General features: G+C 38.2%; 6 protein-coding genes across 11 annotated transcripts; 2 read left to right on the top strand and 4 right to left on the bottom strand.

Annotated features, from left to right (window-relative positions):
• Positions 1-19,616: 19,616 nt before the first annotated feature.
• LOC122076577 (cysteine-rich receptor-like protein kinase 3) lies at positions 19,617-29,778 on the top strand. Its single transcript, XM_042641956.1, has 7 exons — positions 19,617-20,918; positions 23,766-23,879; positions 23,997-24,136; positions 24,216-24,426; positions 24,515-24,749; positions 28,748-28,892; positions 28,971-29,778. The coding sequence occupies exons 1-7, from the start codon at positions 20,150-20,152 to the stop codon at positions 29,295-29,297; spliced, it is 1,941 nt and encodes a 646-aa protein (XP_042497890.1). The 5' UTR covers positions 19,617-20,149; the 3' UTR covers positions 29,298-29,778.
• Positions 29,779-30,274: 496 nt separating this feature from the next.
• LOC122076574 (cysteine-rich receptor-like protein kinase 42) lies at positions 30,275-34,194 on the bottom strand. Of its 2 annotated transcripts, XM_042641953.1 has the most exons (8): positions 32,822-34,194; positions 32,514-32,630; positions 32,070-32,414; positions 31,554-31,788; positions 31,036-31,180; positions 30,582-30,886; positions 30,460-30,473; positions 30,275-30,423 (listed from the first exon to the last, which is right to left on the bottom strand). In XM_042641953.1, coding segments are annotated over exons 1-8 (1,995 nt in total). In that variant the 5' UTR covers positions 33,654-34,194; the 3' UTR covers positions 30,275-30,421. The 2 variants fall into 2 exon arrangements, with proteins under 2 accessions (XP_042497887.1, XP_042497886.1); XM_042641952.1 differs by having other exon boundaries at positions 30,275-30,473.
• Positions 34,195-35,365: 1,171 nt separating this feature from the next.
• Positions 35,366-38,878, bottom strand: LOC122076575 (putative cysteine-rich receptor-like protein kinase 43). Of its 2 annotated transcripts, none has more exons than XM_042641954.1 (8): positions 38,340-38,878; positions 37,896-38,223; positions 37,644-37,760; positions 37,079-37,209; positions 36,694-36,904; positions 36,234-36,465; positions 35,953-36,103; positions 35,366-35,791 (listed from the first exon to the last, which is right to left on the bottom strand). In XM_042641954.1, exons 1-8 carry the CDS (start codon positions 38,805-38,807, stop codon positions 35,477-35,479), a joined length of 1,953 nt encoding a protein of 650 aa, XP_042497888.1. In that variant the 5' UTR covers positions 38,808-38,878; the 3' UTR covers positions 35,366-35,476. The 2 variants fall into 2 exon arrangements, with proteins under 2 accessions (XP_042497888.1, XP_042497889.1); XM_042641955.1 differs by having other exon boundaries at positions 37,896-38,227; positions 38,340-38,477.
• A 1,139-nt stretch (positions 38,879-40,017) lies between these two features.
• On the top strand, positions 40,018-45,610 carry LOC122076578 (cysteine-rich receptor-like protein kinase 2). 2 transcript variants are annotated; one of them, XM_042641957.1, is made up of 8 exons: positions 40,018-40,322; positions 41,878-42,661; positions 42,901-43,014; positions 43,383-43,522; positions 43,712-43,922; positions 44,239-44,473; positions 44,678-44,828; positions 44,989-45,610. In XM_042641957.1, the coding sequence occupies exons 2-8, from the start codon at positions 41,908-41,910 to the stop codon at positions 45,322-45,324; spliced, it is 1,941 nt and encodes a 646-aa protein (XP_042497891.1). In that variant the 5' UTR covers positions 40,018-40,322; positions 41,878-41,907; the 3' UTR covers positions 45,325-45,610. The 2 variants fall into 2 exon arrangements, with proteins under 2 accessions (XP_042497891.1, XP_042497892.1); XM_042641958.1 differs by lacking the exon at positions 40,018-40,322 and having other exon boundaries at positions 41,794-42,661.
• Positions 45,611-46,145: 535 nt separating this feature from the next.
• LOC122076580 (2-phytyl-1,4-beta-naphthoquinone methyltransferase, chloroplastic-like) lies at positions 46,146-51,748 on the bottom strand. 3 transcript variants are annotated; one of them, XM_042641961.1, is made up of 9 exons: positions 51,234-51,748; positions 50,899-51,126; positions 50,653-50,717; positions 50,447-50,537; positions 49,428-49,516; positions 48,234-48,367; positions 48,091-48,152; positions 46,992-47,091; positions 46,146-46,534 (listed from the first exon to the last, which is right to left on the bottom strand). In XM_042641961.1, the coding sequence occupies exons 2-9, from the start codon at positions 51,073-51,075 to the stop codon at positions 46,434-46,436; spliced, it is 819 nt and encodes a 272-aa protein (XP_042497895.1). In that variant the 5' UTR covers positions 51,076-51,126; positions 51,234-51,748; the 3' UTR covers positions 46,146-46,433. The 3 variants fall into 3 exon arrangements, with proteins under 3 accessions (XP_042497895.1, XP_042497896.1, XP_042497897.1); XM_042641962.1 differs by having other exon boundaries at positions 51,306-51,748; XM_042641963.1 differs by lacking the exon at positions 51,234-51,748 and having other exon boundaries at positions 48,258-48,367; positions 50,899-51,182.
• Positions 51,749-52,328: 580 nt separating this feature from the next.
• LOC122076579 (homeobox protein knotted-1-like 6) lies at positions 52,329-61,325 on the bottom strand. Its single transcript, XM_042641960.1, has 5 exons — positions 60,575-61,325; positions 60,124-60,249; positions 59,852-59,987; positions 52,684-52,922; positions 52,329-52,552 (listed from the first exon to the last, which is right to left on the bottom strand). The coding sequence occupies exons 1-5, from the start codon at positions 60,908-60,910 to the stop codon at positions 52,394-52,396; spliced, it is 996 nt and encodes a 331-aa protein (XP_042497894.1). The 5' UTR covers positions 60,911-61,325; the 3' UTR covers positions 52,329-52,393.
• Positions 61,326-70,126: the final 8,801 nt, after the last annotated feature.

The following is a 70,126-nucleotide window of genomic DNA, read 5'->3' as shown; positions in this document are numbered from 1 at the left end:
AAAGGCAAGATACGGCTTCAGAAATCAAGGGGGAGCACTTTTCTTTACTTCCTTCCCTCCTCTTCCCTCTTTTCTCTCTCTTCTTTTCTCCTCTCCACCAACGCTTGCTAAAATAATAAATGGGAGAGAGAAGTAAATGCTATTTATACCTTGAGTTATAAATATCTACTAGGGTCTATTTTGTTTTGTCATTCCATGGCCCGAAACGCATTAAATCGCGATATCGGGCGAAGTAGCTGGTATTATCGTGCACACATGGGTTCATTATGACGAGGAACCTGAAACACACGTGCCCACCTAGTTAGGCTTGCTGGGGCCCACGTTTCCCCATAGATGGGTCACACTGGGGGGTCGCACCCACTAGTAACCGCCCACCTATTGGCCAGAACATGGCCAACCTTGCTGGATTTTGGTGGAAAATGGTTCTCAACAAGCACCACTTGTCGTGCACCAAGCCCTCACCATCAAATACGATAACATACATTTTCTACTCGTACATAGCCTTGTGATACCTACAAGGGCATGGCTTAGGCGTGCGAACCACATCAGGTGCCGGCTCATTCTTGTCTGACCATCCCGCATTTGATGTCACCATTGGTGTCATACACCATAGGGCACCTGCGTCAACCCTTGTCGGTTCGGACCCTACATGACCAAACCGAACCAACCGTTCGATAAATCGGGTTTAGGGCCTTCTTTTTTAAAATTTCATCCTCAAAATTGAAGTTACCTAGTAGTCCAAATAGATGAGGGTATTTAGCCTGGATTTCATCTTCTTTCTCCCAGGATGCCTCCTCAAGTGAGTGGTTAGCCCATCGCACCTTTACAAAAGCAATGGAGCAGTTGCGAAGGGTCTTTATCTTCTGATTTAGGATTTCAGCAAGCTGCTCTTCATAAGTCATATCAGCCTCCAGGTACTCTGGTTCCACAACCAATATATGTGATTGATCATGAATATACCGCTTCAACATTGAAACATGGAACACATTGTGGTCGTTGCTGAGTGAAGGCGGAAGAGCCAGCATGTATGCTACAGAGCCAACCCGTTTCAGAATCTCGAACGGGCCAATATATCTTAGACTCAACTTGCCCTTCTTGTGGAACCTATGCAAACCCTTAGTAGGAGATATTTTAAGAAATACTTTCTCCCCCTCTTGGAATTCAATATCTTTTATGCGGTTATCCTCATAGCTCTTTTGACATGATTGAGCCACCTTAATCTTCTCCCGAATGACATCAACATTATCACACGTCATCTGTATCATTTCCAGCCCAAGCATTTGGCGTTCTCCCACATCATCCCAACATAAGGGAGTCCTGCACCTCCTACCATACAATGCCTCATATGGAGCTACTCCAATGGTGGCTTGTTAACTATTATTATAGGCGAACTCTATAAGAGGTATGTTTTTCTCCCAGCTACCACTCATTTCCATCGCATAGGCCCTGAGCATATCTTCTAGTATTTGTATGGTTCATTCTAATTGCCCGTCTGTCTATGGATGGAAAGCAGTGCTTAGATTCACCTGTGTTCCTATGGCATGCTGGAGGTTCTTCCAAAATTTAGATGTGAACCTTGGGTCTTATCTGATACAATACCAACCAGCTCCCTATGCAAGCGAACTACATTTTCCATGTAAAGTTGTGCTAACTTGTCAACTATCACCCAGATTGCATATATCCCCTTTGGTGTACGGGGTAACCTAGTGACAAAGTCCATGGTAATCATATCCCACTTCTACTCCGGTATTGGGAGTGGCTGAAGAGTGCCATATGGTCGATGCCGCTCCGCCTTGACCCTCTGACATGTGAGACACTGCACCACATATAGGGCCACAGTAATCTTCATCCCTGACTGCCAATAACTCTGTTTAAGATCCTTGTACATCTTGGCGCTTTCGGGGTAAGTGTGTACTCTGAGCTATGTGCTTCCTTTACTATCTTGTCATGTATCCCCAAGTCAATGGGCACACACAATTTGCCCTGAAACAATAGTGCCCTGTCACTGGCTATTGTGTAATCAAGATCATCCACCATTTGCTCTTGAATCCTAATTCTGATTTTCTGCAACTTAGGATCCAAGGGTTATTTCATGATCACTTCCTGTCTAATAGATGGTTGTACTTGCAGGGCTGCCAGAGATAGAGTTATCTACTTAATATTTTCTGGCTGATGATCGAGCTCCATGGTCGCTCCCTCATATAAAAGGACTTCATCCATCCATATTACTTCTTGCTTGAGTTGTAGGCTGGTGGCCAAGCACGCAAGTGATACAGTCTGAGCCTTCTGACTCAATGCATTTGCCACCACATTAGCTTTACTCGGATTGTACTGGATGTCGCAGTCATAATCCTTCACAAGTTACAACCATCTCCACTGCTTCATATTCAGATCCCTTTGGGTAAAGAAGTACTTGAGGCTATTAAGATCGCTGAATATTTTGTACTTCTCCCCATACAAATAATGGTGCCAGATCTTCAAGGAAAAGATAACTACCGCCAGCTCCAAATCATAAGTGGGGTAGTTCTTCTCATACTCCTTCAATTGCCTAGATGTATACGCACTACCTTACCATATTGCATAAGAACGCAACCTAACCCAATTCTGGAAGCATTAGGTTAGACCATCATACCAGTTATGCCTTCTAGAATTGTCAATACTGGGGTTGACACCAATCGGCTCTTCAACTCTTGGAAACTGTTTTTGCACTCCTTGGACCATTCAAACTTCATGCCCTTTTTGGTCAACTAGTCACTGGAGCGGCGATTCGAGAGAGATTCTCAATGAAGCACCGATAGTAGTCCGCTAATCCCAAGAAACTCTTAATCTTTGTAGCATTCTTGGGTGCTTCCCACTCTGCTATTGCTTTTACTTTTCCGGGTCAACTTTCATGCCATTCTCAGACACTATGTCCTAGGAATCCAAGGTTCACATCTATACTCACCCTACCCTAGCTCAAAACAAAGAGAGAGAGAGAGAGAGTGGTAGGAGAGGTGGCTCTTACCTTCGGCAGGGATTGCAGCAACTAAGCGGTCAACTGGCACCAAGGTGAGATCCAAACTCCTTCCTTTCTCTTCCTTTTTCTCCTCTTCTTTTCCTCTACCACGTTTTGTACAAATGAGAGGTGAGAAGTGAACTCACCTCTCCTTTTTATATCAAGTTGTGTCCTTAGGGTCCGTTTGGTTGTCCCTTGTCTGGTCCAAGTAGGTTAACTAGGCATTCGGGACACTCAGCCCCATTTCCTTGTACACAAACGAAGTACAAGTGACAGGGAAGGTGTGGGAGAGTGTGTGTGATCCTCCGAGGCTGTTCCCGATGCAGTTGGTGGGGTCCACGAGTATCGAAACCAATTCAGTAGCACAAGTGGCCACCGGATTTAGCCCACTGGATCCAGGCCCAGGTGCTTCTGGTGGTTTGTTTCTGGTGGTCAAGACAATTTGTTGTCTTAACTGCTTGTTGTCCACAAATTAGTCTTGCACGGGTAATTGCCTTAGGCTATGCACATGGCCTTTCGACAGTTTGGTGCATGTCGAGATTCGAGTGTGGGGTGTTTGGTCACTTACCGTCTGTGATCGGAAGACTTGAATACCCTCCAGTTGGATTAGTAAGCAACACACAAGCATATGGGGTCATCTCTCCCCCTTATGCAATGGGTAGCCGCGAGCCAAAACCTAGTGGTACTTTCCACCTTCGATCCAAGATCTATCATAGCAGTTCAAATTAGATCGGGTTAGGGCACAAGTATAATAATAAAACTACTACACTTGTTGCACTCACCACCAATCAAATACTAATAGAAGAAGCAAGAAAATTCAGTTTGGAAGTGATTACTGAGGTGGAGACACCTGAGGATGTGTCACTTGCCATTTTGGTCATTGAACCCTCCTTACTTGAAAGAATCAAGAAAGCCCAACCCAAAGATGTTATATTGAGAAAGACAATTAATGCCATCAATGATGGAAGACAGAAGGATCCTAGATTTCCAGTGAAGGATGGAATTTTGTGGTTTAAAGACAGATTGTGTGTTCCAAGGGAAAAGGAATTGATCGAGTTGATTTTGACTGAAGCTCATAGTACTGCTTATTCTCTGCATCCAGGAAGTACCAAAATGTATAAAGACCTGAAGAAACTATATTGGTGGCATAATATGAAGAACAATGTGGTAGAACATGTAGCAAAATGTATGAATTGTCAGATGGTGAAGGCAGTGAGATAGAGACCCCATTGATTGTTACAGCCTCTTCCAATGCCAAAATGGAAGTAGGAACATATCACTGTGGACTTTGTGACAGGGCTACCAAGAACCAGGAAGGGAAATAATACTATTTGGGTGATTGTTAATAGATTAACAAAGGTAACACATTTTATACCTATAAAGATGTCTCATTCTATGGAGAGATTAGCACAATTGTATGTTGATAATATTGTGAGATATCATGGTGTACCTATTAGTATCATTTCTGATCATGATTCTCGGTTTACTTCTAAATTCTGAAAAAGTGTACAGAAGGCAATGGGGACCAAATTGAGTTTCAGCACAGCATTTCATCCTCAGACTAATGGTCAGTCAGAAAGAACAATTCAAATCTTGGAAGACATGTTGAGAGCCTATGTTATAGATATGAGTTATAGTTGGGATGAGCACGTGCCATTGATTGAGTTTGCATATAACAATAGTTAGCAAACAACTATTGGCATGGCACCATTTGAAGCTTTATATGGATAGAAATGCAGGACCCCATTGTATTGCGATGAAGTTGGAGAAAGAAGAATTCTAGGGCCAGAATTGATACGGACTGCTTGTGAAAGGTAGATATGAATAGAGAGAGAATCAAGGCAAATCTAGACAAAAGAGCTATGTAGATAAGAGAAGAAAGCTATTGGAGTTTAATGTAGGTGATAAGGTATTTTTGAAAACTTCACCAGTTAGAGGTATCAAGAGGTTTGGGAAGAGAGGAAAACTGAGTATTAGATATGTGGGATCCTTTGAGATTCTGGATCGGATTGGCCAGATAGCTTACAGGTTGACGTTACCTCCAGAATTGGAAAGATTTCATAATGTTTTTCATGTCTATGTTGACGAAGTATGTTCTGGATCCTTCGCATGTATTGCCTACTATGGAGTCATTGGACATAAATGATGATCTGAGTTACGAAGAGTAAGCTGAAGGGATCTTTGATAGGAAAGAATATCAGCTCCGGAACAGTACCATACTTTATGTGAAGATCAAGTGGAAGAACCACCCGAGCAAGAAGCCTCTAGGGAGGGAGAAGATGAGGTGAAGGAGAGATATCCTGAATTGTGTGGTTTACTAGGTACATTCCACAAATTTCGAGGACGAAATTTTTGTAAGGAGGGGGTTAATTGTAATAACCTAATTTGATCTCACACCCTACTTGTGTACAGGCAAGAAGCCAGAGCAGAGGAAACTAGCATAGGCCTGGTTGGCAGTTGGTGAGTGCCAAGAGGGTAGGAGGGATCCTACTAGCTCTTGTTTAGCCTGTCAATATTGTTGGAGAGACCACCAAGAAGTGTGGGTGGACAGGTAATTTTCAACCTATAAGGGGTTAAATATAGAAATGAGGGCTACAGACCAATAAGGGGACTGTTTTGGCACAACTGGCGGGAGAGCCTTGAGGCTAATCGGCCAGCCAGTTTGTCTGGTAGAATACAATTTCTGGGTTTTATATATGAGCAGTAGGATCCAAATCACAGCCATGTAAAATCCCCAATCTGCCACTGGGTGAAAAGGCTTATATTTAATTTTACTAAGAATATTTTAAAGGAAAATTAAGATTTTAAAATTATTAGGAATATATATATATATATATATAAAGGTTCCACATAAACAGGCCATTAGCCAAATCGGTGGAGACTAATATAAGGGGGGAGGAGATCCCACTGAATACTCATTTTGGACTACCTCGTGTAATAGTAAAAGAAAGAGAGGAGAAAGGAGAAGAAGAAGAAGAAGAAAAGACAAAGAGGAAGAAGAAGAGAGAGAGAGAGATAAAGGAGGAGCTTACCTATCTAAGGGAATTATTTGACCAAGCTTGCAGCCAAGTAAGTCTCGTACTGCTGTATTAGGTTAGAGAAGTAATTTTACATGAATAGGGAAGCTAGGGTTAGGGTTTTTACCAACTGGGAATTGCTAGGGAGACCCTGTACAGGGTATTACAGCCCAGTGAGTAACATCCCAACCCAGGGAAGGTTCCAGAGATCCAATTTATTGGAAATTGATCCATGTGAGCCTTAGAAGATGGAACATAAATAAAATTTGTATTTTAAAGTGGAATAAGGGTTTAAATGCTGCAGAATTTGAGTAATCTCTATGAAACCCTAGGATTTCTGCAGAATTAAATTTTGTTATCCCATGTTTTAGAAATTAAATGCCAGAATAGGGTTGATAGGAAGTTTACCTTGCATATTAACTTACTACATAACTAATTTGGACTGTGGAAGGTAGGCAGGAATTGAATTTAGCCAAAACAGAGAAGAACAGGAGTAGCAGAATTGAATTCTGCAAAAAATTGGGGAACCGGTGGGACACGATCGGCCAACCAATTGTCCCTACTGTATCCCACTGGTTGAGGCCCCAGAAACCATTAAGGCTACTATTTTTAAGTACAACCTTCCTAGCACCCTGGGGATCTTCAATACACATATGAATAGGACAGTATGACCCCAAAGTGATGATTTTGATACTTGTAAACCTTAAATTCAAATAGTGACAAAAGGAAGATGGATTTCTACCTAGACTGAACCTGTTAAAAAAGGGTTAGAAGGAAGGATACCCCATTTAACTAGAAAATTTAGTTAGGTTTTTGTTGTATAATTAATGATTGAAATATGTTATGGAATAGGGAACCTGAATTGCTATGTGAGAATGTACCCAGTTCAGAAGGAAGATTTCTCTAACCTTGGACATCGAGGCGAGTGGGTGCCCTGATCTTTTTGTGGAGGGTTTCTTTTATTTTAATTTGTGCCTATATTCTTGTACTCATGCATAATGATATGTGCATTATACTTATCATTTTGGTAATTTTTATCATCGTGGACTCGAGTGGAGAAAGGTAAGATAGGTAAGATGGGTCATTGGCAGGTGCCCAAAGATTTGTGTGCATGTGATGAATGGCTATGCATCATGTAGAAATGATGGGTTAGGTATCCCCACCCTAAGTGCTACAACCCCTTGTCTGTAGGGAGATAGGTACTAACTAATCCCGATATTGGTGGCTGCTTGATCAGCAGTACACTTCCGTTTGTACGACATACTGTACTCTGAGACGGATGACAGTAGGATACGACGTACCGTATGCCTGACTACCCAGGGCTACTAACCTAGGGGTTAGCCGGGGGACTGAGGCTCTGACCGGGACTGACTGACTCCTGCCTGTAATGAGCTTGTATTCCTAAGGCCCAGCATAAAGGGTAGGGAATGCCATCTATATTGCGTCTAACTGTGTGGAGCATGCATTACATCATTTGTATTGTGTGTGCTTGCTTGCCCCCACCCTTTACTGAGCATGATGTGCTCAGTCCCCTTTATTTACTTCTTCTAGATGTCGAGACCAGTATTCTGTCGACTTCCAACCTTGATTATGAGACAGTGGCCATGGATTACCTAGCCTATTTTTCAGAGGATGAAGCCCAACATGGAACTGACTATGACTATGACAACTGTGCCTACGGAGGCCAGTATTTTTGAGGAGTAGATTGGACTTGTACTAACACTCTTTTTGTGTACATATTTCTGCTGGAGAGCACTCTGATGTTACGATACTTGGGAGATGTTACACTTTTGTCTAAATATTGTTTCAAGAGAATTGTAATATGTTTATATTCTTTAGGATAACTGTAATCTAAAAAGTATCACTTAGTGACATTGGAATGATGTATTATATTCTGTAAATGGACTATGTATATCTCTACAAACTCTGATTCCTAGATGTCTATTGTAGTGTTATGAGCAACCTTGAGTTTGGATCCTAGGGAAATCAGGTTGACTGTATGTGGTGAGGTGTCCAGTGCCGCATACCTTGGCCTAATTTGAGGTAGGGTGTGACATTACTGGATACCGAAGTAGCCACGTAGGGACCAGTATGCTCCTGACTCACAAATACCTTGTATCCTTGGGGACCAATAACGTACATTCGTAACTGGGAATACCACCTACGTTGCAATAGCACTAATACCCACTTTGGACTTAGAATCTGTTGATTAGGTTGTTTGCTAATAACCCGGTTCATGTCATTGCAATCATTTAAATGCATATATATTGGTTTGGTTGGGCATTTGTATATTTGTTGCAATTCATGAGTTGTTGTGTATGTTTTTGTGTACCCTCACTGGGCTTCGTGAAGCTCACCCCATTCGTTGCACCTTTTTTAGATGTTAATCCAGGTAACCATCCAAAGTCTGTGTCTGAGGAATCGGCTCTCTATGGAGGTGACCTTTGGGATGAAGAGCTAGCTTCGCACGAGGATGAGTGTATTTGTGATGACTGTACGTTAGGAGCATGCTGAAGATGGGAGCATCATCTTCTACCTTTGATTCATTTTTTGTACTTACCGGATGTAGCCCTAGTGACAAAATTGAAATTATGTTCTGCTGTGAAAACATTACTTTTTGGTAAATACGGTAAATATCATTAGACAACACCAGTTATGTATATTTTGATTAATATTATCTATGTGACCGTAGATTCATTTCATAGTTTATGAACTTAAAGTACTGCATCGTGGATTTTGGATGGATTGTGGATACGTGTGTGTCCATGTCACCAGCCTTTAGGTGAGTGGAGTTAGGGTGTGACATCTAGTCCTCGTCGATGATTTTGGTTCTTAGCTACTTATTTTACACATATGTCTTAATAATCAAACCTAGCAATCCTAACCTGTTCATTATGAATTTCAAACACTAATATCCTAGACCTGACTGGATTTCCATCATGCAGCCCCCTCATCACAGACCTTCCTCCAGTATGACCAAGTTACTAAAAAACAAATGTCAGCAGGCCCCACATATGGACAAGTCAGCCCTAGCCACATCAACAACCATTCAGGGTTTTGGAACCCCCATCGGCAGGTCAGCCCAGCAGCCACCGGCCAGCCGCTCACACCTGTCGTGTCTATTTCTTGTAGAATTCGACTTTTCTAGTGTGGTTCTATATACTGCAGACCCAAAATTGGGTTTTCATCGTGGTCTGACTGCTCCGCCCATATATAGTGGACTTTGTATGTATGTTTGGGTTGCATACTGACCCACTTTTAGGATCCAATTGACTGAATCGAGGTCTGTACACTCAATTCTATAGAATTTTCAGAATTTAAACTTGAATTTAATTAATTCTATAGACCTGAACTCCTTTCCCCTAAATTGGTCACTTAATTGAGGTTGGATTCATGGGCTTACAATCATAGAATTAGGATTCCAGCCCTAATTAGGCTTGCAATAGTCTTTTCAAAGAAGAACTTAACTTCAATTCTTATAAAATTCTCAAATCCGGGATTGACTAAAATTATGCCCATAGGATTTTTTACAGAATTTCTACTCAATTGCCCTCTTCTAGACTTATGTACATAGAATTTCATTTAGGAAATGAAAACCCAAATTCTAGGTTCACAGGAATGGGTTTCATGCAAGTAATGTCCCTAAACTCTTCCTAGAATTAGGGTTTCTTCTACTGGGCAGCTAATTAACTCTTAGGGACTTGATTACAGTCCCTAATTTACATGAATTCCAAACCCTAGCTGCTAATTCATATGAAACCAATTTAAATTCCACAATGGCACATGGCAAAATTTTATACCTGATTATATAATTGTGCAATTGCAGCCTTAGGTGTACTAATTCCCTTTCAATTTCTTCTTTCCTTCTGTTTTCTTCTTCTTCTTCTTCTCCTTACTATGTTAGCAGAAAAAATCAAGTGAGTAATTCCTGCTTCCCCATAGCTTATATAGTCCAACCCAAAACAGACCTAAGGGTTAGTTTGGCTAGGAACCTTAGAATTAACCCATCACTTCCATAATTTTTAACTTCACATGTACATCATTGCCCATTGATGTAAAATGTAAGTTATAGTCCCCAAACAAGCCCCTAATGTGGGTATGGGGAACAGTGCTGCAAAGAAATAGGCCCCAAATAGCAAAAAGTCAATTTTTGGGTTCGGGTAGTTCCACCGGCTAGCCGGTGGCCACTATCTAGCCCATAATTTGGGTCTATTCTCTTGTCTAAGGTACAAAATGTAGTCTGGATTGAAATATACCTCTTTGCCCATGTTTGCTGGAGAATTCTCCAATGATGCTGGTAGGCTGAGCGTCGACAGGTTGGGTCATCTCTGCATTCCAAATATTTTATCACTGCCAACCATCCAAATGCAGCCTTCCTTTCTTCCAATTCTTTCCCTGGATACAGAAAAGTTTTAAAATGAACTAGGGTATCACATTCACCCCTCTTTAAAAAATTTCATCCTCGAAATTTTATGACGTACTTGGGAATCCAAACAATTAAGGATACTTCTATTTCATTTCATCTTCTCATTCACAAGATACTTCCTGTTCTGGGTGATTTCTCCACTTCACCTTCACATAGGAGATAATACGATTCCAGAGCTGATGTTCCTTAGAAAAAAATCCCTTCAGCTTGTTCCATATAATTCAAATCACTGTTTAGATCCAATGATGTAGTGGTGGTCAAAACGTGTGAGGAATCAGGAACATACTTCATCAATATTAGGATATTGAAAACATTGTGAAACATTTCTAGTTCTGGGGGTAGTGCCAATTTGTAAACCAATGAACCAATCCGATCCAATATCTCGAATGGTCCCACATACCCAGGGCTCAGTTTCCCCATCTTGCCAAATATCTTTACACCCTTAACTGGTGAGATCTTCAAAAAGACTTTTCTCTCACATTGAATTCCAGATGTGCTCTTCTGTTATCTGCATAACTCTTCTATCTCGATTGTGCTGTTCTGATTCTCTCCCTTGTCAAATCTACCTTTTCACATGTAGCTTGTATCAGTTCGGGCCCTGATGAGCACATTTATGTGTGAAATCTAGGGTAGTAAAACATACATTTTACATATTTAGAATGGAGCTACCTTGGGTTTTACTCTCTTTTTGCAGGTTTTATATTTTCAAGGCCTTAAAGACTATCGGGAGCCATATCTTCAATTTTACACGTAAAGAGGTCCTATTTCTTTCCATGGTTGCGAAGAGGACGAAATTCTGAGCAAGATGGACGTGTTCAATTAAAAGTACACATTCGTTTGGTCACCCGTACAAATGATTATTCTTTTTCGGGTCAGAAAAAGAATAATGGATCAGAACTGAACCGAGATGCAGAACCAGCCCGTTTGCAATTGTCCCAGAGGTACAAGGAATACTCCAAATGCCAACAAGGATCGATGGACCACATCCTTAAGTGATTAAAGATTTGTTTTTGGTAACAACAACTACCTAGCTTAGTTGGTGAGCTATGGTGTACAAAATTCTCTTGCTCACCAAGAGGTCTCAAGTTCGAATCTTATGGGTTGTTTTTTTTAGAAGATTTTGTTGAAGATTTTCTGCTTTAGAAGCAAGCAAAATCGTGGAAGGGTGCACAAGAAAAAAAAAAAGGAAAGCAAAATCGTGGAAGCAAGAAGAGAAGAAAAAAAAGGAAAGAGAAAAAAATGGGAGAACCAAAAATTGTCCAAATCTTCTCTCTCCTCCACATCATCACCAAAGATTGTCCAAATCACACAAAGGAAGAAAAAAAAATCCTCCCTAGGAGAGAGAAAAAAAGAAGAAAATAAATTAGAAAAAAAAAAGGAAAGAAAATAAGCAAAAAAATTATAGGAAATTTCTCAAAATTTATTTCTCTCTTCTCTCTCCTCCATCTTAGCACTTTTGGACTCAAAAGATCTCACAATCAATTGTGGGTTTCTCTCTTTTAGGAAAGAGAAAATTGTTACCCTACCTCTCCATTCCCTATAAATACAACTCATGTAAGAGGAGGAGACACAATTCATTCTTCTTCTAGTTTTTTTTTAGTTGCTCTCTCTCTCCCTCTCTCACTCTTTGGTTTTAGTTCTTCTCTATTTTTGCTTTAATCACTTTTGTAATAGTTTTTTTTTATTTCAATTAATGCAAGTACTCTTTTATTTTTATTCAGTTCTTTTTATGTTTATGATTTATGCAATTGAGTTGTAATTTTTTAAGTTATAGTTCTAGGCTTAGATCTAGGTGACAAGATCATGAGCCGTGGAGCAATTTTTTTTTCAAGTTCAAGCATTGATTCAAGTAAGTAGGCTCCTTCAGTAGTCTTCTCTCCCCCCTCTCATTCCTTCTTCTGACTACCCTTTCTTTCTTAATTTAGGATTTTTATTTTCAGTCGTTACATTATTGCTATCCCTCTCCCCCAAGGTTCATGGCTAGTGTATGTGTTGGCTTTGCCCCTCCTGGCCATAGAACCATCAATTTATTGCTTTTATTTTAATTGTCTCCCTTTCCCTAAAGCCAAGTAGAGAAACCCTTGTAAGAGTAACTCTCTGGTCATGTAGGGAAGCTCATATTATGATGCATCCCTCGGGCTAAGTAGAGAAACCTGCTTGTGAGTCTCTCTCTAGCTTTATCCCATTTCTTTTACTTTATTTTTATTTCAGCATTTTGTTCCTTTATTATTATTTTTTTTTAATTGCGTGGGTTGTTTACTTTTAGTTATTTATTTATTTAATTTTAATTGTGTGGCTTGCGTCTTTAAATTCTTAGATGACGAATGGTTAGGACGTTATTTTTAGGACGGTAATTAGAATTAGATCACAACCATTAATCAGTTCACTTTCGCATTATTAAAAGAAATAAAAAATAAGGTGGCTGCTCTCCCTGTGTTCGACCCGTAGCTACACTGATTCGTACGCTTGCGGTTACATTTTAAATCTCAAACATCCCTCTTTCTACTTACTGAGCTAGTGAGCTCATCCCACGTATACGCCCATTTTTAGATGATTTTGCAGGTGATACATCTGAGAAGCACGGGGTGGGTCCCACAGTCGAGTTTCCTGAAGAGGACTGGTGGACGAAGAGGACTGGTGGACCCCTGGGGAGTTAGAGCAAGGCGCTGACTGCTCGTGCGAGAGCTGTGCTGTGGGACAGCAGTTCTGAGGCCGAGCTGAGCTCCACCTTTGAGGCCATGCTGAGCTCCACTTCTGAGGCCGAGCTGAGCTCTTCTATGTGATGCCGAGCTGGGCACGACCCTTGATGCCGAGCTGAGCTTCAGCCTTGATACCGAGCCGAGCTGTGTACTCTGATTGTTTTGGTGGATTTCCTTATGTACTTGATATTTGAATTTTATTCTTTTTGTGTATATATCATGCCTTCGGGCCCAAATGTATATGATTATTGTATCACTATCCGGGTATCAAGTATTATGGGATTATTCACAGGTAAAACTTAGTCTTCCGCTGATCTGATGAGTTTATATTAGTTGTGTGTATGCTGTGGTGGAATACAGTATCTGATGATCCTGGCAGGTTTGGGTTAACCGGTGTTAACTCGGTCACTGGCCCGGTTCAGTGTGAACGGGGTGTGATAATGTCAGTGGGTACATCAATAGGAGGTATAACAGGTGCAGAAGGTTCTTGGTCATTAGACATTTTTTTTATGACCACTGGATCTGATCTACAAGTGACCAGATCTTCTTCAGGGAATGTCGCATGTTTACTAACTAAAACTTTATGATCAACAGAGCCTTAGAAGTAATAGCCAATAATTGTTTTAGGGTATCCTAGGAAGTAATATCTATTTATTATAGATTCCAACTTATCTGTTTGTTGCTTTCTTACATGTGCAATGCAACCCCAAACCCTAATATGTTGTAGGCTAGGCTTTAGCCCATGCCACAACTAAAGGGTGTTTTAGCGACAGATTTTGTTGGAACCCTATTCAAAATATAGATGGCACTCTCCAAGGCAAAACCCCAAAAAGACGTAGGTAATTCTAAATAACTGAGCATAGACCGAACTATATCTAATAGGGTACGGTTTCATCTCTCTGCTACACCATTCTGTTGAGGTGTCCCTGGGGCTGCCAACTGAGAAAGAATCTCAGTTTGCTTTAAATAGTCCTTGAATTCATCCGATAAATACTCTCCTCCTCGATTTGATCGAAGGGTCTTGATGCACTTACCTAATTGCTTTTCTACCTTAGCTCATAACTCTTTGAATGTTTCAAATGTTTCTGATTTTTTGTGCATTAGGTAAATGTATTCATATTGAGAGTAGTCATCAGTGAATGTTACAAAATATTCATAACCATACCTCGCTTGAACATTTATGGGATCACATACATCAGAGTGTATTAATTCCAACAAATCTTCAACCCTCTTACCCTTAGATGAAAAGGGTTTCTTGGTCATTTTTCTTTGTAGACAGGAATCACAAGTTCGGTAAGATTCTATTTAGACTTTCCAAAGGGCCATCCTTGACCAACCTGTAAATTCTATCTACTCCAACATGACATAACCTAAGGTGCCAAAGATAAGTGGAATTATCTAGAGCTGATTTCCTTTTAAAGTTACATTTGAAAATTCATTTGTATTTAAAACAGGTTTCAAGAAATACAAACCATTCTGTAAACAACCAGTTGTAATAAATGAACCATTTAAACGAATAAATAGTTTCAGTCCAAATTGAAATGAATATCCATCAACGATTAATTTAGAAACAGAAACAATATTCCTTCTAAAGGAAGGAACATAAAAACAATCTTTTAAAATTAAAACTGTTTTTCAAAATACAAACTAAATTCTCCTACTGCCTCTGTTGTGGCCTCAGCTCTGGTTCCCATCTTAAGACGAACCTCATCCTTGTTGAGTCTTTTTGTCATCCTGAACCCCTGCAACATATTGTAAATATGGGTGGTCGAACCAGAGTCAACCAACCACGTATTAGATGGTTCTTCTGATTAATTAAACTCATAAAGGACATATGTTTCAGATGTACCTTCATCTGACTTCTTCTTTAGAGTCGCCAGGTATGCACGATAATTTCTCTTTCAATGTCCGTCTTTTTTACAGTAAAAATAAGATCCCTTCTCAGGTTTCTTGCCCTTCTCCACTCCCTTACTAGCCACCTTAAGGGTCTTACCCTTATTGGTCTTCTTCTTATTCTTACCTTTCGATTTAGAGGAAGAAGGCTTTTGTTCAATAGACAAGACCTCAAGCTTTTACAACTTATGTGCCGCCTCTACTTCTTGCAACATATTGCCTAGCTCTGGAAACTCTACGAAAATTTTATTCATATTATAATTACAAATAAAAGATCCACAGATTTCCTGAGGCAGTGAGTAGAATATGACATCAGTTTTATAGTTCAGCTCAAAGGATGTCCCAATGGCTTATAGTTCTTGGAATAAATTATGTAATTTCATCACATGGTCGATAACTAAAATCCCTGAAGTCATCTTAGTACTGTGGAGGATATGTGCATGTCTATTTTGTTTTTCATACAGCTTCTTCAACTCCTCCAACATGTCTTTTGCAAAACTCAAATTCTTTATAGAATCCTTAATGGTATTGTCTATTGAATTCAACACAAGGAGCTTGGCCTTAGAATTATTTTGTCGAAACAACTCATAGGCAGCTTTCTCCTCGCCCTCCATAGTATCAGGGAATGAAGGTTCTTCATCTTCTATGACATAAATTAGACCTTCTGCAGTTAGGAGCAATTTAATGTTCCTCCTCTAGTCAACATAGTTTGGTCCAGTCAGGATATAGTCTTTAGTGAGGGTAGCATAGTTGATTTGGCTTGACATATTGAGTACGTCCATGATGTACAAAGAATAACTAGCATGATTAATATCGTTGAAAATAAAGGGCAAGTCTAAATACAACGATTACCCACACCTTAAGCTTCCCTTTAGTTATGAAGTGTGATTGGAACATCTCAACCCTTATGCACATGACTTAGCCTATCGGAGTTTATTATATACTTAGTTGAGTGGACTATTCTGTCCGTCTCGAAGACTTCCAATACTTTTTGGCGACTTGAGTGTCATATCCATTCCTATCGACTAACATACACTCAAGTCAAGTGCATACTCTTTGTTTCAGAGTGAATCATAGCATCATGGGCTAGTGTCTACTATCGTAGTACACCTCCCACTGACCATGTTCTCTACTATCACATATGAGATAAATGAAGATGGTCTCAGAGAACTACTCGAGTATTATCCTATCGGCATCTGTAAATATAGATTAATGTGACATCTACATTTACCAACTAAGGGAGGCCATGAAAATCCCATCAGTTAGGGTTTTTCATATCACACTTGCTTTTAAGTTTAGGAAAATGGGAACAGTCGTCTCTTCTAATATCATCATACATCACATGTAACTAGGAATCATAAAACAAAGTCTTAGTGGTCATGGGATAGCATCTGTAATCAAATTAACTTTGTCACCACATGCAAGTCACTTTGATTCCAAGGTGGGTGAGAGTAACGTATCCTCTTTAATTTATCTCACTCAGCTTAATTATGTGACAATGCAATGCAAATAATTATAACCATGTTAATTTTTACATTAAAATAAAACAAAAAGAAAACTTGCTTTTCCATCTCTCGTCGCTTCTTTTAAGCAATCTCCTCCTCCAGTCTTTTCACGATCAAATAAAAATAAAATGCCTAATTCTATTACATTTCTTTAAAATGAAGAAACATTGGGAAATCAACCCACCATTTGGGCTGCCCAAGGGGAGTACATATTTTTATAAAAAAGAAAAGGGGAGAGAGAAATAAAATACAATCTACCACATAAATGCATGCCATGCTATCCATATATCCATCATCATGGTCTGTTTTAAATCCCATAACCACTAATAAAATTATAACTTTTACACATATTATGTATTTGATCCATTCAATTTCATTCTAATAATGTGAAAAAATAATAATTATAAAAACCACACAAAGAATTACTAACACCTAGTAAAGACTAATGTCATCATATGACATGTCAACATATCATGTACAAAAATATCATTAAAATATTAAAACTAATTTTAATAATTTGAAGACCTCACAAGGGTTTTTCATAAAACCCAATGTTCAAATATGTTCATTAGCACAAATGGGCTACTGGTTTCTAAAATCAGTACCCAAGGATAGAAAAAAAAAAAAAATTAGCATGCCAAGCCCATCTGAAATTTTAAAAGAAAAATAATTTTTTATAAATAATTGGGCTTTAAGTCAAAAATTTTTTTTTTTAATATCCGAACTGTTCACTGTTACGAATAGTGAACACTGTTCCATGAACAGTATACATGAAAAAGTTTTTTTTTTAAATTGATACTGTTTACTGTTCGTAACAGTGATCACGGAACAGTGAACTTATATGATTAAAAAAATTTAACTGAAAATAAAATTAATGGAACAAATACACAATCTTTAATGAAGTTAATGAAATGTCTCCCCACTAGTAGGGAGGCTCTGATACCACTGAAGGTGCAGAAACGATTTGGATCGTCTCACTGGTAGGGTCAGACATTCATACATTCATTAATGGAGGGGTGTAGATTATTACCTGAAACTCCACAAGTGCAGAGCCTTCACGCGATCAGCTTTGCGTTCCCACACATATAGCTTTGCGTTCCCTTTGAGTCCCAGCTCTTCCTTAATCGTTAGGATTTTCATAAAACCCTAACTACCACTCAATTACTAGTATAGAGATTAAGCCGTTATTGAGAGGGTGAGGAGCACGACTATACATAAGAGGAGAGAATTAGAATTCTATATCACTTTGGTTTTCAGAGTTCATGTTTATCTCCAACCAAAATCCCTATTAGTTTAGAGTTGTAGATAAACCCAACTTTGTCATAGAGATTTCCTACTTGGAGTCAAACACTCATAAAACCAATCTTACCACTATTAATAAGATATTAAATAATAAGCAATACAATAATTCATTTTTCTTAACAGTTCTATGGCTGCAATTCTTTCCGTTATCAAGCACTCTTCTTGCCCAGAAGACGTCTTCTTTCACTTCGTCGCCGAGTTGAGTTCGACTTGGCCGACCGTATGGCTCTCTTCTGGTGTTCTTATCATAGATGACGACGGCTTTAAGAATGTCTCCAAATTGTTCAAAATATCTTCTCATCTCATCAGTTTGAGTCTCCCAAGCTAAACCCCCAACGAACACCTTCGTATAGGTCGTGTCTCCAAAAGGGGGACTTGTATTGGTTTGATGGGAGACATCCCATTGTCACCTCCGACCTGGTTTTTCAGGCCTTGATTTGAACGGTTTTTCAATCGTAGAGGTGATGAAGAATGAGTTTTAATGAATATGGTATAATGATCATTTTAACTCTTCATTTAACAGTGACTGATGGTAAGGGGTCTGAGTTTAATTTGGTAAAACAGATGAGGTGTTCTTATAATAATGGTATTCTCTAGGGGTGGCACTGTAAATTTCTCAAAGTATAATTGTATAGTTCCTTCTCTTTAACTATGATTTAAAGTTGAGCTTTTTCAGGGTGAGGTGTTGGGGATTAATGAATTATTGACATTGAGAATAAGATGAGAAGATAATAATAACAATAATTAATAAAAGATAATAAGATGAGGAGACAAACATATGTTAAATAAATAGTGGGTCCAATCAAATACTTTCAAAGTATAATTGTATTGTTCATACCCTTTAATCAAGATCTAGAGATGAGATTTTCAAGGGGTGGATGCCTCACCTCAAAATGATGAGACTATAAAGACGAGACGACAAGTATATGTTAAATAAATAATGACTCCAAATATTTAGGATCTTGAAACCCACAAAATATCATGGTTGAGACATGAAATGACAAATATATTTTAACTCTTTATAGATATCACATGTTAAGATTAATTACCAAGATGGAAAAAAAAAATTTAAGATCAAAGGTAGAAGATTTAGAAAAAGGATCCGCTTCTCGTACGATCACTTGGTCGTACGAGTCAACCTTCAACATCTGTCCCACCTTCTATCATTATAAAAATAAAGAAGAATATATTTAAAAATAAAAAGGATAAGTGTTGGATGTTAACTCGCACAACCAGGTGATCCTACTAACACCTGATCCATTTTCGGAGATTTAAGGCTGTATGTATGTAGTATAATTAATTGGAATATACAAAACACAACGTACGGTTACTCTACACATCGATATTGAGCTTATCCAAACAGATTCCATCCAATGCAATCGGATCGGAAAGGAAAATGAGAAGGTACGGAGTTGATCTTGAAGGAACTTGATCAGGGATAGAGTTATTGTTTTGATTGATTGGGTTGATAAGAATCATTCTTAGTATCAACTATAACATTGTCTGCGGATACCACTAAAAATGGCGGAAACTTAGGTCGATAGTGGCTGTGAGCTCTGTGGTGGCGAGCGACGAATCAATTATCGGAGCACTCGACTGTTGGGTGACTTGCGTCGCAATTGATCTTCATTCCCTGTTTATGCTTACATAATTGATTGGAGAAGAGGTTAGTTGGCCTAGAATTTTTTTTTTTATTTATTAATTTGATCTCATCTGTGTTCTGCAACTCCAAATCTCCAATCCAATCCTTTTTTACTTGTTCGTTGATGGAAGAGGTATACATTCTATTTACGTTAATACCCCTGTGTAACACTTATTATAGCCGATGTTTACTGATTAATATTCAATACCGACATAAGAAGTCGTCAACTGTCGCCGTCAGGCTGTGGATTTTTCCTCCCACCTTCCTCAGTTGCCTTTCGCGTTTCTGATTTTAGGAGTTGACTATGGTTTACACTTACACGTCGCAGATAATAGTTTCATTAAAAAATTATGCAGAGTTGAATCGGTTTATTTGTTAGTCTGTCTGAAGATAATGCGAAGGAAAGAAGGAAAAAGATCCAAGTGGGGGAAATCGTGGATTGAATTTCTTCTCCTCATTCACGGATTTCTTCACCTTTGTCATCATCCTATTCCCCCTGTTTTGTGCTTACCATCGCAGTCAAATCCAATTGCTCAAAGGTCTGTTTTTTGAGTTCTTTCATGCGAGGTGCGAGAGGCTTCTACTATTCGGAACATTTACCATCTCCAAGATCCCTCTTCATCTCTCTCTCATTCTTCTCCCTTCTTCTTCTTCGTACGATCGTATCACCATGTCTTCGCGGTGTTCGTTTATTTTCTGTGTCTTCTTCTTCTTCTTCTCGTTATTCATAAGTCTTTCTGTTTCGAACCCAAGAGCTACGATGGCGGGTCTTGTATGTTCCAACGATACCGCATCACCGGCCGAGCGCCAGACCTTCGTTAATAACTTTGTGTCGGCCATGGACGCTGTTACCCCCCAAGTCACTTCCCGTAGATATGCCAGAGTTGTTACTGGGTCTGGAAACACCACGGTGTACTCCTTTGGTCAGTGCATGAAAGATCTCTCGCAGACAGACTGCGACCTCTGTTTCGCCCAGTGCAAGACCCAGATCCCTAAGTGTGTCCCCTTCCAAAAAGCGACTCGAGGTGGCAGAGTCTTCTTTGATGGCTGTTATCTAAGGTATGACGAGTATGATTACTTCAGCGAAGCTTTGAGCCCTGAGGACCGGACTGTTTGTGGGAACCAAAGTTTCGCCGGAAATCGGGTAGCTTTCAGGGCGAACGCCATCCAGCTCGTGAAGAATCTGAGTGCCCAAGCACCCAACAATGGTGGTTTCTTCGTTGGGTACGTGGATCGGGGCAACTCCACTGCGTACGGATTAGCGCAATGCTGGGAGTATTTGAATGCGAGCTCCTGCAGTAGTTGTTTGAGAAATGGGGTCTCAAGGATTGTTTCTTGCCTGCCAAATGGTGAAGGAAGGGTTTTGAACTCTGGGTGCTATATGAGGTATTCGACGCAGAAATTTTATGACAATTCAACGAGCGATGCAGCCGGAGGAGGTCAGTTTATTATTTCCTTTTATGTGTGTGTGTCTGTGTGTTTGGGGGGGGGGGGGTTGGGGATGTTACCGGAGGTGCTTATGGGGCTGTCCAGTCGAATTCCCTATCCTCGTGTATTTCTGCTGTTTAGTTTTGGCTATTAAGTTTTCTAGGAAGGAGGGTTCTGGAATTTCTAATTGAGATTTCAGACAATCTCAGTCATGGTATGATTATTTGGACTTTTGAGCATCTTTTCTAATCCTTGCGATTGAAGATATGATCTCCCTCTCTCTTGACGTGCCTTTCCTCCTTTCGCCACAGAGAGAGAGAGAGAGAGAGAGAGAGGCTAGAAGATCACCCGTGTTGCCGACCTTGTTGTTTAGTTGTGCCTTGTGTTCACATTACACTTCAGAAAGTAGTCTTTTATAATTCAATAGTGCCCTCTACCGTACTTATGTGCAACCCTACAGACTTTTGGCTGACAAGGACAATGAAATTCAGTGCTGAAACCCTCCCTTATTACTACTCATCAGCTCCTCATTCCTTGCGAAAGGATATCCTTTGTCTTTGATGGATACATTTGTGCCCTGGGAAGGTTGATGAAAACCATCCAAGTTGTTCAAGTCACCAAATTTTTTTTTTTTGGGCCCCTTTGGTTGAATGGTTCCAGTCTGTTTTCCAGGGAGAAGTGTGCACTGAAGTTGCTCTCAGAAGGCGCTGCCAATTTTAGAGACTAGGGTGTGCTGAAAACCTTAGGGAACATTGTTCTGCAGGTTCTGCAGGGAGGTTCCCAAAGTTTGCAGAATGTTCTAGGAATCAAACCGGCCCTTAGGCTTCATCTGGTTGAATGTAAAGTAATGTGAAGTTGAAAGAGAGAGATAATAGAATTCAGCGAATACCAAAATGTTGAGTGACTGATTGTAAAACTTACTAAATAGGGTAACAAAAATTTTCAATTAAATTACTTAGGTTTGAATGATGACGAAGGAAATAGTTTACTTCACTTTTAACAATGTTAACAATTGCTATGATGTTTATATACCCTGTACACCTTGTTTGGGTATACTCTGTTAGTCTGTTGGATGATGTGGATAACTGAGTTTTCCCAATAAGACTTTCCTTTGAGCTCTTTCATAGTCCTTTGAGGTTTGTTTGGTCACCATTAATGAGGGCATAGTGTGCACAGTGCTTGATTAAGTGGCTGCATTTAAGAGGACTGATCTGCCTGTGTGGACGGGAACAGAACCTAATGATTTCTGTATGCGTTTTGGCCCTAGCTCTATCGGTGGTGTGAAGAATCTCTTAAGTCAAAACATGCCAAGGCGCTGTTGGTCTGGAAGAAACACACCTTAGATGGGGATATTATGATGGCAAAGATAAATGTAAATTATGAAGTTGCTTATTGATGTGCTACTTGAGAAAAACATATATGAGTTTGTTAGAGCAAACACCAAGAAATACGAAAATAAACCAAGACAGATCGCACAACACACTGAGATTTAACGAGGTTCACACACCGATGTGGTGTGCTACGTCCTCGGGCGAAGCAGAAGATGTTTCACTATGCAAAAGAGAGATTACACCCAAGCAGCGGCGAGTTTAAGAAAACTCGCCCTGAAACTGTAGCTCAAAAAAACCCCCAAATTACAATGGCAATGTTCAACAAGATGATAGTACATTATATATTCCAAGTCGTTGATCGACCCATCAGGTCGCGGTCAATCCGGTCGAACCATACCAACCCGCACCCTCATACGAGATCAGTGCTGGGCTCTGGGCTTGGGCCTATCGGCCCAACCCCTCTGCTTCCATCACAGATCTTAGAAAAATTTCCATTCGAGTCGCCACCAAAATATGTCGGAGCGGGTCAATCTTCAAAAGGGGTCAAGAATTCGAGACAAACTTAAATAGAGTTTTTGGTAGTACTTACAATTCTTGGTTTGGGTAGTTTTTCCACTCTGTTATGGGATTTAATAGGGGCTCTCGATTGACTTTGCAAAACAAAGAACACCCCCTTGGTGGGTTTGCAGACTTGAGCTGTTTTGAACTTGTTCCTTGTTCTTTAAATTGTATTTTGGGGCTTGCTGCTTGTGAGAGGAAATGCCTCTATATGGATTGGATTTAATGGGAAGGAGAACAGGGTAATATCCTGACCCGTGTGTTTATATAAAGTTCTAATTAGTTGAGCATGTTAGCTTTGGAGTCCTGTATCTACTTTTACTTATGGTTGGAGGAGGAAATTGTGGCAGAGTTAAGAATGAGCATCATCCAGTTATTTAGATTCTGTTGTTAGAAATCGGAGGAGCGAAGGAGAGATAGAATATCCATTAGAAATGCCTAAGTTCTCTAGATTGAAATTGTACTGAAGGAATTTGTTCTAATGATATGGTTAGTGTTGCTCAGATTTAATTGAATAATGAAGAAATGTTTAGGTGCAGATTGGGGTCACGAGGTGGGCTATTCCATTTTCATTTTATTATACGCTTCTTCCATATTGTACACATATTGACTAGTCCAACATTATTTTTTGGTTGATGGTTTGATACTGTTGCATTCTACTTGATTTTATTATTTATTAAACAACTGAAATAAAGTATAGAGTAGAGAGATCCAATTCAATGTCTTATGGTCATGTGATTTGGATGTTTGGAGTCATCAGTGCAGGAAAAAAACATGAGGGTGACATCCTAGAATTCTTCAGATGGTATCCCTGTGGAATGAATGTTGAGACTGTTAGCAATTCGAGTGCACTTGTACATTGTTTATGGAATCTTTGGTCCCGAAACTGTAGATTAAAATACTTTGCATTTTTTCTGTGACTTTCATCCAATAGTATCATACTTTGACGGTTGTACTTTATGTGATCAGGAGGCCACCACCTGGTCGTTATTCTGGCCGTTACTCCTTCTGTATTGGTGGCTGTGATGGTTCTTGTGACAGCTATTTTCTTTGGAAAGAAAGAACTTACAAGGCGGAGGAGAGGTATTGACCAATTTGAATTCTTTACTTTTAAAATTCTTTCAACATTTAAAATTCACATTTAATTTCTTTCCATATGGGCCAAGATCATACTAACACTTGATTGGATATGTACTTCAGAGAGGAAACAACTTGGTGCTCTGGTGTCAACTGTAAATAAGTCTGAGCTCAATTTTAAATATGAAACTCTTGAAAGGGCCACAAACTACTTTGACAATTCCAATAAACTTGGTCAAGGAGGTTCTGGTTCAGTGTACAAAGTAATTCTTATGTAACTCACTCCTTGCCACATCAGTTGTTTAGCATTTTGTGATCTTAAATTATATTGGTTGCAAACAGGGAAATTTGCCGGATGGGAGGGTTGTTGCCATAAAGAGGCTTTTCTTTAATACAAGGCAATGGGTAGATCATTTCTTTAATGAAGTCAATTTGATCAGCGGTCTACATCACAAAAATCTCGTGAGGCTGCTGGGTTGCAGCATTACTGGTCCCGAAAGCCTTCTTGTTTATGAATATGTTCCAAACAGAAGCCTCCATGAGTACATTTTCGGTAGGATTCTCTTCCAGGTAAACCCATTATAATAAATGGTTACTTTCTTCCTCACCCCCCTGAATGCGGGTTAATTTGACTTGTTTAGATAGAAATAATGCTCGGCGGCTAAGCTGGGAACTGCGATATAACATCATCCTGGGCACAGCTGAAGGCTTGGCCTATCTCCATGAAGAATCGAACTTAAGGATTATTCACAGAGACATTAAATTAAGCAACATACTGCTTGATGAGAACTTTATAGCAAAGATTGCAGATTTCGGGCTTGCGAGACTGTTCCCGGAAGATAAGACTCATGTCAGCACTGCGGTAGCAGGAACACTGTAAGTTCACGTTTCCCTTTTTTTTTTTTTTTTTTTTTTTTTTTTTTATCTGTTAATTCCTTATGCATTTTAGGCTCCCTTTTTCTCTCGACTAAACATATGAGGAATAAAAACTTGAAACCTAAAGATTGGCTAATCATCTTGGAGATCTGGGAAGGGAATTGGAACGTTTAATCAACTCCATTGCATTTCTTGGATACTCAGAAGAGAAGAAGAATGGTTGAACCATCTACTCTTTTGCATTTTAGTGGATTGTGGTTGGGATATTCTGTTCCAGATTATGTGACTGGGATCGATTAAATGATGGCTCTTTGTCCTGTTTCATCTGTGTCATGGTTACAATGGAGACAATGAAGATGGTTTCTCCTTGTCCTGTCTTTGGCACAAGTTTAAGATCTCTATTAGATAATCTTTTGATTATTTTCCTTTTCACATAACCGTGCATCTCTTGGTCTGTTATGAAAGTGATGATATATTCACTCTTTGCTACAGTCTTGAGGACACTCGTGCCCATAAACACCATAGCTATGACACAGGTTGTCAAGTGCGTGTTTCTGACAATGGCTACTTAACTATCCGTGATGGTGACATAGTAATTGCTGGCCATAGTTATTGTTGCATGTTAGAACACGGTTACTAAGTTGTTAATTGTTTACACATTTTATGTAAACAATTATCTGATTATTTTTGGGCTGTCATTGAATTAATATTACCATTTATCAGATTGATATTTAGCTAATTTTATAAGTTAAAATATATAGACTATGAAATGTTGGCCAAAAAGATATAAAAAATTTATGTCATAATAATAAATTATTTAGCTTAACCATGCAACATAAATTAGTGGTCATTGATATGTGTTTTAAAATGATGAATCATAAGAAATGTGAGATTATTTGCTCCAAGATAAGATGGTGGAGCTTAAAATGAGAAAACTTGAAAATATTTGCTGATAAATTAGTAAAATAGGGAAGGTGGAACTTTGATGAAGACACTAATATGATGTAGAACAAGATGACTACTTATATTTAGAATGTTGCCTGATGATTATTGCTCCAGGTGAATAGGTTTCCCTCAAAGCCAGTATCTCTGAGGCCTGCAATGATCCAAGGGAGATGCAATCCTTGAGCCATCTGAATGAATTGATCCCATATGGGTCTTCTATCCCTTTTCTTGCATTTAGCATAAACCATTGAAAAGATGCACTCCCCACTATTAGGAAAATGAATGGAAGTGGTAATAGATTGATCACAATGAGAGACATGGTTGAGCGAAATAGATTGATTCCACATTAGCCAAATATGAGTATTAATGGGTCACTCCGACCAATTAGACATGTTCAGTCTTCTAGCTAGATTAGGATGTTTAAACTTTTGCTGCTTGGGCTTTAAAATAACAATAAGAGTAATGTAGACTAGGGTAAGGGTCTAACCAAGTCTCAATCTGCAAGAACTTTTAAACCAAAGAACAACCCATGGTGAAGGCATAACAGTGGCACAGGTCAAATCTGATTAAAACCAGAACTAGGAATCAAGTCTGTCGAGTCCAGAAATCAGGGATTCTGAGATCAGAATATAGCTATCTAGATAGGATAGCTAAGAAACAGAACTAAGTCCAAATATCATTCAACAAACATAATCAGTCTTCAGATAATCAACAACAAGCAACTCCAACTAATTGAACTCTGTTTCAGGTCTGAAATCAGAACCGATAGCACTACAGGACAAGAAAGTGGAAATTTCTTGTATCTCATGAACCACAGGTCAGAATGACCTGATATTTGGATCGAAGGAGGCCCTTGATGGGTGGATAATTCAATCAAAATTACAGCTCAAACCAAGGGCTGGAAGTACTTCAGGTCACAGGGAACCGATTGTGAAAACTGAGGAGATTCTGGGCAGAATTAGACTTTTAAATACCTGGTCCGTATAGCAGTGTTAGACAGCAGTACTCCTTGAATATAAACTTGAAAGAGGATAAGAAACTTGAAGAAAACCTCCTGGACTTCTTGCCGCAAAGAGTCGCTTGGATCAAACACCAAACCCAATACCTTGATCAGACACAAGGAAATTCTTTTGCAGAGAAAACAGCAGCAGCAGCCATGTAGTTTGTAAAAATCGTGGCTCATTAAAAGAGCCATAGCTTTATTTATAATAGTGATAGGGGTTACATGAAATAGAAACTAACATGAAATAGAAACTAACTTTAGTTTCCAAAAACTGAAATAGGAAACTAAAAATTAGAAACTCAACTAGTTACTAAATCTGAAAATAGAAACTTACAAAATAGAAAGTCTTAGGACTGAAAATTAGAAACTAATTTAAGACTTCAAAATAGAAACTAAATTACTAACTAAATGACTAATTAGTAACCCCATCAGCAACCCAAATCGTGGGCTGACTTGGACCAGATCTGGGTCGACCCAGTCAGCCACTTGGGTCGACCTTGGTCTTGGTTCTCCTTGTGTAAACCCTTGGTACTGCATCAAAGAGCAGGTTTGTGTTCTCGATTCAATTTCTTTGGAAGAGAGACTTTACCAAAATTCTCTATACCTCTCACATTCCAGATGATACAACTAAGTTTGGGGATGAGAAGATTGATATTTTTCAACCTTTGACTTTGGAAGTCTAGTCATCACATTCATCTAGGGAAACTTCATGGTGGTATGGATGATGAGGTTCAAAAATCCATTAAGGCTAAGAAATCTAGTTTTAAAACTTGGCAAAGGACTAAGGATTAAGATGATTTAAAAAAAGTATAACTTTACTAGATTTGAAGCTAAGAAGATGGTAGGAAAAGCAATGACTAAGAAATATGATGATCTTTATAACAATTTGCGCACAAAGGAAGGGTGGAAAAGATATCTATAAACTAGCTAAAATCAGGGAAAGGAAGCGTAGATGTTTCAACTACATTAGATGCATTAATAATGAAGATGATAAAGTACTAATAAGTGATGAGGATATAAAGAGAGATGGGATTATTAACAAGTATGATTTTGAATAGGGTTGATTGGAGGAAAATGATCCATGTAGTCAACCCCATTTAGTTGAGATAAGGCTGAGTTGAGTTGAGTTGGTTGTGTACTGTCTTTGTCATGTCTATTGTGGAGACAATGAGGATGGTTTCTTCCTTACCTGCCTTCAACACTGTTTCCTTATTTCTTTATTGTTTGCCGAATTCCTCTTCGAAATGGTAAAAATAAGGAAAAATAAGCATCACTTTAAACAGTCAAGGTCCAGTGGTCCTTTTCCAGTACACCAGTGGTCCACACCACTATCATCCCCCCCCCCCCTTTTTTTGTTTTGGGAGGGGGGGGGGGGTGCTTAGACTATTGAAGTTATATTGGTGGATTGTCAATTTCTTTCCCCACCCAACCTCTGGGATTGGCCGTGCGTTTAGTGTCTTGATAGGAATTCTCTTTCCGTGAGTTATGTTCCATGGAGATTTGATCTTGATGAAACAACTTACCCATTTAGTGTGGGATACTCATACTGATAAAGGATACTTTGGGCTAAAACGATTCGATTTTTATTTCAAAAATTATGAGGCGAGGAATTGTTGGGTACTTTAACATTTTGGAAAGATAGGTGGTTGTTGGGTTCTGAAGTGGCAGGTAAAGGGAAAACACGAGTCACTGGCACTCTTTTAAGTCCTACTAGCGAACAACCCAAGCATGACCTGAATTAGGTCAGCCTGGTACAAAATGGGATGTCTAGAAGAAGAGGCATCTTTTATGGCCATCCTTTTAATTTGGAAAGGAAATGGACAAATTAAAAATCAGGGGATGTCATTCAAAGGAGTGTACTGCATAGAAATGGTCTTGATGGCCCACACCATAAACCTCACTGCATGGTTGAGAAAGGAGACCATATCCCTAGTTATTTTTGGACACCAATTAAGGAACCTCTCCCAAATGCACATGCACAGGTGCAGGCACACACATCCCCCTGTAATGTTTATGGTGATAGATTCATGTTGAGCTTTACATTTTGTAGGGGTTACATGGCTCCTGAATATGTAGTCTGTGGAAAATTGACTGAGAAAGCAGACGTATATAGTTTTGGCGTGCTCGTGATTGAAGTTGCTTGTGGGAAGAGGAACAATGCCTTCTTGCAAGATTCAGTGTCTATTCTACAAATGGTAACAATATCTATTCAGTTATTTTTCATTTCTTGTTCTCGTTGGAGACTAGCTTATTCAACAATCTAGCTTTCTCAGGTTTGGAACCTGTATGAGTCGGGTAGACTATCCGAGGCTGTTGACCCACGGCTAGAGGGTAGGCTTCATGAAGAAGAGGCCTGTCAGATACTGCAAATTGGACTACTTTGTACTCAAGCATCTGCAGAATTGCGGCCATCAATGTCAATGGTGGTAAAAATGCTCACTGAGAAGCATGACATCCCCAGACCGACACAGCCACCATTTCTTAATTCAAAGAACATGAAAAGCTCATTAATTTCACCTGGAAGTTACAATTCCCAGCCTGAGTCCTGTAGTCGATCTTCTGGAAATAATGAGGCAGACAGCTTGCTTGAACCCAGATGAACCAGTTTCCTCTTGAAGAATCTTGCTTATATACTCTTAGTTTTGTCATCTGACCCAATTTTCCTGGCTTTCCTCCGGGCTTAAGACTGGCCTCATGACAGAGACTCCGCTCACTTTGATACATTGAGTCTTCAGTATTTTTCTGCCTTTCATTGAATTGGCCAGATCTTGGTTGAAGTTGAACTGCTCCGAATGATTCAGTTGGTGAGTGTTCAGTGGCTGGAATACATCATGATGTATTTATGGAACTCGTTACAGTGGTTGCCTTGAGAGTTACACATCCTTCTGTGATTGTAATACCCCCCCCTCCCCCCTCCCCCCTCCCCCCTCCCCCAAGTCCACTCAACATCCTTATTTTATTTTTTTGGTAGAAGAGAGAAGGGTTGTTGAGTTTCGGAGAATCATCGGCTATAATTTGAGAAAAAAATTCAAATCTCAGAGAGCCTTATAATAAAACTAATGTCAATGGTTTTGAATGAGAGCACTAGATCCAATGTCACAGATAACACTTTTTATGTATCTAAACCTACGCCATTTCTCTTAATCTGATAGATTCTCTCCTCCACTATACTACTATTTGTTCCAACCACTTTCCCTGTAATTGTTGATTGTCACCGGAGTTTCCTCGGTATGGTTTCATTGTAACAAAATTCTGTTTCTGTAAAAAAAAAAAAATTGTTCCAACCAAAGTGACTAATAGCCTTTTGTCCACTTAGATTTGAAGCTGGAGGCGGCAATAAGTTAGAAACTAATAGTTTTTTGTCTGCTTTGCTTTGCAGCTTAAAGCATTAAGTCTCTCTGCTTGGGGATAGAAATTCAGATTATACTTTCGAAAAGAGAAGCTATCACAAAAACTTGCAAACAGCTCTACCACAAGGAGTTTTTGAAACTATAAATTGGTTCCCAACTACCAAATCACTCAAAAAGAAATAAACAATTTTTTTTTAAAAATATTTATATACAAAAAAAAATCTCTATTTACCAACCCCCAATGTAATTCATTATATATATATATATATATTTATATAAAACTCTTCTTTCACTGGGAAACTCTTTGATTGTGTTTATTACATGTAGCAAGCAATTTCTGCTTTCGTTAGCTTCTCTGCTGATTCCTCACTGATTCGAATTTATACACTTTAATGAGGTCAAATGAGCGTGTAAGTGCAGCCCCATCTACAAGGTTCAATCCATGAAACCAGAGAGTAAAAACCTTTTCCTGATACTGCATTTAATGCTCACAATAATGTCCGATGTTCTGATGAGAAGTGAGATTGCTTCTACCTTGGCTGAGATAATTCTTCACTTCTCAAAGCTCCAAATGATGATGAACACACACTAAAAAATTCAGTGGTGTCTGATGTCGCACTGTTATTCATGAATGGAGGATTTGTTGGTGTAGGAATTATGTAATCTTCATTGGTAAGCATCTGAACCACTTCAGCCATTGATGGTCTTGAAGACACAGTGGCCTGGGTACAAAGAAGCCCAATTCGGAGCACATTACATGCTTCTTCTACTGGAAAATCTTCTCCCAATGATGGGTCGATAGAATCTGACAATGTACTTGACTGATAATGGTTCCAAACCTGAGGCCAACCAAGTTTCAAATTGCACGAATGGCTTGATCATTTATGTTTAACATAAAGTTGCAAGAACAAGTGAAAGATACAAAATGATTTATAAAATTAAAACATTAAATATTTGACCATTTTTGCACAATCAGAATGAGACTTACAGTGTGTAGAACAGAACCAGCCTCCTGCACGAAAATACTATTCCTCCTACCACATACAACCTCGAGGACAACTACTCCAAAGCTAAAAACATCTGCTTTCTCTGTTAGTTGCCCACGAACAAGATATTCAGGAGCCATGTATCCCCTAAATCAAAAACATCATGCATACCCTGTCAATCATCTCTCTTGACATCATCATAGTAGCTGAACACATTCTAGAGACATGTTTATTGATTTGTGCAATTTTGTGCAGGTCGCAATCATTCAAAAAGAAATATCTTCTACATCCACTCTGCTATAGTTCTAGGGAAACATCATCTTCAATTTCTCACCAAGAATTTGTAGCTCAAAGAGCTAAGATTGGGTTTCTTAAATTATTTGAGGATAGCCCATTATCCTTATTACTTGATAAGAACAGCTTGAGTTAATGTGATCATTATGTACTGCAAGCAAGAAATAATATGAATGGAACCAAAGCCAAGTAAAAAAAGAATGACCGAAAAAGAAGCTGTTCTTACATTGTTCCTGCAATTCCAGTGCTAAGGTGAGTCTTATCAGCTGAAAAGGGCCGAGCGAGTCCAAAGTCGGCAATCTTTGCAGTCATATTCTCATCCAGGAAAATATTACTACATTTCATGTCCCTGTGGATTATTCTTTTCTGAGAACCATCATGAAGATGTGCCAGCCCCTCAGCAGTTCCAACAATGATGTTAAGCCTCTGCTCCCAGCTTAGTGTTATGGTCTTGTTCTTACCTACATGCAACCAAAATAATAGAAAACTCTAGTCAAAAGACATGATTTATAGAAACTACAGCAACATCATGCTTCTGTGCATTGCCAATACAAAACAGATTTTACTTATTAAGTAAAACAGTAGAAATTTCAAAATTGGAAATCAAAGGTATTCAAATTTGAATATTAGATTTCAAAAGAGCTGACGACTGTGAAAGAATGCAACTCATTCAATGCTAAGCAGTGAAAAAGCCCAGGAATTGTGAAGGAAATTAAAGAAATTGTGTCGAAGAGGGACTCACCAAAAAGGTACTGATCAAGACTCATGTTGGGTGCAAACTCAAAAACCAGAAGGCTAGCTGGGCCTTCAATGCTACAACCCAGAAGTTTTATGAGGTTTTTGTGCTGGATTTCACTGATCAAGTTCACCTCATTGAAGAATTCATCCACCCATTGTCGGTTGCTAAAAAACAACCTCTTGACAGCAACAGTCCTTCCATCAGGGAGGTCCCCCCTGAACACTGAACCACCTCCTCCTTGGCCTAATTTTCTCGAGGGATTGAACGAATCTGTTGCCCTCTCAAGTGTTTCATAATTGAAATTCAAATTAGATTTGCTTTCATTTGCAACCTTTCTGCGTCTGCGTTCTGGGAAATGCAAGAGAGAAGACACAAATTCCATATCAGAAAACATTAATGGATTGGATGAAATTATTGTTGCTGTTATGGTAGTCATGGTAAGTATACCTGCGTTGTTCTCTGACAGTCTTGCGTACCCTAGACAACCACCAACCAGAGAAAGCAAAAGAAAAGCGAGACACGAGATCGAAAGGATGACCACAACAGTAATTGGATTTTTATTATCTGAAAAAGCATTAATGTTATGGTTAAGGAGAAATTGAGATAAGAAGCCAAAGAAGAATACTCACAGGATTGAAATTATTTATCAATCAAGGACTCCAAATTCAGTAAACGCCACACAATCATGAATCATCGATATTGGAATGAAAATTTAGAAAATTTTTAAAATGAAGTAGAATGAATGACATATATACCTGAATCATCAATTTGATCGGCTTTGTCGCCATAAAATTTGTTGGTTGAATACCTCATATAACACCCTGCATTCATTGCAATCCCTTCCTTGCCGGGCACGCAAGAAATCAGCCCTCGCGCTGCGTTCTTTAAGCAAGCTATACATCCAGTCTTGCTCACCGTCTTCCAACATTGGGCTAATATATACACAGGGTTCACACCACCTTTGGCCTCCCCCAACCCGAATCCGTCGTGTTCCGATGCAGTTCCCGTCACGTTGATGAACAAGTTGGCGAGCTTCTTCAAAAACTCATGGTACAGAGATGGGTCTGTAATATTACCACAGGTGCGACTACATTTGATGGTGTCGGTTTGGGGGTCAGACCACTGCTTGAAGAATCTGAATCTTTCGTAGCGGAGGAAACAACCGTCGAGATAGATTCGACCAGAAGGGTAGCGAAGACATGGTTTTATCTTGTCCTGGCTTGCAACTAAGCAACGATCGCAATCGGTCTGGGAGAGGCCTCCGAAGCATTGTGCCAGGGCGTACAAGTTAGGAGAGGCTGCAGCAGCGGCGGGGGAGTCGGGGGTCAGAATTGCCCAACTCCTTGTTTTAACTTTAAGATGCGTGGTGAAGGGGTGAGAGGATTCAAGCAAATGCCGCGAGGCATTGGAGGAGGAGGAGGAGTTATCGGAGGATTTGCGGCAGAAAATTCCAGATACGTTGGTTTCGTTGTGGGAGAGGGAGAGGGAGAGAGGGAGGAAGAGAGAGAAGGTGGAGAAGAAAAAGAAGATTAAGGAGAAGGAAATACGAAAGGGTATTTGGGATTCAATTGGGAATGGAGAAGGCATTATTGATGCATTGATTCAATGAACCAATGAATTTCCAATGTCGTTGCTAATTAATGTAGGGGAGATGAATGGATATCTGAATTCTCTCGCTTCCCTCTCTTTCTCTGTCTGTCTGTCTTTGAGGTTTCCTTATTTACTTTCTGCTTCTTCCTCCTTCGCTCTCTGTTTTGATATCTTCCAAGTCTGTACCAGTTACTTCGTCTCCTCCTCCTCCATCAACCCTGTGCCCTGTTTCTGCAGGAAGGAGGAGGTGGAAGTTTGGAGCTTGTCTAGGAGACTATCACATTGTCTAATTGTCCTTCTGTTCAATCTGCTTCTTTTCATGATGTTCGGTTCCAGAACCCATGGAGAATGGAGAAAGAAACGGTGCTAAGGATGGCTGATTTGGGTTTTCTTCTTCTTCTTCCTTTTTTTTCTTTTTTTTGGGTTGTTGATTGAGAATCACAGAGAGGATTCAGGAGGAATTGAAAATTGAAATGGATATTTCCTCTCCTCTCCTCTCCTCTCCTCTCGTCTCGTCTGTATGGGCGTGTGATTAATAACTGTATATCCTTCTCTCTCATAAATTTTCTGTGAGTTGTTATTTGCTTACATTGCTTATTTAGCTGTTTGTTTCATTTTTGCCGCCTTATGGTTTGTCTCCATAACCGCGTTTATCAGTTGGCAGTTATTTCCACTCCTGTTTTTGTTACTTCCCAGATCCGGGTTCTGTTTCTAAAATGGTTTCATTCCTGATATGGTTTCATTCCATCAAAGTAGAATCTTTGGCCCAAAACCAGCAAAATAGGACTGGAAATGGCCGTATCCGCGGTTTTCTCTTCCCATATTTCGTTTCTGCCCAACTAGACTGGTTCGAGATGGAACCTTCTTGATAAGGGTCAAGGAAGATCTGTTATGATCCATTGAAAGGGAATTAAATGAGCTTATAGATACCATTTGGTTAGAGCTACAGGTAAAAATTCTACCCAAAAAAAAAAGAGAACTACAGGTAAAAACATAGATCCTACTGAGTGAGTTGATAATTAAGAAAGTAAGATAGGTTGCAGGCATCACACTTTATTAAGATCAAATCGACTATAGAAAACCATCACCTCAAGCTTCCCAGCCGAGTGAAAATTGATAATTTAAAAAGGTATCGATTGATAGGGGTGGGTTTTGTACTTTTGTAGTTCCATTCCCAGACATTGAAGGAGAGGCCATTGGTTTTACGAAAGAAAGGCCCTTAAAGCTATTTTCTTTTTCCTTTCATGGGTTTCTTTTTCCCCTCTTCATTCAATTTCAAACTTGCATTTACCAAAACCTCATCGAGGGTTCTATCCATTTCATGAACTCATTCTTTATTGGAACTGCAATTACCAAATAGAAATTGGAACCCAATTAAGCAAGAGAACATCTAATGGCCATCCCTCAATCAAGAGGATATAGTCATACTTCTGACTTAATACTCTGTTTTATATATTTGAAGCCGTTTGTTATTAGATCACATTTAACTCTTAAATTACTTATGTCTTCAAGGTTTGGGCAAGCATGCAATTTTATGGAATCATGTATTGTGGTTAGCCAAAGGTTTCTGTTACATTGCTTGCACATTCAACACATACATTCTAACCAGTTCTGAAAGAATCAAGTTGTTTCTCATCTAAAGATGAGGATTAATTAATTGCCAAATGCAACTTGTTAATGAAATTTCTTCTATGTTTAAACAAATCGCATTCATCTCAAACAATCTAGTATCCTATCATGGTGTTACAGCGCCTGAATTGCACCCACGAGATAAATGAAAAAATATATTAAAAAAATGTGGCAAAAATTATGTAGTTGGGTCATTGGGTATTAGAGTCACTGTAATGAGGTTTACATGATATAGTTATTGGTTCAGAGGGATTTTTACAAAAGTCTGATTGATATGAAAGCTCCATAGTATTGGCAACATATGGAGGCTTTGAAGGAGTAGGAAGATCCAAGTCTTTTTGTATAAGCATGTCAATTGCCTCTGTCATTGTAGGACGCAAAGAGGGAGACTGCTGAGTGCACAGAAGACCCACTTGAATAACACGTATGACATATTCCATGTCATCAATCTTCAAATATTCATCTATGATTTCATCTACTGTATTTGGTTGAAAGTGCTTCCATGCCTGTAAGAAGAGATCAGATGACAACTTATTCTTGATATATATGGAAAACAAACAAATATCCATGTTGAATAATTCAGTATATCAAATTTACAAGTATATGTCTTATGTGTAGCTATGGCGAAATGGAAGTAAGCATTTGGTTTGTAAGCTTGGAAAATTACAGTAGTAACTAGAGTGTCAAGTGATTCGTCTTGCTTGAACTTGCTGTTCCGAGTGCCGCTTACGATTTCAAGTACAAGAACTCCAAAGCTATAAACATCTAGTTTCTCACTTAATTGGCCATGAGCCATGTACTCTGGGGCCATGTACCCTCTTTAATCCATGAAAACCACAAAGTAAGTGTAAGAATCCCAAATTGGTACAGCAATTGAATGAAAATTAACCAAGGGTTGAAGACTGATGGGAGAAATAATTAACTAGAACATTAGGCATTAGGACTTACAATGTGCCACAAACAGGAGTGCGGCTCAGGTTCTCTTCTGAGCATAACCTTGCTAGACCAAAATCTGCAATCTTTGGCCTAAATCTCAAGTCTAGTAAGATGTTACTCGCCTTAATATCTCTGTGAACAATTAACCGTTCACAGTCGTTGTGAAGGTATTGTATACCTTCAGCAATTCCCAGTATTATCCCAAACCTTTTCTTCCAGTCTAGTCCTCTTCTCTTCTCTGGATCTGCACTTCATGGATAGGATGAGATCAGTCTTAGTACTTGGAGTACTTCTTAGTGGGTTTCCTTTCCATGATTAGAAACTAGGACTATCCTTAAACCAGGAAAAAAAAACTATTTGATCAATTTAACAACAACCCAAACCTGTTTAAAAACCATATTTAACCCCTCTCGGGGTTTTAAATTGTGTGGATGTATTGTTGAATATTGTACTGGTTGTCTGTCTTACTTACCAAAGAGGAAATTGTCAAGGCTCCTGTTTGGGAGAAATTCATAGACTAGAAGTGTGACATCGTTCGTGAGGCAGCAACCCAGAAAACGAACTAAATTCTTGTGCTGTGCACAAGTTAAGATGTACATTTCATTGTTAATCTCATCACTTTGACTCTTATAGCTAATAAATAACCGCTTTACTGCAATTTCTCTACCATCTGCCAAGCATCCCTGTGTAGATAAATCAACCCCCCACCCCCAAAAAAATTCAAAATAGAATAAGTATTAGAATAATACATAGATCACCAAAAAGAAGCAAGCAAGCTGAAGTCAGAGAATTAAGAAGATTCAGTAACTCAACAAAGTTTACTGGAGAAAAAAAATATATATGAAGCTAGAATTTACCTTGAAAACTTCACTAGATGCTCCCTCCCCGAGCTTATTCATTTCATTAAAAAATTTTGTTGCTTTCTCTAAGGTTGAGTATTTAAAGTTCAAGCTACTTTTGAATATTGCTGCTGAGCCCGTACCCATTCCTTCAGAATTTAAAACACAATGGTAGGTCAGATGAACATTAAAATCCATCCCTGTAAGTAAAGCTAATGGAAATTAATACAGGACTATTCCATCCCATCCCATCCCATCTTTCTATGTGTGAGGTTTAACATTAACCTTTATTCTTTTCAGGCTTTTAATCAAATATGTGACCTTCATTCTTTTTACAACTTTTAGGTTTGACCCACCTTCTGTGTTACAATGTCTTAACTAGAAGAATACTAAAGCTCTCATATCAAACACTAGATTTTCTGAGTCTCAAGCACTGACCAAAGTCGAATAAAATTTCATTTCAAAGAAGGGATGTCTACAAACTGCGTGTTCATTTAGCCATTCCAATTATCTACCTCTTTGGGGAAACATGGAAGTTGAAACTAAAAAAGTAGAAGAAATTGATCCTTGCCATTTACTTTACCTGGCCCCTGGTTTACTCTTGAATGAACCACGCTACCAGCAAGAATTCCGATGGCAATCGCTATCATGCAGCCAAAACTAATAATTATAGCATAGGCGGTGTATCTAATAGAAGTTTCTACATAAAAAATTGCAAATAAAGGAATATTAGTGCATTAAATCATAAGAGGAATCTTGTAAAGTTCATCCCATATTATAAAATTTGAGTAAGAAACAGAGTAAGATAGCAGATTGAGAGAAACAGAGCACTTACTTTGGGCGGTTTCTTTGGGTGCGTTGAAGAAATAAGAATTAGAATATCTCAAAAAACAATTGTCAGCAGTGACGCGGGCTTCGGTTTGGGGAAGACATTGGAGGATGGATTTGGCTGCATTATCAATGCAACTGTGACAGGCAATATTGTCCGTCGGCTTCCAGCAAATCGCCATTGCATATAGAGTTGTCTTATCGGATACATAATAATACTTGTACCCAAACCCATACTGCAGTACCTTATCCTCCACGAAATTGAGTAATTCCTTCAAAACTTTATGTAATTCATGTTCCTCTTTCATATCTTGTTCCGTGCTCGTGCCACAAAACTTTCTTATCCACCACCACCACCACCACCACCACTTGTTAGGATACCCATATATAGATATTTCTCTAAAAACTAATTTTTACAAGGAAAGAAAGATTCAAATTTGAATTTGATTACCTTCTCTGAGTATATAGGGGGATCGTTGTAAAAGCTGTAATTATCAGCCCTCATGTAACAACCGTCAAGGTAGATGCGGCCACCTTTGCGGGGGCTGCAAGTAGAGAGCATTTCGTCGGCTGTTTCAAAGCAGGTGAGGCAATCTTTGACGGAGAGATCGGGGTGGCATTGAGCCGTCACGTATGCCCTGTCTGGAGGTTCTCCAATAGTTCCATACCCATAAGAATCATCTTGGCCCAGTTGGTTTCTCACCATTTCTGCACTTTCTTTGTAGTTCTCTAGAAACTGTGTTGCGTTATGAGAATCAGTTACTTGGCACTTCTGGACCACGATATCTTTTCGAGGGTCTGCGTTCGTTAGTTGAATTAGACAAGGTAAGAGGATCAGAAAGGATAACAGAGGATTTGCCGCCATCATTTTACATGAGATACAAACTCCAGGATTTTTCTTTTTCTTTTTCTTCTTCATTTTCCCACCCTCCCCAGAAATTTTCTTTCTCTTTCTACAATGATTGTTACTTTTGTTATTTTTAGTCTGTCCACTTGGTTGTCTTTCTTTAATCTATCTATCTTCTCGTTTTTGAGTGGTTGTTCCTCTCTCCCTCTCTCTCTCTCTCTCTCTATTTATTTTCATTTTTGTTGGGTATTACATGGTTTATTTTAAGCAATAGTGAGAGAATGGCGGTAAGTCAGTGAAATGCATAATAATGCCTCCAACTGAAATGGTTGAAACTAGAGGACAATGGGGAGGAGGCCAAGCTCAGTTCCAAGCCTAGCCTTTGGGATTCAATTCATATTACATGAATATTTGAAAATCTACAGTGAGATTATGAGGTGTAGGGAGCATCCAACGACTGAAGTATATGATCAAGCCTTATCAACCATTGGATGTTTATTACGCCTCATCATTCACTATAGATAATTTAAATTCAAAAATTGAGAAAAATATGGTTTTGTCATCTTTTCCGTGAAATGAAATCTGTTTCACTATCAAATCAATGGAGAATAAGATTCAAGTCATTTATCCTCACATCTCTTTCGAATTAGAAAGAATATCTAACTTTTAATGCTATTTTATCAAAATACCTATTTAATCATTAAAAAATAGTAAATTCAAACTTAACCCAGAAAACTTGTGATAGAATACAAGACATTACATTTTATATTTATATCCCCAACGCTTATCCTAAAAATAAATAAGCACTAGCCATTAATTTATATATAATTGTAGTTATTTATTTAATTTTAAGGGTATTTACGTAAAAAGCCTACTAGTGAATAGTGATGAAGAAGAACGTATTTGGCTTTTGAGAAAGGAAAGTGGAACTCCATAGTCCATATTCCATTATTAGTAAAAGCAAAAGTGTCAGCAAAGTTAATCTCAACACAATTAAAAGTTAAAAGAATATAAAAGCCGCGTTATACCCACGTGGGTGCGAGTTTTACATTAGCGGCTAGTGGGACCCACACGCGACATAAAAAAAAAAAATCAACGCCGTGTGAGGTTGTGAACTCGTGGATTAAAGTAAGAAAAAGTAAGGGTAAAAGGGTCAATGAGAAGATCTCTTCCAACCGTTGACCTCATAGGAAGAATACTGACGTCGAGACAGTGGATGAGTGGAGTCGGTAGAAAAAAACCATCGGATGAGATCAGGTCTGGCCTACCTCTCTCTCTCTTTCTGTTCTTTTTTAAGATTTTGTGCATTTAAGCTTGACCTTCTCTCGCTCTTTTCGAAACAATCCAATTTTCTGAGTTCCGTACACAGTTTTCCATTTTTTTCTTCTTCTTCGACTCTCGAATCTGGATCGTGTTTATATAGTAAACCGTTAGATCCATTTGATGCCCTTTCATGGAGGTCTGCAAGTTATCATCCTTTCTTTCATGAACGAAAGTTTGAAATGGAGATAGATGCTTCCTCCCGGAGCTCATAAAGTCATAAGCTTGGTGTTATCTTCTTATAGACTGCAGCTCAAGAATTAAAAGGTATGTGTTCTGGTTTCCAGTAGTTTCTTCTTCCTCGGATTCATTATTCAACAACTTTCCATTTTTGGTTTAACTATTCTCTGAGAACTCTAGATATAGGATCTATATATTTCAATCGTATTAGTTTGTAATCTTATCAACGAAATCTCATTTGGTAATGAGTTAAGATTCTATACTTTTTCTATCCCTATTGAAGAATTCTTGAATCTTCTTCACCAGGTTTTCGAGATTTTCTACTGATCTCGCTTCTTTCTTCTTTCCCCTCTGTTTACCTTTGTTTCTTCACATTATAATCATCAAGATAAGATTTGATGCTAATGAACGTCTTCAACCTTCAAATCGGAAATCCAACTTCGCATAGCTGGGCAACAAAGCAAGCTTCTCCCTTAGATTTTCTCTTTATTACCATCTGATGATTTGTTTCTAAGAAAGGGAAAATTAGATCTGAAATGGTCACCCGTCGCGCTTACCATTTGGGGTGCCATGGCGAGGGATTTAGATCCTCTGCGAGGTGGCATGCCGGGGTTAAACCGCGTAATCCCTTCGTATTTGTTTAATTTTATTTTTTTTTAATGATGGTTTAATATTTTATGTCATGTGTGATAAAAATATAGAGGGATATTCCCTAATCATTTGCCGAAACTACGCTTATTAGGAGGTCCACACACGACACGGAAATGTTAAGTCCCAAGTTGTCATTTTTTTTACCAAGAAACAAATAAGTTGTCCATTTTCAAACCGGCAGAGATGAAGGACAACATGAAACATTGGTTGGCAGAATGTGTCACCTTTCAATTGAAACATTCTGGCTATGTTTGGCAGCCAATAGAAGAAAAGAAAAAAATAAGAAAAAAAAAAAAAGGAAAGTAAAGAAATGAAATGGTGAAAAAATAAAAAGAGTTTGTATGTTTGGTAACCAAGAGAAGAAAAGAAAAGAAAAGAAAAGAAAAAAAATTTTAAAATTTTAAATTTTAATAGAGAGAGACACATAGGAAATCATTGTGTAATCATTCATTATTTGTTTTATTATGTTTATATATTTTCTTGTGTTTTTTGTAATTTTTTTTTTCTAAAACAAAAAAAAACTTCACAATTTCCAAGAGTGATTTTGAATTTTAAAAACTAAATCTTCTATTGGGTGAAGGCATACCAAGTACTTTTTTCTTTTCTTCTCTTGGCTACCAAACACAGCCTCTGTGTAATGATCACAAGTAAATAGAGAGTCCCATTCAATAGAGCAGCGAGTCAGGTGCTGGTGAGCAATGCTAGCAGGTAGCCCTGTTCTGCTCCTCATGGAATTTCTACTTTTCTGGTCCGTCCAAGGTGTCAATCGGTTTGATTTTGATTTTTTTGTTTGACTCAAGATATGATATGTACAAACTGAAATCGAATAGATACTAAATAATTTTCATAATTTCAAATCAAAACTAAATTTGAATTTGTTTGATTTTATTCAGTTCTTATTTGATTTTGTATATTTGTCTTTATTTGGTTTGTGCATGGTCTTGGTAATTTGATTTTGTTTAGTTCACTTCTTCGGTGCTGTACTGGACAGGTTCATACATACACCACATTTCATCAAAATATGAAGAAATCAGATTCTCCTCTGTTTCTTGTCCTCGTACTCCTTGTATATCTACTAGTAGAAACAACATTAGCAGATCCAAGATCCCACACAGTTGAGCTCAGGTGCTCAACTAGATTAGAGCACAACACAACCATCTATGTCCCCAACTTCATTGGCACCATGGATGTCCTTGGCAACAAGCTTCGAACTTCTGATTTTGCAGTAGCAATTGTGGGCTCAGGGGTTGATGGTAACTATGGCCTTGCTCAATGCTATGGAGACCTCTCCTCGCTTGACTGCGTTCTTTGCTATGCCGAGGCCCGCACCATCCTTCCCAAATGCTTCCCTTACAATGGGGGCCGCATCTACCTTGATGGTTGCTTCTTGCGTGCTGAGAATTATAGCTTCTTTCAGGAGATTACAAGTCCGGGAGACAAGGCTGTGTGTGGAAATGCAACCCGGAAAGGACCCGAGTTCTTGCAGTCCGCTAAAAAGGCCGTTCTGGATGCAGTTGCAGCTGCACCATATCAGGGAGGCTACTCCAGTTCTGTGGTGCAAGTGTCAGGGACAACGAATGAATCAGCTTATGTTCTGGCAAATTGCTGGAGAACATTGGATCCTAACTCTTGCAGACAATGTTTGGAGAATGCATCAGCCTCGATGATAGGGTGCTTCCCATGGTCAGAAGGTCGGGCACTGTTCGCAGGGTGCTTCATGAGGTATTCAGACACAAACTTCCTGAACGCAGAACAGAGCAGTGGAAATTCAACGGGTATGCAACTTCCTAGTTACATCTCCCATTATCTTATATAGGTGGTTCCAATAATATTCATTCATCCATAACTCAAAGTTACATTCACCAAGATACAATCTCATTTAAGTATCAAGTGCCACCACAATAGAGATTTAAACAAGAATCATGGCATTGTACAATGTTGAATTAACTAATACAAAGGTTACTGCATATCTCAATTTTATCTGACTAGCCATCTACACTGATGGTCTTTGCAGGGAGCATAGCAGTGATGATTATTGCCATCTTGAGTTCTGTGGCTGTTTTAATACTCGGGGCTGCTATTGGAGTTTACATATGGAAGCACATAAGAATACAGAAGAAAAGAAGAGGTAGAAGGCCCTTGAAATTTACACCTTTTGGATTCAAATTATAATCATTGATATGTAATAAGCATTTTAACCGACCTCAATGAATTGGGATAAGGCTTAGTTTGTTAGTTTGTTGATATGCAATAAGCATTTAATATATCATCAGGACATGCTAATCCTATGCATTCAAGAATGGTTTACCTTTTTGGATTTACCACAGTCCACGTCTTATGATTTTCAACAGAACCCTTTCAAAACTCGGCCTTCTTGATTTTTGAGTGCAGAAAACTTCTCTAGTTCTCCTTGCATGCAGACAAAATATTAACATGACAATACAATTTTAAGCATGTTGGATACTAATAATAATTTTTTTCTGCCTCATTTTCCAGGTGCAAATGACATGGAAAAATTGGTGAAGACTCTCAACGACAGTAGCTTGAATTTCAAGTACTCTACACTTGAAAGGGCTACTGGATCTTTTGATGATGACAACAAGCTTGGTCAAGGAGGATTTGGAACAGTTTACAAGGTAGCTTTCCATATGGGAGGAAGTCGAATGATTTTGTTGTATTCCTATATCTGTTTCTTGGGCATCTGAAGTTAAAACAACAATCCAAGTGTTAAATTTCTATCAAACGTCTAAGATTTCAGGAAATTTCTTTTTTTTGGTATGTCCTGTAATTGACTTCAGAATTGATTTACTCACCTCCAATTCTAGGGAGTTCTGCCTGATGGAAGGGAGATTGCTGTGAAGAGGCTTTTCTTTAATAACAGACATAGAGCAGCAGATTTCTACAATGAAGTTAACATGATAAGTACCCTGGAACACAAGAATTTGGTCAGGTTGTTGGGTTGCAGCTGTTCAGGACCAGAAAGCCTTCTTGTCTATGAATTTCTCCCAAATAAGAGCCTTGACCGCTTCCTATTCGGTATGTCTAATGTTCACTCGGTATCGTTTCCTTCTATTCTTCTGCCCTCTGTCAAAGATCAACTAATGATTTGGTTCCACTCAGTTGGCTGGGTCCTAGGTATGAAAAGTGCATTTTAAGTTTACAGCAGAAAGAACCAGTATGGTGGGATGACCAAACTGCTAAACTATCAAAACCACAGGCCTAGGAGGATTTGCAATTGGCCGATTTAATATAATGGAATCGAAGTGAATATGTAGTTCTGTACTTCTGCTTATAGTTTTCAACATATTTGCAATGACTGAACATAGTTTTTCTCTTGTTCACAACAAAATAGATCCAAGCAGAGGTAAAGCACTGACATGGGGGAAAAGATTCAAAATAATCAAAGGGACAGCACAAGGTTTGGTCTACCTTCATGAGAACCCCAATATTAGAGTCATTCACAGAGATATAAAAGCCAGCAACATCCTATTAGATTCAAAGCTCCAAGCTAAAATTGCTGATTTTGGGTTAGCAAGGTCTTTCCAAGAAGATAAAAGCCACATCAGTACTGCGATTGCAGGAACGCTGTAAGTGTGCCGTCATTTGTTGTCTTTTATGGTCACCCAATGCAATTATGTCCTTAGGGATGAAGATCAAGTTTCCCGGTTTCCCACACTTAAGCTCATGGATATAGCATTCACATATAACACTATTATAATTTTAACATGCATATGAACTTATATAAATACAGTATCTATGAAGAACTTATTTTATTTTTTTCTGAATCCCAGGGGATATATGGCTCCTGAATACCTAGCTCACGGTCAGTTAACAGAAAAGGCTGATGTCTATAGCTTTGGTGTGCTGTTACTAGAGATTATCACTGGAATGCAGAACAACAGAAGCATTACAGCTGAGTATTCCGACAGTCTTGTCGCTGCTGTAAGTTTTTGTAGATTGTCTTTTCTATTTCACTTGATATTTTCGTTTGAAAAGCATTTTCATCCACTACTCTTTGCATCTTCTGATAATCCAATAATTGAATTACTAGATGACATCTTATTTCTTCTTTCCTCAACCTTGCCCCATTTGGGTGAAACAGGCATGGAGGCACTTCCAGCTAGGGACAGCAGAGAAGCTTTTCGACCCCAATTTATTGTTGCATAATTACAGTGATGACATTAAGAAGGAGATTTTGAGGGTAGTGCATGTGGGACTTTTATGCGCACAAGAGGTGCCCTCATTGCGACCATCAATGTCAAAGACCCTACAAATGCTGTTGAAGAATGATGAACAACTCCCCCCACCCACCAATCCTCCTTTTATAGATGTGACTACAATGGCACTCAGTGACTCATGTGCAGACCAATGTCACCTTATTGCTACGACTTCACTTTCTGCTGCTACTATCTCCCACAGCTCCTTTTATCCCAGGTGACCTCAGAAGGGAAATTCAGAAAAGAAACCATGCCAGTGCTTACATGAGCGCAAGAGCACAAGCAGTGTGGATATAAAGCTTGGCCAGCTTCATTTATAAAGGGCGTTGGACAGGAAAAGGTCGATGAGATTTGGATGAACTAAATGAAGCTTTTGTGTTGACAAGAGTAGCCAGGCCAATACGAGGAAATTTCCAACTGAGATATATGCAGTGTAAAAATGTAATGTAATTTTTTTTACATGATTTCTTCACAATCAATAAAAAGCAATTGAGTATATCAAAGTAACATATATATCAAGAAATGAAGTTGCTAGTTCCCAAAAATCATAACAGGACATTGTACACTTCTGCTCTCTATTTATGTATATCCATTCATAAAATCCTAGGGTTAATGCAAATAAGGATAGTGATAAAATTAAAAAAAAGGTAAAATAAGGAACGAACAAATTAGAGCTAATTTAAGAGTAGTTCTGATACATAATAATTTGGGAGAAAATCGTTTGATGTGGTATGGACACAGCAATAGAGGCCTTTGACTGCTCCAGTTCAGGAGGTGATTTGATTCAGATTTGAAGGAGATAGAAGATTTAGGGGGCTTAAAATGACACCAGGAGCGGTAAGAAAAGATATGCATAATTCAGGACTAGTAACAAGTACAGCTTAGAATGGGGCTGATTGGAGAAAAGGATCTATGTAGCAGACCCCATTTTCTTGGGATGAGGCCAAGTTGAGTTTCAGTTTGATATCCGTCCATACGTACGAGAGTTTTAGAAGTTGCACATACAGTGTAAGTGCATGAAAGTAAACAAAACTCCAGATAATGATGAGCAGAAAATAAATTAAGATCTTATTTCAGGTTTCTATGAAATACATACTACATTAACAAGTTTGAAATTTTGAGGGGAAGCATTTGATATCAGGCTTTAAAAATTGCCAACCCCCACCAAACTGGACAGTCACCCAAATAAAAATAGGGAAAACACCAAGAAATACTAAAGATAAATACACATCTTTTTTTCCTGCTTATCACATAGCAACCAAGCAATATTCAATTTCTTTCACCCAATAAGGCTGTGGAGTTGCAGAGAGAAAATCAAGTTGACTACCAACTAAAGCATCGCCACTAAGTTTCCCATGAGGCCCCCACCAATCTCATAATGTTTGGCATTAGAAAATCCTGCTTCCAAAGCAAGCATCTCCAACTCTCTCCCTGCATCAGAAAACATTTTTGCAATCACTAAGCAATAACCAATCAGATAAAAAAAAAATTGCCTGCGATGGAAGCTTTGATATTGTCCTGCATCCTAACACAATCAGTTTCCTGATAGAATCACTGTATCAGAATATCTCTTTCATAGGGCCTGAGATTGACATGTTATCTGGATTTGGGAATGTGGTGGTAGGATACTCCTATTTTATCAATTCGTTGTTACATAATGCCAGGAAAGGGTTTTTAAGACTGTCACTCCTTGACAAAGAACAACAGTAGGTTAAAACAACTTATTCATCTGGTCCCTGGGTCATACAAATGAGATTTCTATTCTTCCTCTCAGAAATGAGTGCAGTCTGTATGGAAGAGTTTTATGTATGGACTGTCATTCCCAGCTAATCTCTCTCCCTTCCTAAGAAAAAATCCAAGAGATTATACATCATTGAAAGACAAATACCTGTCAAGAATTCCCTAATTGAACTTTTCAAGTATGTGTACTCTTCAGCAAGGCCATAACCGCTTGCGACTGGAATGACAACGTTATCAATCATCCATTCCTTGCAAAAGTGAACAAACTCAAAATCAAACAAACTGCTTGCAAATATGCTGACATTTTGCATTAGGAATTTATACTTACAAGATGATCGCTATATTGTTTGAACGAAATCAAATACTCTAAAGGGCCATTAGGATACACAAACCACTTCTTCTAAGTGGCATCTCTACATGCAATACCAAAAGCAATTGAATGCACAACAGCATCAGCCCAAAGTCACTTCAAATGATAAAAGAATAGACCTTGGTTCATTTCTTCAAGTTCTAAAGTGCCCCAATTCTAGTTTGTTTCTCAGAATTCTGTGGTTATGCCCTTTCCAAACAAATTGCATGGTGATTGATGATATATTCACTTTAAATTAAATGAAGCACAAAACAGGGCAACTAATCCTCCAACATTGATAATAAATGAACAATCGAATTAAACTACTTTTCACGTTTGGGTAGATATTATACAGATATTAGAAATTAATAAATGGGTGAATTATATATGATGGACAGAATTCTATCAAGTCTTCGAGATGAATGCAACTCAGAATACTCATGTTCATGTATTCTCATTATTTCTTTCTTCATACCTCATGCCACTATTAACTAAAAGGAAGATACCAGTACATCCATCAACATTTTCACACAGAAGTTAAATTTGCACTGGTAACTACTCAAAATGTTTCCAACACACATCATGCAGAGAATTTCATTGATACCTAATTTTCACTATAGTAGATGCATCAAAAGTGGATAACATGGTAATGTAAACACACAGAAGTAAAGGAAATCCTATTCAACCTGATACCAAATACAAAACGGCAGTTTTCCCTTCCAAATAAACAATTAAAATTCAATCAATTTAAGCAAGAAAATATTGACTATTTTACAGCTGACCAAACTAAATACCTGAACATGGTATTTATACATTGGAAAGACCTTATACATTCTCTTAAAGGTTTTGACTATGTTATAAATAAATAAAATCTTCATCAGCTGATCAAAATAAATACCAGAACCGCGGAAGTATATGGTTGTGAGCTCTTGTTGAAATCCAGAATGGAAACTCTGGCACCTGAAAAAAATAGCAAGAATGAGATATCTTATTACAGTTTGGTGTGTGCGTCGGAGAGAGAGAGAGAGAGAGTAAAATGACTTGGTTTCAGAACTCGAAATATTCCCTTCATAGCTTTATTTCTATCTACCAGATTGCGTAGCCCATAGCCAACAGTTATCGCATTGAAGTAACAGTCAGAATATGGTAAGTCAAGTGCATCGCCTTCTATCCACCTGCAAATTCTTGCATATAATACATAAGTTGGAAGTATGTATAGAAGACAGGGAAGAAAAGGGGTATAACAGTCACCAGTAATCTAAAAATGCAAACTTAAGCTTTTTCCCATTTCAAGGGGCAATTATACATGGCTGACAACAGATTTTTTTTTCTAATTTTTGGGAAAAAGTAAAGTGTCAACTAACAGATTATCCAAGCAACTGTAATGTATAAGACAGCATGCTTGTGTGCACACCCAAAATCAAGATCATTACTTTCATATACAGTTGCAGACCTAAAAACTCTAAAAATTAGAAGAAAGAAGATTGCTCAAGTGTGCAAGAAAGTCGTTATATTAAAGTTCTGTTAACTTGCTGGTGTCGCTCAAAATGGCATGCGTTAGCAGACAGTAAGGATTATATGGGATGGCTAAGATCACTTTTCTTTGACAACAAAAAGGAGGCAGCATGCCAAAAAAGGGGGAGGGGGAAGGATAAGGACAGTAGATTAAGAGCCTATTATGATCAGTTGATCAACATAGAGTTGCAGTGATAAGGCTAGGACCAAAAGAGAAAATAGGGATTCCACAATGCAAGAAGATAAACAAAGAGGATATTATGAAAGTGGTATCTCTCTCTAGAAAGCATCAGAACTGTCAGACTCCATACACAGCAGACTTCTCAGACCAAAAAAAAAAAAAAAGCAATACAACACAATCGGATCTGATCCAATATACTCACTAACTTGAACCTGGATTCTTTTAGAATTTCATTACAATCTCTCTAATTCAATTAGGTTGATAACATACACAGATCAACAATTTCTTTTTATTTAATCAATAACCTGATTAGAACACCAGTTTCAAACTGTTCAATCTTGTCACTTTTTTAGTTGAAGTCCTTGGTCTGTAGTTTGGTGTCCAGATATGCAATCAGGGTTTCCTAACCTTTTGCTTCACAGCTGTAATCGGCAACCAGGGTTTACAAGAGGTGTTTGATTGTGAGCCATGAGGTAAAAACATGAAATGGTATGAAGGGATTAAAAGTATAAACAACTGCTAGATTTACCAATGCTCACACAATGTTCTTATTGAAAGCCTTCCAAAGCAAGCCTTGTCGAGATGCTGCAACGAATAACTGTTCCTTCGAGAAGTCAAAACCAATCACCTGTGATTTGTGAAAAGATACACAAAAGGTCATGAGAATCCCTAAGAATCACACACGCATGATAGTTAAGAATAATTTCTTTCTATGCAGAAAGTAATCATAGTGCTCCATGAGAGGGAACAAAAGGGATTACTGCTCACCCAAACAAATGGTCAAATGGTTCATACTAAAGCATGAAATACACTAAGGCTCCATCTGGTTGGATCTAAAATGTTGTCATGTGAAGTTTTAAAAAATAATAATCTTTACCAACAATAATCATGTAACTGATAACAATTACCATAATGTCACTTTTCATCATTTTGCTTCTAAGCAGTCACAACCTCAAATTTTGATGCATAAAGAGAAAGCAAATGTGGGCCCACCCTCTTCAGATTTTTCTCTATTATCTATGATAAGCAGGGTTACACAGAGTGCACACGCCACAAATAAGGGATCGCTCTGATCATTGCATTTTAAGGAGATATTATACTATACGAAACAAGACTATAATCAGACAGAAAAACCTGTCAAATTCTCCCCCCCCCCTTTTTTTTGGGTCAAAAACCCATTTCAGATTTCCCCTGGTTGGCTGTTCTTTCAATTCATTTCTGAATTCATATTTTTCCCTGTTTATTTAGGAGATCTGGCTAGTTATACAACATTTTGTGCCACTATATCTGTTAAGAAAAATATTATTGTACTATTTTGGTTGCTAAACACTAGTTTACATATTTCAGTGGCAATTACTTCAGAGAATTACTTTAACCAAAACCAACGCCGTTGTTAGTGAAGCCGAACATGCAAATTATTACCCCAAAAAGGAGAAAAAGAAGACCTACATGCAAATTGACGACTGTACATAAACTAAGTGATCTAGTTCACCGAGAGCACAAAATAGATGGCGAAAATTGCAAATATTGAAGATGAACAAATAAAAGTAAAACCAACCTTCCCTTGAGAGCCAACCTTCTGAGACAAGAGAAACGTTAAATACCCACTTCCACAACACAAATCCAGCACGCAGTTTCCCTCTTTTGCTCTACACGAGAATACGGAAAATTTAAAACTTAAACATGATTACTGAGCAAGTAATAATACAAGAAGGAAGAATGGAGAGAGACAGAGAGAGGTGGGCATTTAATAAGGATGTTCACCCGCTCCAGGAGACGGCCATTCTTTTCCACACACGGTGCTGTCCCAAGCTCAACAAATCGTTCAACTGAGAATGTTCCATAACAATAGTTTAGAAACACTATCCTCTGCTCTACTCTACTCCACTAAAAAAAGTCAGTTCAGTTTAACGCTAAAATCTTAAAGCCCATGATTTACAGTGACGCTAATTAACAAATTAAATTTGAGCATCAATGGTATAGGTGGGGGTGGGGGAAGTGGGGAATTACATTATCATAGACAGGAGCGATGCAGCTAAAGAGTGCCTGGCGTTCGTTAGCACATAGAACAGGCCGATAACCGGCGGGGATTTTGCTTCTTGGCCGGAGGCGGATATGACCGTAAGAAGTTAGTTTGAGGGTTGCAGCAGCAGCAGCAGCAGCAGCAGCAGGAGCTGCTATAGCCATCGTCGTCAATCGTCACTCTCAAAGCTTATCCACAATCCAGAATCGCCATTGCTGCAAACACAAAATAATGCTTTGAACAAATGTTGGGTAAAAAGTCGCGGTACTCCAGTACTGCGAAGTTAGTGGAGCCAAGATAATATCAGTCGTTGATCTATTACCCTGACAATCTTAACCGTCCATTACTTGAACAAGCCATAGACCCATTACTTGTTACAGAGACAGCCGGTTACCTCTTGTTTACCGAATGTAAAGCTGCCAGAGGAAAAACAACCGGCGCTGATGGATTCTCTCTCTCTCTCTCTGATGCCTAGTTTTGCCAATAATCGGACTGTACGAGCTTGAGAACTGTCCGCCGACGACGGTGTGGGGTATTGAGAGTAACTGCTCAACCAAATGTTTGGAGCAAATATCAACCTGGGTTCGTTCTATCTGGTTAGGATGCCGGTGGCAATGGGATTGGGGTTCTTAGCTGGTTTCGATTAACAGGCTATAGCTGGGGCTCTTGTTCTCCCATTTCTCGTGTTTAAAAGGCGATTCTGGAGCACCAGAAAACCGACAGCTCTTTCGACGGATCAAAATACCGAAACAATAACGGAGCTTTGAAGTGCAGATACCCAACAGGAAGAGAGTGAATTCTTCCGTTGGCGCCGTTCTATACCGATCTCGATCTCGATCCCGACCCCCACCTCTACATTCTAGGGTTTTCGAAAAACAAACAGCCTTCTTTGTCACGGCCAATAGCCCGTTAATGCATAAGAAAGATTTGGATGGCTAAGTTATTTCACCCACCCACAGAAGAACTTATGAAGATTACGAAAACAGAAAACACGCCTTCAGCCATACCTGCATTATCTTTCACATTAACAAAATTCCTTCCCAAAAATAAATTAGTTACATACACACAAACATCTATCGTCGGTAAATCTCATTGAACGGCCTAACTAAATCAATGGGGTCCTGAGCCATTCTGCTAACCGTACATAACCAAAGGAAAAATGACCTTGAAGCTGTCAATAACACAACAAAAAATTTCCAATGGCACCAGTAAACAAAACCACAAACCCAACAGCAAAGCAGCAATCCAGCAATCTGGAGCAGATCCTGTGAAACAAGAGAAATGTTCATCCACAAACTCTAGGCTCATCCCTCTCTAAAGATCCCCCACGACAACTTCTGAAATCCAAAACTGCTCTCGGGCACCCTCCAAGACCAGATAGGCACAAATAGAAATTGAGAACTTTAAAAGCAATGGATTCAGTAATAACAAAGATCATATTTAAGAATATACACACACGACATATGTGTTCAAGAGTCAATCTCAGTCACCCATAAAAAGGGGTCCAGAAAGACTGTCCACAATAGCAAATTGCATGTTTTCTGATGGTCTCCAATGCCGTTTCCGCTGGTTTATAAACCAATTGTTTATTTGCTTTTGATCTAGCCCAGTCGACTCAGCTAGTGCCATCTTATCAGCCTCCTGAAATATCCACACACGAAAGAAAGAGACAAGAGATTGAACTTGTTGAAGTCAATTAACTATATTTGGCAGTAATGTTGAAAGCCAACCAGATTTCTTGCCATGGTATTTGGTAGAAAATAAATTTATACCGTTGGGTACGGCCATTTATAGTGAACATTCCACCAGTCAAGAAGTGTTTGCCTTGCTTCTCTAGGGAGCTTTCCTTTCTTCTTTTTCTTTGAAAATTCCTGCTTCAAGCTACTGATACAACCACTATACTTGCGTAAGAGTTTATCTTTAAGCTCTCGGTCTTCAGTTCTCCTCTGGACCTCTTGAACCTCCATCTCTCCTCCACTAAATTCGTCATCAGATGATCCAGCAACTTCATCTGCCACAAATTTGACACAAACAATTCAAATAGGCCGAATCCCATATGAAATCACAAGTCCTTGATTAAAAGAAAGCTAAATCTATATGTACGGGGATAAGAAACATGTGATCATAAAATATGAACAGTAGTAAAATGAATTACATTCCAAGACACACAGATATGAATTCTACCATTAACAAATTACCTCTGAAACCTCTAGAATAAATTATTGCTCATTGTGAGGAATCGACCAACACCAAATTCTGAAGTTATAATTTCACAGAGAGTAAATAAAGAATTGTTTGAAATGATTAAAATCAAGATATGAACATTGGGTTAAGCCAAGATGTCCTGTTGAACAATCTGCAGAGCAGTAAACCAATGTCCTCGATTTCACATTGAAGCTATTATATTTTGCATCACAGTGAAGAACAACAATGAAAGAGATTCCTGCCAGTTAGACCCACCACAACCATTTTCTTGCGAAGACAAAACACAAGCATGTCTCTTCATCCCTACCATTTTTTTTTCCCAAGGATTAAACTACTGGTAAAATAAATTTGAGCATTCCAATCCACTGGAATGTATAATTACGAGAGATTGCAAAGATGGGTTTGAAAAAGGTTAGGCGTAAGTGTGATACTGACAAAACAGTTCAATCTGTGGACAGTAATTTCACTGAACCAGAAACCAAAATAAATCTAGCTACATTTGTGAATGTTCTTTACCTGCGGTTGGCCTTGTGCACTATGCACCAGATCTGACGCACACACAGGAAGATAAAAAGGCATCGTTGGAAGACGGACCCGGCACCAGAAACTGGCACACCCAAGCAGGACCTGGGATTGACCGCCGGAAGAACACAGAGCCACGAACACGCAAATAAGAAAGTCAGAAAGAGAGAGGGAGAGAGAAAGTAATTGTGGGAGACAAGATTCTGAGGGTTCGTTCTGTCGTTTCAAAACTTTCAAGGTGTCAGTTGCGACGTGACAGTACGGGCATTCAATGAAACAGCATAACTAAAACCGCAAGACACGCATCCCTCCAACCCCTCTCTCAACCCATCGTACCCTATTACGAAAACACCACTCAAGCTCGTTTCATGGGTTTACTTCCAACTTTTCCGTCTCCACTCTCCAAAGCTCCCCAACTTCAGTTGCATTTAACAAATACCATGATTCTCGTACTACTTGGAAAAGAACTCATCAACCCAAAAAATAAATCAGAAAAAAATTAAGGGACAATCTGAAGGGAGTACCCGTGGGGGTGCAGCAGGCGTAACGTCACTCCAAAACCTGAGCTAGCTACTTGATAGAAAGGGCAACAGCCCAACCCTATACCACCGCCATCAAACGCTTACTTCCTCTGCAATCCATAGCTGTGTTCCATACAAGATACCGCGTCGATTTATCACCTTAATAACCCACTTCCAAGTTTCAACAATCAGAAAGGTTATAATCGAAAACCCCACAAGGCCCCCACCTTTTTTTTTATTTTCGATTATTCAAATCGTGATCTTCGAATACCCAGACCATTATAGTTTGTCAACAGATAAGGGCAACAGTAAATAATCCAAAAGATTTAACCCCCAAAATTAAAATGATTAAAGGCGTCAGAACAGTTAGCTTCCACCTGGCCAAGGGAGACAGTGAGGGCTGGGGCCCGGGATGACCCACCCAGAGAAGGGGAAAAACTGAAGACAGGCTTGAGGATTAGGCAGGATTAGGGTTACGGTAGATTGCAAATTGCAAAGAAAAGCCTTTGATTCAGTTTAAATCACAACGCTAACACTTTACGAGGTAGCCGTAGCCCTAGTGGCCTATCGCTATTCGCTAACAGAAACCAGAGGAGGCTTTTGATCAAAGCTTTGAACAGGCAGTGGCCCACGTCGATACGTGTCAATTGAGGAGAAGAGTGAAGAGAAGATTCATGGGTCGAAGGTCTACCTGGGCGAAGAGAATAGGATGCGCCCCTATCCAACATAAATGATAAGTAATAATCAGGGGAGCAGTGACCAGTCCAGTCAGTCACTCACTTGCTCAGTTCAGTCAGAGAGAGGACTGTGTGAATACAGTTTCGCAGCGGGGAAAGCGGGAGTCCATGTGATCCCACCGAACACCCGTTCCAGCCGGGCGCACTATCCCGATCGAGAGTGTGTCTCTCTCTCTCTCTCTCTCTCTCTCTGCCCCATTTTCTTCCTTCTTGAAGCTGACTGTCACACGTCAGGATTGGCATTTTCACCGACTAGCACCATTTAATACACCACTACATCACCCTCAACTCAAGCCCCTTTTTCCCAAAGTTGGCCTTTCCAATTTCTCATCTTACCTAAATTGCTCTCTCTCTCTCTCTCTCTCTCTCTCTCTCTCTCCACTTGGTTCTGCATGTGCACCCAGTAGACATATAGACCAGACAAGACAAGAAGAACTAAAAGCCCAAGGCCCCAAAGGCCAAAACTCCAAAACCTAGGAGTTCCTACTCTAGAAATTCAAGCCAGAAAGAAGTGGGACTAGAAGCCAGAAACAAGTGGGACTAGATTACAATGTAAATCTAAATTCAACTATCCTTCATTCTTTTCCCATCAACACAAAACCCAAGAATACACCATGCTACATATATATATATATATATATATATAAGGATATACAAGTAAATAGCTATATACAGCCACTTCACTCCACATTCCCTTCAGGGGCGCTTTCATACAGCCATATTAATCTGTTCACCTCATCAGTTCATTCAAGTCTAATCAGTTATTATCCATGACTAGATTCTCCCATTCATGATCTCAAGCTAAACTTCAAACCTTCCAAATGAGACAAAGGCTGCATTTGGTAACATATTTGGAATCGCCGTATTGTGTTAAAAACAAAAATTTCAGTTTGTGTCAAAATACCATTTTTTTCTTTTGGAACAAAAGAACTACCTTTTGTTGTTCCATCAATTCTAGTTTCTAGGATTTTTTTTTTTCACCATAAATGCACCAAGCAATTTATTCCATTTTTTCATTCCCATACAATGAAAAAGCTCCAGAAAGGTTATCAAACACAACCTGACACTAGCACTTTCATCACAATTCACAACAGATACTCAAATGTCCCCTACATAGTCATTTAATATTCTCATGAGTTTTTTTTTTTTTTTGTGGAAATATTCTCATGAGATGACCGCATCTATTTCTAATAACAAACTCGCATAATACCCATCATAAGGTTTCCATAGTAACCAAGTCAGCTGGTTGTGGGTTCGAGTCTTGGCATGCCCACTATCGTCCATTGGTCATGTGTAAGCCCTGCTTGTTGTACGAGGGCTTATCCTGGGGGCTATGATCACTACCATGGAGCATCCTTTTTTCTTTACCCAAAAAAAAAAAATCTCCATAGGAACAGAACCAACATACAGTCCATTGTTCACACCCTAATCTCAGAAACCCTCAAACCTAATCCCAAGAAACCCCCTTCAAAGGCAATAGCATAACATATGAGCATTCTGGAAAACTATCTCATTTCAAGCACAAAAAACTATAATCAAATCCAATAAAACATACTTGTAAAACTTTTCAGGCAAGCAAATAACATGACAACCTCACTCACACTTTCCAAGCAAATAAGCAGCATAAAAGACATAGTTTTCCTTTAATTCTTGGTGGATCATTTGATTGCAGCAGGCCATAAACGTGGAAAACAACATTCAAACACTAATACCTGTCCTCAAATTTCACCAGCAGGAGGAGAGAATCTTTCCTTTTTATTGTTTTGGAAGGACAGAGTAACCTTACTCTCCCAATGGAAAATTTGCAGTTTCAAAATATGTATTACAGTCTTATTTAACTTACCACTGAAGATGGGTTGATTAAAAGCAGCAAAATTCCATCCAACAAACAGTTGGTCAAATTAAGCATTTGTGCTTATTTAACATCAGAAAATTAGAGATCTCATGCACCTGATAATAATGACTAGTTTCAAGTCCTGGATAACAGTATCTAATGCACAAATGCTGCACTCAATATTCTTCACTTAAATATATTTTTCTGTTGAAGGGGGTGGTTTTGTATGGGGAAGAGTACCGAGTATCCATTCTGTAGAAGAATAGAACATTGTGAAAGTAAGAGAAGTTGGAATATGAAATCCAACAAAGAATACTTCAAAAAGGGGGATTAATCAGTATCAATGGATATTAAAAGAACCAAAGGGCAATGGCAATCTGAAGAAGTGTATAAGAAGTTGCTCTTCTCCAAAGGTTAACACAAATTTATTTCCTTAAAACAATCTAACCACGTGCATCTAACATAAAAATTAGAATTGGCAGCGGTAAGGACCCAATTAAGTAACGACACAAGACAACATGAGATGAAAGAAATATGAGAAATAAAATTAACACTGAAAAGGTAAATCTGTACTTTAGAACATTATTAGTTGGCTAACCACATCTAATTTGCAAAGCCATCATAGTCAACACTTTTGCTTCGTTGATAATGCCAAAACAAACTACATTTTTTACTCACTAACACCACTAAACTAACATTTTTAATCATTAAATCCACATTTAACTAAGTCAAGGCTGTCATCCCAACATTAATTCCATAAACTCATACAACATGACCAGAAGAACAGAGAAGCGTGCAGCCATTTCTTAAAAAGCTACTTAAAATAGCACAACTCCATAGAATAAAGGGGACAAACTCAATCTCTACTTGGATCCTTTTTCTCCTTTTTCTTAGAGTTATGCTTCACCCATTAGTTTATTGCTCCATAAAACCTTGAAAAGAGTAAATGAACAAAACCCAAGAGGATGAGCAAAAGAAGCATGATCTCAAAGGACAAGATCAGAGAAATCACGTGTGTAGTGTGATATTCTATTAGGAATCCAGTTTTCTTGATCATAAGGACAATCAAGGTTTAGTTCAGGTTCTAAATGGCAACTTCCGAGGTATCTTTCTTTGCCAAGAAAACAAACTCCCTTTAGCCACATTACTTTTTTAATCAATGGCTAGCAGAACCGACCCAAGGCATGCACCAGACACTCTTTTGGAACTTGAAATTCTTTAAAGAATCACCCACAAGACATAGCAGACATCCTTACATACCATTAAGTTAGACCCATTTATTTTCGAGGATAAGAAATAAATAAAATATATATATATATATATAAAATAAAAAATATTATCATGTCAATGCTCTACTTGCTTAATAATTTTTACCACAAGAAATGAATACAACACCAGAATAGGTATGTACAAATAAAAATTCCATAACTACGATAAACAACTTGTATTCATTCGAATGCAATGCCAAGCATCGAAAAGTGAAAAAAATTGAATATCCAAGAACCAAAAAAACCTTAACTAAAGCAGTACTGTTTGTTCCACTTCCACCTCAATATCATCATCTTTAGTCTAATACCTCATAAAATGTGTCAACACATGTTAAACTTAGTAACTTCCAGAAAATGTAATTATAGGACCGCAGCAAGAAATAAAAAGCTGGACTCATCATGTGACTCATATAGGGAAATGGAGAAAAAAGGAGCACAAACGAAAAGCTCAAAAGTATTTAAATCTTGCTAGGGAAAAATGAAAATCTCAATAGCAGAAGTATAGATTCCACCATATTCCAGTCATTATGGATACACCAGCTATTGCTAGGAATATCAGCAAAAATTAATTCGTACAACAAAATCAAGAGAGAAATGATGACCTTCTGATTGTATGTCATACAGAACATAAGAAGATGAGGCTAAGAGGAGTCAGCCATTAAAATTGTGATAAATCTCATCAAATAAATTTCTCCCAAAATACTATATCAAATGAGACTTTTACCATACACATTACATCAAATGAGACAAAGGAAACATGGTTTATGTGTTTGGTTGAAATTTTGTCACATTCTTACTGAAATAGTCCTAACAGTAACCATGTTATATCACACCCCACCCCACCAAAAAAAAAAAAAGAAAAGAAAGTAACCTTGTTTAAAACCTGCAGCATTTTCTGATAGATTATATTACCTAAAGCTAAAAACTTCTCCGGAGCTGATGTAGAAAACTAGGGGTATAACTATCATCATGGGAAAACACCACCAGAATGAGTGCTCATCAGCATTTGGGAGATGCACCAGAATAAATCTCTCTAAGGGAAAATTTGAATTAAAGCCCCCCCCCCCAAAGCTCCCCTCTAACATTTTCAAGTTTCAATGCACAAAACTGATAAAAGAAAATTAAAAACTAAACACAAAGATATGAAATGTCAAAGTCAGAATCTCTTTCAACTAAAGGCTAATTACTTACAAGCAGGAAAAAGGAGTTAAAAAAAAAAAAAAAAAAAAAGAGAGTGAAGACTCGGTGCAACAAATAGAAAGAACTGTAAGAAAACGAAATAAAAGTAAATTTAAACCTCCTCCCCACTCACCCCCCAATTTTTTTTTGGATGATCCCTTTCATTTCTCAAGGAGATTTTTGTTGGTTTGTGTAACGAGGTGCTACTATATTTACACGTGAAACCCTAGCAGCCCAATTCCCAGCACTAGAGTCGGAGTGAGGAAGTAGGTTTTCTTTGGATTCTACTCCTTCAAGTGAGTTTGTTTTATAATTTGCAAGGATGCACCAGGTGGGGTGGATGACCCAAACTGTGTCTTAAGTCCAAAAAGGAAAACGAGAGTTATGGAAAGATCCACAGCATTTACTCCATTCCTCTTTGTTCCTCTTTGGCTTGTGTTAGTGTATTTGTGTTGTCCAAAACTCCAGTACTATACTAAGTAACATATGGAAGAAACTAAAATAAATGAATGAAAACAGCAGCAGCCCCATCAACAAGGAAATATAAATGCACATCAAATGAGGAAAGAGAACCAAAGCTGCTGCACAAAGATCAATGAATCAAAATACTGTAACTGAGACCATCATCGTCATCAGAGGAAGAGAGAGAAAGAGAGAGAGAGAGAGAGAGAGACCCGAAATGGAGCTTCTAGAAACACCCTTGCAGAGATTACTGAGTTGTATTTCAATCTTGTTCAAGAAGGAGGTAGCTTCATCAAAAGGCCTTGCGAGATCAGATTTATACTTCACCAACATATCACAGTACGTTTCCTTAAAGAAAGAACAGAAAAAGCTGAAGTGAATGAGAAAAAAAAAAGTAAAAACAGATAGTAGAAGAAATGAAGAAGGTGAGAGAGAGAGAGAGAGAGAGAGAGAGAGAGAGAGAGAGACACACACACACACACACCATGAATTCGTCGAGCTCCGGATCAACACCTAAGCAAGTGGAAGCAGCAGCGGCGTTTCCGTTGCAGACATCATTCTCTCGCCGGATTTCGTCTAACAAGCACGCTATCTCCGGTGGCGCTCCTACCTGTAACACCCAGTTATTAGAACCCATCTCAAAAAAGTCGTAAAACCGGCGATAAGAAGATCTATAGACAGATATGATGAAGGTTCATCAAACTCACGTCTACGTAAACGATAAACTTACTCACGTAGTAATGCGAAAATCCAGATTAATTATTTTAAAAGACAATTCAAAAACGTCCTCCTTTGATTTATGCGAAATTTTCGTTTTCTCAACCCTACTATCTCAAACTTAAAGTAGAGTTACCACCTGTGCTGCACCGGAAAGAAACCAGAGAGATTCTACCGGAAGGGAACAGAAAGCCCACTTTGAGTCTTTAATTACTTACCTTCTGACAATCGATGTAAGCTTCAAGGAGTCTTGGATACCGAGGATGAGATGCGATTTTCGCCTTTATCACACTTGACAGTTCCTCTTCCCCACCTCCACCTCCTCCTCCTCCTCCTCCTTCTCCACCACCACCAACACTTCCTCCTCTTGCTTGAATTTCATTAGGCGTAGTAAAAGCTGCCGCCGAGAACAACTGATCCGCTCCAAAGATCGGGATTCGATCGGTTCCAAGTGCACCGCTACTTAACAAACTCTGGTAATCCGCCGCTGAAACTAAGTTATCCGGCGACTCCGTGTAATCCAGACTCGTTTGGAGTCCGTACATTCCCTCCATCAATAATCAATCTTTTTTCCCACAGACAAGAAGATAAGAATTAAATTTTAACTACAAAGATGGATATATAGAGATATCTCAAAACTCATAACTATACTTATTGTTCGTATACATCAAGAAGACGTAGAGAGATTCCTGCTTTTCGCTTCGTAATCATATTCTCATAAGTCATAACAAGATTAATACTTAATTTTTTTCATTTTATCTCCTCTTCCGCTTTCTTCCCTGTAAGTTTCTGATTTTCTGGACCTGGAACTTGGAGTTTGAGTAGCACAGAGAACAACTGCAAGTTGTGTTCTTGGAGATCGTGATTTTGTTTAGCGTACAAACAACAGGAGATGAAGCCACAGGCTCAGACCCTCAGACCTTCGGACCCTCTCTCTCTCTCTCTCTCTCTCTCTCATAAAATAAATAAATAATGATAAAAGGTCTTTTGGACGGTTGCGTCTGCAAGGATTAATGGGTTATACTTATACATTCAGTTTTACCACTAGTATTGGTGTGATATTGCATACTTAACAGAAAGAACAATCTAGAATTGCCACTTGGCAAAATTCTATCATTCATTAATCTTTGTTTTGTAAAACCTTTATTTTGCCACTTGGAAATTTCAGCTAATGGGACCTTCGAGTTTCTATTTTTGCAAAATTTCAGCCACGTCAGACCACTGATGTATTGCTAATAACTAATACGTGGGCCCGTCTATATTTAAAATTATATATACACTCTGATGGGCTCCCATCCCATTAATTAATTTTCCGCTTATCTTTTCTTTAAAATATATTTTTGAAGAGGTAGTATTGTACTTTCATCTCAATTCAGTCAATTCCCACGATTTAAAAAATTTAAAAACAAATCGTACTTTTCCGCCTCAAAGAATAAAATAAAATAAAGCCACTTACAAGAATAGTACCGCACGATCTCTTTTTTTAATTGACGTATATACCCTCATCCAAAACATAAAATTCCGCTCTTCCTTCTCTTCTGATCCATAATGATGGCCCCCACCCTGTTTCCTCCAATGGACCGTCCGATTCTGATGACGATATCTACTTTCCATCGCGAATATACGTCCTCTAATCGCTCCATCATCAATGGCCGACACGATTCCTGCCGCTCCTTCCCTCAGATACAACTAAACCTTCCTCACATATCAGAGGCCTGTGAAGAGAATATCATGTACTTGGATGATAGAAACCGTTAGATCAGAATATCTTTCAAATAATTTGTGGGCCAGCTAAGATGATCTGGACCGTCGACGTCATGAGATGGTATTTGTAGTAGAGTAAGGAGAGAACTGTAGATCATGTCATTCTGGTAATATCCGATCTAGGAAAAACGTAACAGAATCTCATGTCATAAGGTTCTCGGTCGGCCTTTACACTTATAAAAAGCATAAAATCAATTCCTTTAATAGTTAATTACTCGAAAAGGAAAATTTTTAGGTTATTAATTAATCAACTAAACACTAATGCTTGCGACCGAATGATTCTGAAAACACGTGGGAGACTGTAGGATTAGAATTTTCTCATCATCTGCGAGACAATTTATGGGGATAATAAATCGATATGGCTTTGATACCATGTTAAAGGGTTTAATTCAAAATATTAATGCACTAAATGAAGAGAGATCTTCAAATATATGAGGTATGCACATCGGAACAAATTGATGTAGGATTATATTTTTATAATTTTCAAATTTACAATAAAATGTGTACATAGGATTTAGATCAATTATTGAAATTTTGTGTCCTTTGGGATGGTGTATTAGCTTTGTTGAACATATGGTCAAGATTTACCAAAAAAAAAAACTTATGGTCAAGATCTTGCCCATACTCCAATGAAGTGATGGATGTTTCCAACCCGGTGGATGATGCTAGGATTCTAAAAAAAATATGTATACATATTCATTTATAATCATAAACGTTATTCACACTATGGTGCATAGTTGATAAAACCCATGGACTATTCCGGAACACGTCTAAACTCTTTAGTCATGGTGCTCACGGATAAAGAAAACTTCTTAAAAATAATTACTCCTAATCTAAAACATGACATGATACAATGATTGAAAATACTATATCTGGATGGACCAAAATGACATAAAAAAGCACATGAATTGATATAAGATGATTCTTTAATATATATAAAATAATAATAATAACATGATTTTGTTATTTTTGGGAAATAATACTCCCTCATCAGCTAGGCCCCGGTGCCCAAAACATAAGGGGATAAATGACACCCAAACCCCTGTGCCCACCCAGTTGGTTGCCACACTGATGCAAGCGACGCGTTACTAGTAATGAGTGTTCTTTTTTTTTTTTTTTTTTTTTAATGCATTTGGGGTTAGCAGATTTAAACATGAAAATGGTTTTTTTTTTTTTTTTTTGTTAGTCAGATATGTTATTTATTGTCAACACGAAAATGACACAAACCTACTCTTTCAAACCAAGCAAAACTTTTAAGAGTTTGGGCTCGATCATGCTATTAATCACCACCCCCACCCCTCGCAAAAAAGAAAAAAAAGGGAGGGGGTGTTGTGCTCGTGTGGCGTTGGGTATCTTACTTCAAAGAACAACTACAGAAAATAAATTTTGTAATTAACTCATGATTGTAAATTACAATTGCAGCTAGATGATTCACATGCTAATTCATTTTAAAAACTGAAACGTATAACAATCCAGAAAAGTGAATAGAAATAGCAACCAAACAATAACATAATGCATACAAAAATTTACATTGTTTGGTAGTCTACTTACATCAATGGTAAGATAAAAACCATATCACTAATAATGGATAATAGGATTACAGTCACTCGTCCTCACACTTCTTCTTATTTTCTAGACAGTATTACATGCTACAAATTTATAGTGAAAAATATAAAAGACCAAAATACAAGATATTATACACCTAACATTCATTAAATTGATTCATAAGTCATATGATTTAGCCTACCAAGAAGGAAATCGATAACATGCATAAGTGCCTATAGCTCCATATGCTTTTTGGTGAAAACCACATGGTAGAAAGGGTCGAATTTCTCTAAATCACTGACTAGGAGAAATCTCCACAATCACTCTCGTCAGTACATCATTTGTGAGAAAAGTTAAATTCTTTTTTTCCAATGAATTTTTGTTTTTTTCCAATGATTATACTATTTAAATATCCCACTTAAATATTTCTTTTGGGATGAAACGTGAATTGTGAGCAAGGAACATTGGAAATTAAAATATGCAAAGTACATATCAAGCTAATTTAAACAAAAAGAAGAACCTTTCTACAAAAATTTTTAACAAAACGTATAACTATATATCTAACCACAAGTTGTACATTTATTCCATCTTATCTGCAGTTTTATCGACTAAAAGGAGAAAAAGAAAATGGGCAGAGGAACCCACCCCTCAGACCTCAGAAGCTTTAGGTGCTGTATTCTTCGATTTCTCCCACCTCCACCACCTGTTCTCTCCAGGATATTGGGCCAGAGACCGGGAGTGGGGTTGCGGCTAGTTAGCCTTGCCTTGCTGGCTTTTCGATGACACGAAACCCCTTTCGTATCGTATCGTATAGTATCGTTGCGGACACAGAAACCACCGTGACCAGCCAAGCCAGCCATGGTGCCTGGGGCTGCTTTCTTGCTTGCGTTTTGGTCTCTGTTTGACAGGCAGTGTTTGTGGTTTGTGTTTTACTACCAATTCTTCATTGTCGCATAGACCCTTTTTCATTGACTGATTGATTGATTGACAAGCTAATTGTCAGAGCTTCAGTTCAGACTTTGGACTTTGGAGGAACTATGAAACTTTATATTTATTAAAAAAAAAAAAAAAAAAAGGGGGTTAAAGCCCATTCCTCCATTATTCTCCCTTCTTGTACCTTTGCCCTGTTTTAAACTGCGTAGGCAATAATGGAGCAAGTAGTCATTTCCTGAAAATAAAGAGTTACTAACGATGCCCCAACAACAACAGATATGCAAGGGTTTAGTTGGACTTCATTAGGTTAAATGAACTGCTTACATATGATTAACTACAGGTGATAACATTTTAGGGGATAGGTCTACTACTAAATCAACGGTTGTATGTAGATGTATCTCTCCATTACCATCAAAAGTTAGAGATCGGATCAAGTTTAAGAAAGAGAACAATCTCACATGTCATTGGTTCATGAATTTGAAATCCACGTGTGAGATTGTTCTCGTACATGAACTTAATCCGGATTCCTAAAATTATGATATGTGACACATTAGATATTTTATAAAAAATATTACAAATTGGATAAAGTTGAAATTTTATAAACAAGTAACTGTAAAATATAGACCCACTACTTAGACATATCAAGTTTTAACTTAAATAAAATTTACCAAGTGATGCAACGAAGCATTGAGATGGTGTAACAATAGATATACATGAGAGGATATATTATCAAATATAAATTTGATATGAGACCAATTTGAACATTACCTCTTCTTCTTCTTCTTCTTTTTTCAATTCGAACATTACCTAAATATCCATATAGTTGAAATTTCTGTATCACCATACAAATTAATAGCAAAAATTTTGGTCCATGAATTGAAAGGTCCCTTACACCCGTCGGTGTAGTGAAGCTTTTCACATACTTTTGATTCTTGGTGGATACTCCATACCCACAAGTGTCTAGTGGGTTACTATTTTGGAACCCTGAAAAAGTATAAAAATCACAATTTTGGGTTTTAACTAATTAAATAATAATAATAATAATAATAATAATAATAATAATAATAATAATAATAATAATAACTCAACCAATTGTCCATACAAACCCGAGACAAAAGCCTTCACTATCTTAACATGAGGAATCATATCTTAGATTGAACAATTTATAAGAGTCTAGGGAGGACTACTTCCATTTCTAAAACAAATAGATATAGATAGATTATGCCATCTTATCATTATCCTCTTTAGGAATAAGATTTTGAGGTGGGAGAAAAGTGGGCCAGTTAATTTAACAACCAGAGTCAACTTGCACTAATTTAACCCAATCCACCATAAACAATTTGATGACCCATGAAGAGTTCTTTCCTTCATGATCCACAATTTTGCACCATGGAGAAGGCTGGTCTATTACAAATGATAGTGAAAAGGGCAGTCCCACTCTTTTGGTTGGTCATATGTCAAGTCTTGAACCATATATCAGCAGAATGGTCTATCATGTATCAAATCAACAATTAAAACCAAATATCCTAAAGTTGACCTTCAATTAAACCAAATTAATATCAGTACAAAAAGAATAATGTAGACAAGAATTCAAACAATTACTTAAGAGTAATCTACTGTAATTTAATTTTTCAAAGTTGAAGAGTTTGTTAGGAAAGTGGCAAGGGGCCGGTCTCAATCAAATTTGATTATCACTTGATTCTCAACAAAATCACTTGATGAAGTTATAAGTCAAACGGATTATTCTCAACAAAATTCTCTTTGAAGTTGGAATCAAAGTCAAATTAAGAGGGGATTATTAACAAAGATCTTGCCCTCGGCTATCAAGTCAAAGGAACAAATTAAGAAAGATGCATGCAGCAAAAGAAGAAACTTCTCCTTCTTCTTTCCAGGGGGGGGGGTTCTTGACAAAGATCTCTTTCTTGCCACTGGCCTGTTTCTCAATTATATAACTCAAAGATTGTGATTTGAGATTTAACTTCTTCTTCTTCCATTGGATGTTTTGTTATTATAGTCATAAAGAAGGGTCCATCAGATATAACCTGATAAGCTAATATACAGAAAATCTCCAATAATATTATCAACACCACCACCACCACAAAGCCACTTTGGATGCATGGACCAGTCTAGAGTATAGACACCAGAGAGAAGCTTTCCCTCATTCTGTATCCAATCAATACTAGTAAATTGGAGTCAATCACTAGTGGCTCTTGGTCATCATCCTTTAACAACCCAGTTTCATAAGCCCTTTAAGTATCTATTATATTTCTAATTTTTGGCTTTAATGGAGGTGCGCATCTTCTTATCACATTCTAAGATAAACAATATTTCATTCTACATAATCTATACTTGTTTTTGAGTAATGAGTTCATACACGCTCCAATTCATGATTTCATGTTCTCCCAATAATTGGAATTCAGGTAGGAAGAGTTAGATAGTTCAGTTCAGCGCAGCTCAGGTGCTGATAGTCAAAAAAGAAACCAAAAAGAAGGATTCTCAAAGCTGTTTTTAAGGGAAAAGTGATTATTATAAACACTTAAAGAGGTTATAGAAAATTAATTTGTATCTAATTCCCATAATCTTTTGACCTTACAAATCCCCACAAACAAAACAGAAGAAACCACATCATCATCACATAGTAAAAAAGAGAGCCTCGGGTTAGCTAGGCTGGCTGTGATCTGTGGGATACGTGAATTATAAACATGCCTTTCCACTTAAATTCTGATCCCAACTTTTTAAAGTTCATGAAGAAACGTGCACTTGGCCGTTCAAAAATCAAAATATATGTAGTGATGAAGATTCTATTTTACTGATATAATATACAACAAAGAGATGGCAGCAAAGGGTTGTGGAATCAAATTTATCATTTTAAGTAAGGAATAGATATAGAGATTTGAGATCTCCCACCTGGAATCCATCAACTTTCCTACGCTAAAGCTGTGTTTGGTATGCATTATCAGAATAGATTCTGAGTCTATAACTTATCATGAAACCCAATTTTTCTCTATTTTTTTGCTTCATAAAACGTTCTAAACCCAAAATCTACTCCAATAATGTATACCAAACACAACCTAAGTCTGCTACTTCTAGAGAAAGAGAGAAATTGTTGTGTTGTATTATAGAGATTTAATACACATTTTTTCTTTTAAAAGATAAATCCATCTAATCCTAATGAATACTAATCCCGAGTTTTAAAACTTTAATGCCCAAATGTAAACCTGACCATTGCACACCAAGTGGGTTAATGCAGCGTAGCTGGTGCATGAGGCTTCTGCATGTGCGACGTCTAAAGAGACGAGAACTATGAGGCTTTATCAGAAGAATATCGAGAGATTGTTTCAACCGCTTAACCACTAGATCACAATATTCGCACTTTTACCATTGAATCAACACCGACCCTGCTGGGTTGATGCTGCATTCACCATTAATGAAGTTCTAATGATGATTAGGGTTATATGTTTTTGGTAGGCCATAGTTGAGGTTGGATATGCAGGAAACTCGGGGACATGTCTAGTGTTTCCCGTTCTCTTCATTCTCTTCTATTTTACTTTTTCAATTTTAATGGGTGTTGGGTCGTCATCATAAATAAATAGTATTTATTGAATGAACCCATGAGGCATGAACCAAGACCCTTTCTTTTTTTTTGGGTAAAGCTTGAACCAAGGCCAATTCATGTCATTTTGACAGTTAACTAGTTAAGACTTTTCTTTTAATTCTCTCTCCTTTTTGTTAAATATAAAATTACAGACTTAAGATTAGATAAAACAAGAACTCAGAGAAAAGAAATCAAACAAAATTAAAGAACTTTTTCAGTTAATTGCATATGTTGTGCTGGGATTGGGCAATTATCACATCCTTAAGTATGATTATTAAAAGGGCAATTGTATGAGGCCCGCAAGGTTCCCTATCTAGCATACGCTAAAATTTGATTGGTCATCATGATGTTTATTAAGTGGTTTTTCTTCTTTATGAGAACCCATCTACCCTTTCCATTCATGTAGGGGAAAACTCTTGGTTTTAAATTTTGGATTCAAATTTGTTTGGGGCCGATTCATTCTATTTATTGATTTGTGGTTATTATTATTACCTAGTGGTTATTCAATGGCGTTCACATGTGTTACTCTTGAGGCTATCAGAACCCTGTGATTATTGCTATCCCTTTCCCATCGTACCTTTTGATGTGCATGTTCATGATATTCATGGTAAGTGTTGGTATTCAATCGAGTGTATAGGGTGATCTATATGACTCTACTCCTATCTTTTTTTTGTTTGGTAATGTGACTCTACTCATATCTTTTTTTTTGGTAATGTGACTCTATTCATGTCAGTTTGGCAAGTGTTCAATCATGATATATGATTGATATCATATCGATTGAACGGTACAAATCAGGTGTAAGAAAAAAAATGATTTTAAAAGTAAAATAAGGGTATTTTTGTCCGATATAGGTGATTTGATACCGAGCTATTCTAATACCATAACAGTTTTATGAATGACCGACACTCATCCCGATACTGTGCTCTAAAACCATGATGGTATTAGTATTTTCAATGTATTAGAGTCAGTTTGTTCTTTTTTGGTGATCATAATAAGGGTGTCAAATGATCGGTTTGCTCTGGCATTATCCCCACCTCTTGATAAGAGAAGAATGACCTCGAATCAATTAAAAAGAGAAAATGACCTCTACATTTGTTAGATTTCATTCAATCGGTTGGCTCAATGTGTAGGCTTTGTGGAGTGAACCCCATACCCTTCACCCCTTGATGAAAGGAATGTATGGATCCTCCAAAATACATAGCCCTTCTTTTGAATTAAAGATAACTTTTGAAAATACTTCTCCAAGCCCATAATGGTTGGATTGTCAATGTCGCCTGAAAGAAATCTTTGTTAGGAAACTATAAACCAACTAAGCCCATTATGAATTAGGCTTATTAAGAATCTCCCATCCAACCTTAGCAAGCATAGCCTCAATTCTAAATATCGAAGTCCCTCAAACCTATATACCTCTCCCTTTCTAGTTTGGGTTTGCACAAAAATTCCCAATTAACCCAATGAACCTTCCTTTTATTTTTTTTTTCTGTCCCCCACCAAAAATTACATATTGTTTTTTTTTTAAATATTTAAGCAATTCATTTAATTTTTTTTTTTAAATGTAATAGGAACTTAATTAGTAATTGATCGAGAGTCAAACATTTTACAAAACAAGGGAACAAAGTCCATAAGCATCAGAAAGGATAAGAGGATACACAAAAGGGGGAGGGGATTTCCAAACAATAGAGGTACTATTAAAAGAACTATGTGATGTGAGTGCATCCACTACCCTATTGCCTTGACGAAGAGTATGATAAAAGCAGATGTGGAAAAATTGATGGGACAAATTAATACAATCTTTCTGAAGTGATTCCAGTCATAAGGTGAACAACAAGGAGGTTACCGCCACTTTCCACTTGAATAGCAAAAAAAATCATTCTCCACAACAATGCATTTGATAGTTTAAAGTGTGCCATTTTTTTTATTGTGGAGTAGCTCT

The sequence above is a fragment of the Macadamia integrifolia genome, chromosome 4 (assembly GCF_013358625.1).
Source record: "Macadamia integrifolia cultivar HAES 741 chromosome 4, SCU_Mint_v3, whole genome shotgun sequence".
NCBI classification, from domain to species: Eukaryota; Viridiplantae; Streptophyta; class Magnoliopsida; order Proteales; family Proteaceae; genus Macadamia; species Macadamia integrifolia.
Note: the sequence above shows the minus strand (reverse complement) of the source record. Positions and strands in the feature narration are given on the sequence as shown.

Excerpts from the sequence above, each read along its gene's own strand:
- LOC122076579 (XM_042641960.1), bottom strand. The coding sequence starts at position 60,910 with ATGGAGGGAATGTACGGACTCCAAACGAGTCTGGATTACACGGAGTCG. Across the intron at positions 59,988-60,123 it reads CGGAGCTCGACGAATTCATG|GAAACGTACTGTGATATGTT; the intron begins GTGTGTGTGTGT and ends TCTTTCTTTAAG. Across the intron at positions 52,923-59,851 it reads TTCTAGAAGCTCCATTTCGG|ATGAAGTTGCTGGATCATCT; the intron begins GTCTCTCTCTCT and ends AATTTGTGGCAG.
- LOC122076575 (XM_042641954.1), bottom strand. The coding sequence starts at position 38,807 with ATGAAGAAGAAAAAGAAAAAGAAAAATCCTGGAGTTTGTATCTCATGT. Across the intron at positions 37,761-37,895 it reads ACCCAAAGAAACCGCCCAAA|AAACTTCTATTAGATACACC; the intron begins GTAAGTGCTCTG and ends TTTTTTATGTAG. Across the intron at positions 37,210-37,643 it reads AAGAGTAAACCAGGGGCCAG|GAATGGGTACGGGCTCAGCA; the intron begins GTAAAGTAAATG and ends TAAATTCTGAAG.
- LOC122076580 (XM_042641961.1), bottom strand. The coding sequence starts at position 51,075 with ATGGCTATAGCAGCTCCTGCTGCTGCTGCTGCTGCTGCTGCTGCAACC. Across the intron at positions 50,718-50,898 it reads TCGCTCCTGTCTATGATAAT|TTGAACGATTTGTTGAGCTT; the intron begins GTAATTCCCCAC and ends GAACATTCTCAG. Across the intron at positions 47,092-48,090 it reads CATATACTTCCGCGGTTCTG|GAATGGATGATTGATAACGT; the intron begins GTATTTATTTTG and ends CACTTTTGCAAG.
- LOC122076578 (XM_042641957.1), top strand. The coding sequence starts at position 41,908 with ATGAAGAAATCAGATTCTCCTCTGTTTCTTGTCCTCGTACTCCTTGTA. Across the intron at positions 43,015-43,382 it reads AATACAGAAGAAAAGAAGAG|GTGCAAATGACATGGAAAAA; the intron begins GTAGAAGGCCCT and ends CTCATTTTCCAG. Across the intron at positions 44,474-44,677 it reads ACTGCGATTGCAGGAACGCT|GGGATATATGGCTCCTGAAT; the intron begins GTAAGTGTGCCG and ends TCTGAATCCCAG.
- LOC122076577 (XM_042641956.1), top strand. The coding sequence starts at position 20,150 with ATGTCTTCGCGGTGTTCGTTTATTTTCTGTGTCTTCTTCTTCTTCTTC. Across the intron at positions 24,137-24,215 it reads GTTCTGGTTCAGTGTACAAA|GGAAATTTGCCGGATGGGAG; the intron begins GTAATTCTTATG and ends GGTTGCAAACAG. Across the intron at positions 24,427-24,514 it reads CCTCCATGAGTACATTTTCG|ATAGAAATAATGCTCGGCGG; the intron begins GTAGGATTCTCT and ends TGACTTGTTTAG.
- LOC122076574 (XM_042641952.1), bottom strand. The coding sequence starts at position 33,653 with ATGCCTTCTCCATTCCCAATTGAATCCCAAATACCCTTTCGTATTTCC. Across the intron at positions 30,887-31,035 it reads CTGGTTCTGTTCTACACACT|GTTTGGAACCATTATCAGTC; the intron begins GTAAGTCTCATT and ends GGTTGGCCTCAG. Across the intron at positions 30,474-30,581 it reads GAAGAATTATCTCAGCCAAG|ATGGGGCTGCACTTACACGC; the intron begins GTAGAAGCAATC and ends TGAACCTTGTAG.